Here is a 71,437-nt window from a genome sequence, read left to right as displayed (position 1 = left end):
TTAAAGAGCCGTACCGGCAGCATTTTTTCAAGCACGGTGGCACGGCAGAACTCAAATGCTCCCAAAAGTCCAACCTGGCGCGGGTGGTGTGGAAGTTCCAGAATGGTGTGCTCACTTTCGAAAGCCCCAAGTACAGCCTGGTGGGAAGGAAGAACTTGCTCATCTTCAACCTGTCGGAGGGGGACAGTGGGGTGTACCAATGCCTGTCAGAGGAGAAGGTCAGGAACAAGACGGTCTTGCAGCTGGTGGCCAAGCACGTTCTGGAGGTCAAGGTGGTCTCGAGGACCCCAACGCTGTCCACCTCGCCGGCCATCCAGACCGAAAGCAGTAGGCTCATCCCCAGAGAGTCAGCGGGGCCCACCCAGGGCTCCCATCCCCAGACCCCTGCTGTGCGGGACCCTTCACCCGGTGCCGCCGCCCTACCCTCCAGCCCCACACCCACCAGCACGTCCTGTGAGCCCCAGATTGTCATCAACACGGTCCCCCAGTTGCACTCGGAGAAGACGCTGTATCTCAAGTCCAGTGACAACCGCCTCCTCATGCTGCTCTTTCTTTTCTTCTTCCTCCTCTGCCTGTGCCTCTTCTCCTACAACTGCTACAAGGGCTACCTTCCGGCACAGTGCTTAAAATTCCGCTCTGCTGTGCTGCTGGGCAAGAAGAAGCCCACGTCCGACTTCTCGGACTGCGAGCAGAGCGTGAAGGAGACCCTGGTGGAGCAGGGCAGCTTCTCACAGCAGAATGGAGGGCAGCCCAAGCCGGCCCTGGACACTGGCTACGAGACAGAACAGGACACCATGGCCAGCAGAGTGCCCACCGACAGGGAGGACTCGCAGAGACTTGACGACCTGCCGGTCAAGGACAGGCCATTCGATGTCAAGTGTGAGCTGAAGTTTGCCGACTCCGACGCGGACGGGGACTGAGTGCCCCGCCCACAGATAGGTCTTTGTGTTCGCAGTCCCGTGACCTCGTCCAGTGCTGTGTAGGGTAGCCTGTGTCAGCAAACCTCAGTCTTCTGTGTCTCTTCTCTTGGGTCGAGCTTGTGACTTGGTATCTCTGTCTTTTTGGAAAAATGGCGAGAACACCCCCGGCCCCCTGGCTGTTTGGAGCGCTGTCCGAGGTCCTGCAGGCAGTAGTGCTGGCTGAGTGACCTGTGCGGTGGAGGGGCTGGCTGGACTGCTGTTGGCCTGGGAAGACTCATACTCCAACCCCCTTCCTCCCCATAGCAGCCACTGAAAGATAATTTAATTCCAGATTGGAAATGACGTTTTAGTTTATCAGATTGGTAACTTATCTCCCGTTGTCCAGATGGGCACAAACCTTTTTTTCTTTCACGTGATTGTTTTAGGATTTGGCTATAATTGTGTTGGTCTGTCTGTTAGGTCATTATTTTTTTGTTTTTTTGTTTTTTTTTTTAAATTACTGAAGCAGATGGTTTAATATTTAGAAGATGGACTTTATTCTAGGTTTTGTTTCTATTAGGATAAGATATGACTTACGTTGCTTCAGATTCTCAGGGATAAACTTATTTTTGCTAAATGCGTTCTTTCTGCTTATAGAAATGTAGACAACACCATCTCTTGACCATACTTAATTTTTTTTTTAGTTTCATTCCTTGAGGGAAACTTCATTTTCAGAGAGACTTTCTTTCTGTACTTCTTCTATGTTGGTTTTGACTCTTTAGAAGAGGAGAAGGCAGTGGGGGACTGTCCATGGCCACCAGGTGGGGCAGAGCAAGGGAGAAAGCCTGGCCAGCTTGCTGGAGCCAGGCTGAGCCAGTATCTGGGAACAAGCAGCTCACAAGTCTGACATCCCGGCCAGAAATCCTCCCATGCTGACAGCCAAGATGTCACCCAGAGGACCCTGGTCCTCCAACCTCACCTTGCTCTTATGGCTTCCACCGCACACCACTGCCTGCCCAGACTTCCCACTTGGGCTGCCTTTGCTGTCCATAGCTGGAAAACAACTAGCCAGAGCTGCAGCTCAAGCCTGTGCCCACAGCACCTGCAGAGGCCACACCGCTGACCTGCTCCCCAGCACCTGCTCCAGAGCTGCACACGGGGCTTTCCCAGGACCCACTTCGACCTCTCGCTTTCCTAATTCCCACAAGAGGAGCCTTTTTGTCTGTGGCAAGGAGCAATAAACTGGAATTTTGTGTGCCCGTCTGGACAGTCTCATCCTCCAGCATGATAGGATTCGACCGTTTAGGTGTAAACATTTGTGTTTTATAAGATTTACTTTGTTTTTATTTTTCTACTTGGAATTGTATACATTTGGAAAGTAACTGAATAAATGAGACACTTATATCCTTGACGTGGCATGTGATTTGCTGAGGCGTTGGACGTTGCTCCCACAGCCTATTCCTGGTGGGGCTGGAGTGTTACAGGCAGGACTGGGCCGCAGTGGAGGTGGAGCCGGGACAGCCGGGAGCACTTACTTTTCTTGCACTTGTTCCCCTTGGCATGTGTGTGTTCCTGTCAACCTCTCCTCAGTGCCTCTTTCTTTCTGTCCTCTGTCTCCAGCCTCTGCTCCTATGCCCTTCCCTCCTCTGGGGTCCTCCTCCCTGTCCTGTGTGGGCCCTGGCTCATCTTCTCCCCGAAGCCCTTGGCCAACCTCAGGCTTGGGGCCTGACAGCAGCCCACGGGTCGCCTTCCTGCCACCCTTGCTCAGCGACCAGGCACAACATGTGCGTGCCTTGGGGACCTTCCACCTCTTCTGCCAGGCTACAGGTGAGTGGGGCATCTGTCTGGGGGTGGAGCATCCTTCACGTGCATGCCCTCCTAACTGCGTCCCTCAGCCAAGCTGACCTGCAGTGAAACTAAGTTAGCTTGGAGCTGGTCCTGTGGCCGGCAGGGCTTACCCAACCTTTTCCAAAGGTCCAAATATTAACGATTTGAGGCTTTGTGGCCACAGGGTGGTCTTTGTCATACCTGCTCATCCTAGAAGCTCCCAACAAGTGGGCATGGCGGTGCGCATGCGGGCTGGGCAGGCCCAAAAGCCACTGCTACATAGGGTGACTCCTGCTCTGCTAACACGCTGGGTTTGATATGTGGCATTTGGAGATTTGGAAAATTAACTTCAGAGCCTCCAGAGAAGTGATGATTTGCTTAGTCATGCTTAAATGCAGAAGATACTGAGCCCAGCGAATGTGCCGTAGACGAGGCCCCACGTAGGACGAGGTTCCATGGGATGTCAGCCAAACCGCTTTGCAGCGTGCCCCTGGTACCAGTCTGTTCAGCTGAGGAACTGGTAGCTATGGAGCAACCCAGCATGGGTTAGAGACTAGGTGACTCCTTCCTCCCCCAATGGGAGGAATGAAGTTCCTGTGGAGGAAAAGTAAATCCAGTTTTTCTCCCTTTTTGAGTTTTAACAAACACTGAGGAGCTGCTAAGGGCTGCGCTGCTGCTGGCTCCATGTTGAATGTGCTCGCCAGCTTCTGAGCAGCCAGTTGACTGGAAACCAACTCGCGTGGCTGCTGGTGGCTCTGCACAGACTGTGGGTGCTGGGCAGAGGTGCCTGTGACTGGGGTACGTGGAGAAACACCCCAAGGGACAGGACTGTTCTGTGCTGGGGTCCCTGCTGCCTGGTGTCCCCGTAGGCACACTTGACCTCCTCTCAGCTAGCAAAGTGTGCCGGCTCCATGCTGCTTTACACCACCTGTTGAAGACCCAAGGGTGCCTGCTGTTAATACAGGTATTTCCATTCAGGAGTTCTGTGGGACTTGAGTTCTGTGGGACAGCAAGGGTGGAAGCCAACGGATGTGAGGTTCCCCCAATAATGACTGCAGGACCCCTACCACCCACAGATGGGAGCAGCAGGGCTGTCACTGAGAGTCTCCCACCAGCACGCTGCTCCAGGTGCCTGACCTGCAGCACCCAAGGCCACGAGTCTCCTGGGCTCTGGGAGGCTCAGACGGGAACTGAGACCCTCCTGGTGTGTGTGTCGCCAGAAGAGTTGCCCCCTGGGGACCTTCCCTCGTCCCATTGAGCCTAATTCCCCAGGCAAGACCTGCCTTGGTGTAGGGAGCCTGACACAGCCCATGCCCCTCAAAAGCGGGAGCCCACATCCACTGAGGGGCCAGACCAGGGGCCCAGCTCTGCGTGCGCCCCAGCCAGCTCAGGCTGCAAATGAAAACTTCACAGTCATACACATATACCACATACACAGTCATACACACACACACTTCCTGCACACATACCACCACCAACACATTGTGTGCACGTAACAAAACAGGCATAACATGTAAACACCACACACACACCACACAGCATTGACTACAAATATACATATGTATGACACATGAACACAACACACGTGGTACATATACCATGTGCGCATAGCACATGCATATCACCCCTCACATTTATACAGCACACACAGCACTCACACCCACATGACACACCACATAAACCACAGCATATATCACATGCAATTGCCACACGCATACCACTGCCACACGCAGTACACATGCACCACAATGGGATGTACAGTCTAGAGTACTGTCACACAGTGCAGAGACTGTTACACAGTGTGGGTGAGCATTTGAGAGCTGCCAGCAAGAGAGGAGATGCCTCCCCCAGGGGCTCTCCCCACCCCCATGCAATACCCTCTCCCACTCCAGGCTCCAGGAACACGCGTTCTCTGCCCCTCTCAGCAGCAAAAGCCCAAGGTGGCCCTGAGGGATCCCACTGAGGGCCTTTGGGACCCAGCCCTCAACAGAGCCCCAGTGTGCATGCAGGCACCAGCCCTTCCGTGGGCAGCCTGCCAGGTCAGCACACATCCCTTCCTCTGGCCCTCTGAAGCCCCTGCGCATGGCCCCATGCAGGCCTGTCCTGCCACAGCATGCTAGCCCCGGTGCCCTGGGGCATGTCCAAATCTACGTGGTGGTGCCTTTTCCCTAAACCACCAGCCCCTCACTGGCACGCTGAGCAGTGAGGGTGTAGTAACCATAGTGTGTTCAAAGTAGCACCTTCTCTGGCCCAAACTTCCCATAAGATGCTAAATAAACTACATGCCAGGTGTCTTTTTAAGCTGCAGCTTGGCAGAAGTATTGGTTCTGTCTTTCTCTCTTCCCAGGGTGGTCCTGTGGTTCCCTCAAGGTCTTGGCCTGTGGGTCTCATAGAGCTGGGTTTACAAAACCATGTCATGGTCGGTCAGGGCCCAAGGCCTGGTTGCTACTTAATGGTGGTCATGGCTTAAGAACCCCGAGACTGAGGGGCTTCTCAACTCACCATCTCCCCTTCATCTCTTCCCAGTGGGGTGTGTGCCTGTGCACATGTGCACACATATGCACAGGGTGTGTGCACAGGTGTTTGTGCATGTGTCTTTGTGTGTGCCTGTGTAGGGAGGAATAATCCAGATTCTGGAGCGGCTCTCCGCGCTCTCCTGCATTCAGTGGATTTTGTGCATCAAGGGAGTTAGGAAAATGAGGACGAGAGAGCAAAAGGGTCTGTGCTGTGCAGGGAATTAAGTCAGCATGTTTCTTTGTCTCACTGTTCCACACCCAAGCTCCTGGTGTAAAGTTAGAATAGCACAGAGGAAATGTGCTCACAAAGCTCTCGGTATCTGTAAATGCCAATGGGAAATGGTTGAGAGTGACGTGCACACACTTGCTAGGCAGGCGCGTAATTTCGCCTGGTGGGCCCTGCCGCTCCCTGCTTGACTCTTATGTAAAACAGGAGGGAGCCCCATATATTAGATAACTTTGGATAGTCAGGTTTTTAATGCCTTTGTACTAAGTTGACCCTTGGGGTTAGAGGGCAGCAGAAGGCAGTCGGGGCCTTGGGAGGGGCCTGTCCGCTGCAGTGGCCACAGAGAGCTGCTGCAAGGGCAGGCGGGCTGGGAGGCGATGGACTGCGCGTTGGTCATTCCCCCGCAGACCTGGTGGGTGTCACCTTGCTGGTCTCCGTAGCAGGTTTGATGAAGTAGTTCTGCTGGGAGCTGTGTCTATCATTTGTGCTGATCTACACACCCTCACCACAGAGCCCTAGGGTTTCTGGGAAATCTACTTAAGTGCAGGAGAGTCATCCACAGAAGAGCACGTCCCCCGCACGTCCCCCGCACCACCCTCCGTGGTCATGTGTGCTGGGCCTTCCTGCACTTCCCATAACCTGGCTGAAAGTGCCTTTTGCCACCTGAAGGTTGAGGATTAGGACCTGGATATTTTAGGCGGGGTCACTCTTTAGTCAGCCACAGAGCACTGGCAGCTTTGGGATGGGCTTGGGACACCCCAAGGAGGAAAGCTGAGGATATTGGGGTATTGGTGACCCACAAAGCCCTTTTCCCTCTTGTCCAAGTTCTCTTGATTTCTGTGTAGCTGTGAGCTCTAGGCCTCACAGGGGCGCCTGGACCTGGAGCCGGACAGCCTTGGTGCACATAGCCTGTGGTTCTGATGCCAGAAGCAGGCAGGAGGGCCTGAGCTGGAGCTCGCCAGACAGGTTAGCCCTGAGTCAGAAGCGACCACATGCATGGGGCTACCTAGGGGAAGGCCTGGTGCGTGGCTCTGCAGAGGGCAGAGGGGGTGTAGCCTGAGCTTTGGGCCTGGACCCATCACACCCCTCCCCTCCCACTGACTCCCCATCTCCAGAAAAGGGGCTTTGGCTTGTCCCAAGTCAAATTAGCTCTGCCCCAGGGGGTCCCATCTGAAGGCATGGCATGGGGTTAAGGACAGGACAGGACAGGCTGGGACTGTAAGGCGGGCCCCAAGGGCCAAGGGCCACCCGCAGGGAGAAGCAGACCCTGTGAGGTAGGGGGTTTGCCCTTGGGCCCCACTGCTGTCACCATTCAATGCCCCAGCTGACCGACCTGTTTTTTAATTCTCGCTTTCCCTCTTTAATTTCCTCCGCATTCAGAATGAGTTGGATAATTTTATAAAAGAATAATGGAACGTAAGTACTTTAACATTTTTAACGTTTTCAGTAAAGTACACAGATTATACTGGATGACACTGAGGAACGTCGTGACAATAGAGGGGTTGGGGGTGAGTTCCCATACTGGTGGTGTGGGTCCTGGGGACCTTTGCTCCTGGAAGGGCCTGGCTCATGGGACTTGGGGTGATGTGTCACCTCAGCGCAGACCACCCAGGTTCTTTGTCTGAGGGTTTAATCATGAGGACCTTCCAGAAGCTCCTGGTGCCTTTGGCTCTCTCCCGCGTAGCTCTCAGCACCACCATTGCCAGGCATTGCCAGGCGGTGCCAGGGAGTAAAGAGGGACACTGGCCATTTTAGAACTTCCTTCAGTGTCTGCTTAAAGAAAGGTCTCTTGCCCCTGACCAGAGTACCTCAGGAGAGTGCACTGTAAAGCCAGAGTCCACCCAGTGCCGGGAGGGGTGGCTAACAGTGCCAGAAGCAGTTAGTCCTTGCAGTGACAGGGCAGTGGTTGGATAGATGCAGGCGTGCAACACGCAGGTGCCTGGACAGGCCAGTAGTCCCCTAGGGCAGAGCATGTGGAGTGGAAGGAGCAGCTGCAGAGCGCCAGGACTGCCCAGAAAACCAGTTACAGACCGAGCTGCCCACAGCACCAGGGCCGCCAGGGCCTCTGTGCCGGCCACCCCTGGGCATCCTGCAGAGTGTCCTTCGGCCTGTGGCACATTTCTTTCCTCAGAGTTGTGTTTTATTTTGATTATAAAAACAATATTTGTTGTAGTGAAATGACAAAGTCCAGAAAAGGAACAACATTTAAAAGATCCCATACAAAACCATTTGCAGGTAGCTGCCAGCACCGTGGCCATTTTTGGGCCTTTTCTCTCCACGTATACCTGAATGTGTCCACATACACCTATATGCACACGTAGGTACATGTGTGCACTAATAATGCACACGCACACTCATGTGCCTTTCCATTTCACATGTTACTAGCATTTTCCGTGTTACTTAATCTTTGAGTGTAATTCTTGTTGAGTGATGACACGAGAGGCTGTTATGTTATTCACGAAACCCCTTGTGGAATATTCCCAGATACTTTGCTAGCAGGACTGGCTTCAGCAGCTTCTCCTCGTGTTGACCGTGCTCAGTTGGTCACGCTGGAAAGCCACTGGAAATAATGGAAACTAGAGTCTCTCCTAAATAAACCGGCACGTGACAGAGGACGCTGCCCACCTGCCCCTCCCAAGTGGCCCACCTTGGACCCCTGCGTCTGGCCACACCCAGGCACTGAGTGTGGTTAGTGCTGGGCTTAACCCTTTGTATCAGTTACTTCTCCTGCTCCATGAACTCCAGCCACAGGCAGAAATGCAGTTCTTCTAACCTGACGTCCTCTGCAAACCCACATTTATAACCCCATCTCCAGCCTGGTGGGCATCTAGGGGGAATCTGCCTTTGAAAACTGCGCCTCAGGCAGCATTAGATTAAGGTGGGGGCTGCTCCGGGCAAGGTGGACCCCACAGCCTGCTGGGAGGTGGAGTCCACAGGGAATAATCAGTGAGCCAGATCCCTGGATGATGCCAGAGGGCATCCCACTAACATGGATGGGATGCCCGCATGTCACAGTTGGAAGTGAGGGGAAGCAGCAGTGAGGACTGATGGGCCTGGCCTGAGCCCACTGTCACTGAAACAGCAGGGAGAGCGGCCAGCATGCGTGCTGGGGCTTGCAGATGTCCATCTCAGGCCTGGCCCACCTGCTGTTCCAGATAGGTGGGACCTGCCCAGAGCCTGGGCAGGAGCCCAGCAGTGCTGAGGGCACAGGGGGCTTCAATCTGACCTCAGTGCTCCTTCAGCTGACTTGAATGGAAGCCAAGTCACAATGCTCTCCTCTTGCCTCGTTTGCCGAGGGAGGGGCTCATGTTGGCATAGCCTCTGGGCCCGTGCCGGCGCAGGGGATTGCCGAGGCTGCTTTGGGCACTTGGCCAGAGCCCATGTCTGACCCCAGATCCTCCCTGCACTGGACTTCCTGGGCTGCTGCCCTGGTGCCCCCTGCATGGACCCAGCCATGCTTTGAGCAGGGCTTTCTGCCCAGGCCCATCCTGCCCCGGGTCCACTCTCCTCTGAGGCCTTATTTCTGTAGGGCAGGCCCTCAGTACGCTCTCCTGCCCCGGCCCCGGCCCCGCCGGGAGCGCCTGCGGCACTGTCTCCCCATGTGTCTGGGGACATGGCCATGCAGGTGGGCTTTTGGGTGGGCATGAGTGAAATTGAGGAGTGGGAAACCCCCAGGCAGTGAAGGCCTGAGGTATTTGCCAACCCCCTTTCTGACGGCGTCACAAGGACCACAGGAGCAAAGCACCCGAGCCCGTGCCAGGGAAGGGGCTGGGGAGAGGAAAGCTACCTGTCCCTGCAGGCCCTCCAGCACCTGCTCCCTGATCTGGGAAGCCCCCAACCTTGCCCCTGCACCAGATGGTTGTGGTAGGTCCTGATTTGGGGGTCACGGGCAGGGGTAGAAATGGTCTATGTGCCCCCAGGTCCTGCGGACATTCGTGTCATCTGGGAGAAGAATGGACATGAAGCAGAGATGTGTGTCCCGGTACAGACCCTCACGCTGCCCGACGGCAGGGCCCACGTGCTCAGCTGGCTGCGCGACGCCCTCCGAGAAAGCGCGGACTACCGCTGCTCCGTCCTCTCCTCCGCCGGGAGCAGGGCCTCCTCCGTGCGGGTCAGCGTCCTGAGACATGGTGAGCCCCAGGGCAGCGCTGGGGGCGACGGTCCTTGTGTGCCGTGGCCCCGCTGGGCAGGGCAGGGAACAGCAAGTTGGGCAGTGCCTCGGCTTCAGTGAGAGTTACTCTCAGTCTGTCTCTGCTGCACACCACACACGCTATATACCCCCTACGCAGATGGCACCGCACATGCCACACAACACCCACGCCACCATGCACACAGACACACCCCAGCACCAGATCACATACAACCGCACACACCACGCACACCTCACCAGTCACACAAAGCGCGCACACCACCCAGCCTCCGTGCTCCGTGCTCACGTCAGGTTATTAGGGTGCTGAGCCAGGCAGGTTGTGCTGCCCCCAGGGTGGCCGCTCTGCTGGTGCCTTGTGCGTGTCTTTGCCTGTGTCACCCACACCTGACACAGGTGTCTGAGCCTCCCAAAGCCTCCTGCACCAAGCTGGCGTGCTGCCCCGGGACGCACCTTCTCCCTCGTCGCTCAGGAGTGCGGCTTCCTTCCCGATTCTCCCTCAGGGCTGTCGTGTGCGTGTCCAGCAGAGTCAGGAGTTCCTGTTTTGAGATCCCGTCTTCATGCAAAAATTAGGCTCGGCTGGGTCTACAGTTCAGGCTCAAAGCCCTTCCTCTACAGCATTTGCAGGTGGGGTTCCCTGGCTCCAATTCCTGTCCACATCCTGCTCTGCTCCATATTATTTTTGTCCCAATTTTTTAAGCATTGTGTTTTCTCACCAAGCAGTCTTCACAGACTTGACTGGCCTGGTAACTGGAAGCTTTGCCCTTTCATTCTAGATGCTTTCGTGCTATTTACCCAACATCCTACCTCCCGTTTTCTTCTCTTTTGGGCACTGTTTTCCAAGATGTTGACCTACCTGGGCTGACGCTCTGATTGTCCACTTCCTTTGCGCATCTGCCGTCTAACTTTCCCTCTACCTCCGGGTAGCTTTTCTCAGCTCCGTCTTGCGCAGCCGTGAGCTTCACCTCGCTGTCCCCTTTATTCCACTCAGACCTTGTACTCTGTTCTTGTCTCATGTTGGGTTCCTGTTCCATGGATGCGCTACCTTCTCTTCACTCTGAGAATACTGGTATTTTTTTTTTTTTTTCAGTGTTTTCTTCTCCCTCCAAGTTGCCTTTTTCTGTTTTGTTTTTTCCTGTTCCCTTCAAAAGTCTCATGGCCCTTGGTAGTCCCTTTACATGCAAGAATAGGGCACAAGTACCCTTCACTGAGGTGCTGTCAACCCAATGCAGTGTGTGGACTGGCAGCAGTGTTGCCTGTGCCCTCACTGGAAGGGTCACATGTCAGGCCCTCCCTCAGATCAGCTGAAGCACAAGTTCTCCAGTGACTCCCACGTGCATGCACCTTAAGGCTGTGCTGCAGCTCGGGGAGAGGGGGGCTAAAATGCAGGTGCTGATGCAGCAGGGCCAGTCCCAGCCCACACCTGGCACAGCAGGGACCTCCATGGTCTAGTTGGAACTCACTAGGGACTTCAGTGGATTGAGAGGGCAAGGTCACGTCACTTGAGAGCAAATGTCCACTGATCCCAGAGTCCAGCCTGAGCTCCTCTGCTCTGCAGGACCATGTCTTCTGGTGGTGGAGTAGGGGGGCCAGGCTGCCGCCTTGGGAGCAATCATTTCTCGGCATCCACCGTAGCGCCCCAGCTTTGGGTGTTTCTGTGAGGTAGCTCTGGGTCTCCCCATCACGGTTCAGGTCCAGCTTTGTTGGGTCAACTGTTAGTTTCTGGGTGTTTGCGGTTTCCTGTTCATTTTTAAAAAGTTTATGAGGAGGGCATATATTCACCCTTACCCAAAACCTGTTTCTGTGAAGTCTTTGCTTTTTGCTGTCAGGATAAAATGAAGCATCAGCATGACTTAGAAATTATGATCCTTTTCCAGAAGTCAGGTAGGTGGTGCTTCTGCAAACTGCTTTGTACTGCCAACGAGAAGCAGCTTGGCAGTTTAAGGCTATGTAGAGTTTTACCACATCAAGTTCAACAGTCTTATGAGGTGGGCTTGTGGTTATTACCATTCACAGATGACTGATTTCAGCTCCAGGCCTCACTTGAGGGGAGGAGGCAGCAGGTGTGTGTGCAGAGTAATGGGAGGATGGGGCCAGCATGGCCTCAGGAGGCAGTGCCCCCATGCTGGTGGCTGGGGATGCTGAGTGTGGAGGCACCCATAGCCACACAGGTGAGACCTGAAGCCAGTGGCTGCCGTGGCTGGTTCAGCTCAGCCCAGTGACGGGGACTCAACCTGGCTCAGGGTGTCGCCCCAGTGAACAGCAGGTAGCTGAGGTGCCGCAAAGGACTGAGAACTGAGCCCCGGCACCCCGCTTCTATCTTGCAGAGATGACCCAGCAGGAGAAGTGGACCAGAGAGCTGGCCGCCTGGAGGGCCATGGTGGGGGAGCACGACCGCATGCTGCAGGACTGGAGGAAGGCGTGGGTATGTCACCAGCACCAGGCGGAGATGGGGCTAACGAGGTGGCCATCTTGAGGGATCTTTCAAGGCCCCAGTCTCTCAGTGGGCCCCACAAGCCTCTTCCTGGTTATAGGGCAGTTCTACTTCCTGAAATTCCCATTTCTTCCAGTGCAGTGCTGGGGAAATCCTAGAGAGCAAAGCCTTCCAGGACACCCAAGTCAGGCAGGACAGGAGGGACAGTGGCAGGTCGAGATGGTTCTGGTTAGATGTCCTGCAGGCTCAGGCCTGAAAACCTTGTCCAGCGGGGTGTGCAGCACTGGGTGCCTGCTGGGAGGTAGGTGCCCTAAACTATAAGGGTGGGCACTGTGCCCTGCCCCTAGCACTGAGGTGGCAGAACAGGCTCCCCCCTGAGGCAGGGTGTCCCCAGGCTTGAGTGACGGGTATAGGCACTGTAAGGAAAGGCCAGACTTAATGTGGAGGGGTTGTGACGGCTTGGCCTTAGTGTCCTGGGTTCAACGGCCACCCAAGGCCCCTCCCTGTTAACAAAGGCTAAACAGTTGGTTTTCTCAGGGAGAGAGCAGACCAGGATTTGAGGGAACAAGAGGCTGCTTGCTAGACCCCAAGGGGGAAAATTGTAGAGATTCAAGGTCCTGGACTGTGTGGGAGACCTGGGTTGGACAGGTGGGGTCTTCTGTTCTGCAGGGACATCAGAGACCACATTGTTCTTTCAGGAGAGCTGTAACAAGGACACCTTTTAGCCAGTGCTGGCCCCTGACCCCAAAATGATCCTGCCACATCTGTGCACCCCTCACCCGGCCTGTTTGGACATGGCCACTAGGCAGAACGTCTAGACAGCATGCAGACTGGATCTCTGGGACCACAACTGGAACTTTTCAATTGGTTGCTTCTATGTGACAGGTCTGTCTGGTAGAAACAGGCCATGTTACTAGGCCACAACAGAAACTCTGCTTGTTGGGACAGCAGTGTACATGAAGCTGCATTTTCTAGAATCCTTGCTGTTCTGCCCGTCGGGTCACTCCGTATGAGCTGCACCGTCCTGTGTGAGCACAGCCCAAGATCGTGGTTGTCATTAATGTAACTCAGCCTGTTGCTTCTCCCCACTTTCATATTCAGGCACTTGACCTGAAGGTCCACCAGCCGGTAGGGGAGTCTCCACCTGAAGAGAATCTGACTTTAACCTCGAGTGAGGACAAGGGTGAGGTCCGGTCCAAGTGGGAGCTGATGCGGCTCTGAAACACCCGTTGCTCCTCACTGACCAGGGGAAGCCGGCTGCGGTTTACAAAGCCTTCGTGCCGCCTGTCCACTTGCAGCTTCAGCAGTGGGCACCCAGCTCTTCGGAGGCAGAAGAGCCGGCAGGGTCACCGTACCCCTCTGCACAATGCTCACAGTCCTTCGCAGAGGAGAAGTCTGAGTGTCTTCCTGAGTCTGCTCTGAGTCTCTGGTGGCTAGAGCTGCCTCTAGAGACTGCGTGCCTGAGTGTGGGGACCAAGGCCCAGAGCTGCTCCCCTGTAATCTTAGACACGGTCTTATCATGGGATGACAATTTTTAATGCAATGCCAGCTTATCCTAAAACCAAAAGCTTTGTTAAGACAAAGCCAGCGTCTCTCGTGGTCAGTCTGTTTGCAGATGCCTAATTCTGCAGTGGCTTTCAGAGAGCAGCAGGCGGCTCTAGCCATTAACTCCAGGAGCTGTAGTGCAGGGCTCCCCAAGGAGGCCGACTGGGGGCTGGACACGGCCTGGCCATCTCACCAAAGAACACCCACCTGGTTCGGACCATGCTAGACTGGGAAGCAGACTTCCTGTAAAATATCCCTGGTCTTCCGTGGTTCTGTGGGGGTCTGGTTTAGCTGCTACAGAGACAGTGAACAGCTCTAAGATTCTAGCCCTGCCTTGGTGCTATCCTGTGTCAATTCCCCCACAAGTCTGCACACAAGAGAGCATTGTCCTCACAGAACAAGCAGATACCTCCAGTTCCCTAATGGGTGTTCTGTTGGGATTGCGGTTCTATGGTATGTGGATGAGGCTTTAGCTCACTGAACTGTTGAAAAAATTAGAGTTGTGCATGCGCTCTGTGAAGTGACCATACTGGGGAGGCCCTAGGCTGTTTGCTTCCTGTGGCACCTTGACAGCCCAGGTCACTGATGTCACCCGGAGCAGTGGCTTGGTCAGGAGTGAAGCCATGACTGGGGCACCTGGCACTGAGTTGCATGAGACTCAGATGAGCCCCTCCACCCCCAAGATTAGTCCCCAGGCCCAGAGGCCTTGGGCTGAGAGGATCTGGGTCCCCCATACAGATTTGTAAACGTTTTATAATTCTAGACTTCTTAGTATAGCTGATAGGACATCTGATTTTCTCCATATAAATTAATTTGGGAACTTCTGTGAATGATCTATTTTCAAACTTACTGTAGTCACCTTGCTACCTATTGACAAACAGAGGTTGGAAAGCCATTCTGGTGGCCCCAAGGAAGGAACTCGGGGTACACAGTGGGAGCGACGTGTCCCCCTGCCAGTGTTGTCCACACAACACAGCCTGCATTTCCGACTCATTATTCCACCTTTACTCGCTCATCACGTGACGGCGTAGAAGGGCTGAACTCAACAGAATAGTGTCTTCAAAGCCAAAACAGCACTGCTTGCCTGACAAACAGCAGCAAAATGACATCCGTCTCCTGAGACAGGAGTGCAGGCATGCGGGACAGAGGTGGACTTCAGCAACAATAGGTGTCACTAAGGAGGTCCTGCCAGGGTGCACCTCTTCCGACTGACCCCCTCAGGGTAAACAGAAGTGCCTGAGAGGGACACGGCAGGACGCACCAACAAGCAAGCCAGGAACCGTTCGCTCCGAAGCCTGAGAGGACGACCTCCAGTGAAATTAAATAATCGCTCTTTATTCAAAATAAATAAACACTCTTTCTGACAGGAAAATAGGAAACTTCTCCTGGCCATGACGACAGAAACAACATTCAGAATATGTTCATTTACAAAGGAAAAGAGTGGTAGATTATCAAAACCGAAATTTAAGAAGTTCAATATACATTGCTGCTTGGAAAAATAAAAGGGAATAATTCATGTCAAAAGGTCACAGGTTAGAGAATCAATATTCCTTGTGAGGCTCATTTTAGCAAACCCTCTAAGAATCCCCAACTCTTGTGGTTGAAAAGCCATGCTGTGAGAAAGGCCCTGCGCCCCCTGGGTGGCTTCTGCAGGGCTGAGCCGGCTCACTGGACAGAGAACAACTCCTGCCGGTCACTGCGACCACTGGTGCTGCCGCTCGCTCACCTGGCTCAGCTATTAGGCAATGGAGAGGAAGTCTCCCAGGAGCAGAGAACTCTGACACCATGTTTTCCAGTATTTTCCAGACTCAGTGCACTCAGAGAGCCAAAGCTGTCTTGAGACTTTTAGAAAAGGCTCCACCAGCTGCCCAAGTGCCCATTCAGGAGGCGCAGCCTGGATGCCCACAGATGCTGCCACACATGCCCTCCACTTAGACTAACTTCCCAACTAAGGAATCATACAAATACTTTAGGTCAATGAAGAACTGAGAAGAAAAAGGCCCTCAAGTCTTTCAAACTACCCCTCCTCACCCCAAGTACACAAACACACAAAAAGAAGAACTCTTCTCATAAACTCAAGTTCATCATCTGAGAGGTTGAAGCTTCCAGAGAGTCTTCCAGTTCCAAGGCACACTGATTGTACACTTCCAGTTGTTTCTTCCAGATTTCAACTGCAAACAAGAAAGCAGCCCAGCTGATGAACAGGCACAGTCGGCACAGATGGGAGCTGCCCAGCAGCTGACTCCCCACTCAGTGACCAGCACAGACTCAACCACCCCTCTCATGCGCCACCCCAGTGAGCAGCACTGGCCATACCTCGGGGCTCTGGGACCTTGACAGACTCCCCCTGGGCCCAGTTACCCCTAGGCCACCTACTGGGTGCCATCTAAGCTGTGTCTGAGACACACCGAGCAGTGCCCTGACTTCTGCTAATCCAAGAACACCTCTTGGACAGCGGCCAGGCCTTCTGCAGCCTGCCCCTTGAGAGTGACCAAGTTGCTCTCCTGGGGAGTTGGACTTTAACTGAAGCCAGTGAAGACCCTCCCGCACTCACTGTAATGTGGCTCTTCTTCTCCAGTGGGAGCTGGGAAGGCATGGTCTGCAGAGCAGCTGGGACTTGGCTCGTGTGAGCTCGTGAGCGCCTGGGGCCCAGGCTCTGCTACCAGCTCCTGGTGCATGTTCTCCAGCAGGGCCTTATATGCCTGTCGGGCGGCCATCGTCAGCTCTACCATCTTGTGGAACTGGTCCTGGGGTGAAGAGGACACAAGTGATGTCTCCTGACCACAAAGGGTCCTTTACATACTGCCCTGCAGGTCCGCACAGGAAAGTGGGAGATACCCACCTGGATGGCACCCAAAGCACTGCTGTGACAGCAGTGAACCCAGACTACCCACCTCCCCAACTCCTCCCACACACCCGCCCTTCTCACCTGTGCCCCATCGTAGCTGAAGATCCCCACCACGCTGACAGGAACAGCTTTGTTCAAACTGCGCCCCAGAGCCTTGCGGTTGAGAGCAAACACGAAGGGGATGTTCTGCTCACAGGCGCAGTCAATGATGGTGTGAAGAGTGTCGTCCAGCCCGCCTGGTAGAAGGACAAGGAGAGAGGGTGGGAGTGCGTCATGGGGGTGGGGAGGAGGTGCTCTCATGGGGTGGGGGGGGGGTGGCTGGCCGTGAGGCCTTTTCCCATAGAAAGCAGCACTCCAGCTGCTTTCCACACACACATCAGGGGTCTTGCCAGAGGGCACTGGAGAAAGTGAGTTTCCTCACTCCCAGTCATGTGCAAGAAAAGACAAGTCTTCAAAAAAGATTTTGCTGGTGTAATAAACTACGTCTACACTGTGTCATCAGCTGGCATTACAAATAGTGGAAAACTGGAGCTTGGTGACTATTTACTGAACACACAGGGTGCTGTGCCAGGCCTCACTGCACTGCTGTGCCTCGTGTGTATTACCTTCCTCTATGCCCCCAAAACCCTGAAGGGGGAGGCTACACCCCACTTACAGATGGAAACCCTGAGCATCTCCTATCCCACATCCCTGCCCCAAACATGACCTTGCCGGGGTCCCTGACTGCTGCCTGCCCCCAGTGAGGTGCCAGCTAGACCATGCTCAGGGAGTGCAAGGAGAGGCACTGTGAGCAAAAGGAAGAGGGCAAGGCTGTGAGGGGGAAACCAGCCCACCAACCCAAAAAGCCAGCAGAAGTGACCACTTCGCCCATCAAGGAGACACCGGGGAACACACACCACACAAATCCAGTGCCGCACACACTCCACAGCAGCCAGAGAGAACACGCCATGGAAGAAATGACGCCCTTACGAAAGCAACAAAACATCATGAGGAATAAATTTATCAAGAAACATGGCATTCACAGAGCCACCAGGAATCACATGAAAACACAACAGGAGCAGGAAACCAACAGAAGGCGCAGGTGCTGCTGAACAGTGATCCAAAACAACCTGTCAGCCAGCCTGAAACTGAAATAGTGTAACAATATGCACTGGATCTTTGCAAGAAACAAAGTATAAAAACCCACAAGAATAGCTTTTTCTAAAAGGAGAATAGTGTTAGGCTAGGATCACTGGGCGTTAAAACTAAAGCGACCAGCACAGAAGCAAGGGGAAGCAGACCACCCAACAGTGTGGAACTGAGGTGTGAGGCATGGCATGTGGGAGCAGTGGTGGTGGAGGAAAGGCAGCGGGGACCACTGGGTCAACTTCTGGAAAGATCCATCTTAGGTGGAAATATACCTAAACAAAGAAAACCCTGGACGAATCAGGAAATTTTTTTTTAAATTTCTAATAACCGAACATGCTTTCATTTTGCACTCTAAAAAGTTGCTTATTTATTATTAACGTAATTACAATTTTGAAAATAAGAACAAAAACCTGAATGGTTTCATATACATTATGGTCTGTATATTAAGTAATAATATATAAGTAAAGATTTTGTACATTAAATCTCATGCCATTCAAGCATTTACATGTTTGGTGCAGACACTACAATCTGTAAAAGTGTCCAAGCACCACCTGAAATCATTCTTTGTTCTATAAAATCTGACATCAGTAAAAAGGTCTTTGTAATTTAAGTCTAGTACTTCTTTATTGTGATATGGGGAAAGATAAGACACAAATCAAAGGGTTTTAAGGTGATGACACAGTCTCATTCATTTATTCATAGAACATTTATCCCATAATTATCTCCATGGAGAGAGGGTATGACTAGTTAAGAGATGAGTTTGGCTTTTCACATAAGTCTGTAATTTATATTAACTTTGAGAAATGTGTATTTGTGAACTTTTATGCAGTGGAATTTCATAGAATGAATAAACTTATTTCTACTTCATTGTGATGTATTTATTTTTTCATGGGGAAATGTCATGACTTTTGAATTAAACCTCTGACATTTTCTAAAACAACAGACCTTTAATGACCTTAGACTCACAAGGCTGAAGAACAACGTGAAATCTAGATGCACTAAAGCAAGCCCAGTGACAGAGCCACACACAAACACCTCAAGTCTCTGCATGGCCCAAAACAGGTTAAAAAATACAGGCAAACCACAAACTAAAAAAGCAATTGCAACTCTTACCCAAAGAAGTAAATTCTTACTTAAAAAAAGGTACAATGTCAATATAAAAAAGATCAACATCCCAAAAGACAAACTGCACAGAATGAGTCAGCAGTCACAGAAAATACCACAGTCTCAAACAAGTGAAAAGAGGTTCACTAGAAAAGCGCTCCCAACATTTCCCCAAGTGGTCGGGGTGGCCAGAAGGGAGCTGCGCACATGCTGGGGCTGTTCTGTCGTCAAGAGGTGGGTGGTGTGGGTACTGGGTGCAAACGCGCACACTGCGTCAGAAACGACATGTACATAGCGGCCACGTTTACAGCTGTTTTTGACACAACAGCGGTGTTGGTGAGGACAGAGCCACGGGGCCCCTAGTGAGCTCGCCGCGGGTCTCGGAAAGACCTGGAGACACACAGTTGACGCTAAAACAAGGCAGACAGATACACACACACACTTTCCCTCCCCCTATAATCTCCAGGACGGACAAAAATCTGGCAGCAGGATTGACTCTGTGTGGCTGGAGGAATCTGGGGGCTTACTCCTCAGAAGAAAGTAAAGAGTGATGGGCTGCTCCGGCAGGGGGTGGCACACACAACTCCTATCACCTGGGCCCCCAGTGACAAGGGCTCTTCGAACTTCCTTTCAAGGGAGGAAGTTCTCTGGGAAATGGGCATATTCAGCTTGATGGGGGCTAATGCTAAAGCCCCCACCCCTCACTTCTGCCCACCCTGCCTCAGAGCACTCTGAAGAGCAGGGAGGGTGGGGAAGCAGCAACCTCAGGGGATAGAAACTTTAAAGAAAAGACCAATTCCGGGTGGTCTGGGAAAAGGGAGAGGCAGAAAGCAGAGCTGGGGAACGGTTGTGTTCCACGGGTCTAGTGACAGCGACGTGATTTCAGCTCACCACAGAGACGGGCCAGGCCCCTACACACAGGCCATGCTGTCTCTTGCTCAAGGGCCTCTCCAACCTTGGAACCCGTCATGCCACATAGCAAGCAGAAAGAACTAGCCCAGCCAGCTGAGAAAGGCCAATAAAACCCACAGATCTTCTCTAATAAGGATAATATAAGACTATACTATAGTCTTAATCAAGACTATAATCAAGTTGCTTATACCTCAAAGCAAAAAAGTACAGGAATTGATACTTAAACGTCTCATGTACACTGAACACCCAACGAACAGATGCAGCACGACTTGGCTCCTCTGCAGGGAGACGGTGAGAGCGCGGCCGGGGAAAGCCAGGTGTGCCGCGAGCGCTGGCTCACACTGACCACCATGCCCCTTGCTGTGCAGCCCGAGGACAGAAATGAGTAAGTTGAGGGCTCACCCAGGACGTGTATCCCACCCCACTGAACACAACAGACCTCCCAGCATCAGTGAGATGGCTATGGCTGAGACAACCCGCAGCTTCAACTGCGCAGCTTCAACTGTGACAGATTGAACAAGCAAATGCAAACAAGACAAAGGCCCGAGGCAGGGGGTATCCAGCTGCGGATCACACAATCTCTATGGTGAGTGAGCAGTGACCCTCCCCAGTTCCAGAGTAAACTGGCACTGCGCCACCTGGCACACGACAAGGCTACATGGGCCACGGGAACCACGACACACAGTCACACAGTAAGGCACCCAGTGACCATGAACTCTGGAAAACAAATTACTGAAAAATAAAACAAAGCAGCACCAGGCACTGACTGGTGAGTGGTCAACACTAAAGGACCACGTGCCAGGAGACAACAGTGTTTACCTTTTGACTGTATCTTCTCACAGTTAGGAGAAATGATGATGCATTTCAGCTTTCTGAGCTTCAGATGTTTGAGAACTTCTCTTAGCCCCAGTACAAGTCGGCGTTTGGTCTTCGCCTTGACTGGATCTTTCTGGTACATACGGTCTTGGAAACGGACCAGTTCTTTCAGGAGATCCGTAACACAGGCGTCCACTTCTTTACTAAGCATCTGGCTGCAGTAACTGAAAAAAACACAAGACCATCGGCGTCCCATGGCTGTGACACCGCTGCGCCGCGCCTGTCCCTCCTCAGATGAGCAAAGTGGACAGTGTGGCCCTGCGCTAGCAGCACACTGGATGAGCAATGCTCAAAAGATGAGACTCCTGGGCGGCTTGATTTCACAGGGTAGGATCAGGGCATCCTCTCCCATTCCCAATTACAAGGAACAAAACCTGTGCCCCACTCGCCACCATGGCTCATCATGGCCGCTCCCCACGTGCCACCCCGTCATGAACACAAACGGCGGGAGAGGCCACCCTGGAGGAAGGGGCGAGACACAGCTCCCTCAGTAAGCATGCAGAGAAATGAAAGCGCACATGGAACCCAGGCAGTCACTTGCTTCCCGGGCTCCGGGGAGCTTCTGGCACAGTGTAGGACAGAAGCCCCAGAGAGGCGGACAGGCGCCTCTACCGCATGCCCCTCTTGACTGGGTACTGGTCACCTCCCACCAGCAAGAGGAAAACAAGCTGGCGCTCAGCACTGAGGCTTTGCCAGCTTCTCAGGGTGGCAGACACAGATGCTCCTCACCAGGGGGCCATCACCCGCCTAGTCCCCATGGGCGGCACCCACCACAGCTCACTCACTCCCTGAATCTCCGGCTGTGGATCTTGGGGTAGCAGGTGCTGTCAGGGGCAAGGGGGCAGACTTCCGTCTCCTTCGGAATCTTTGCCCCCAGACACTCCTCAGACTTGCTCTCCACAGCAGGAGCCTCAGACACTGACACGGTGTCCACCCCTCCTGTATTCACAGAGAAAGGAAGAATTACACAGCATCTGCAACAGAGGCCTGTGGGTGGGGGTACACGTTAGCTTCACAACACCCTGTCACGATAGCAGCCGGACTCCACATGTGTCCACCACCTAGCTGCGATGCTGCGGGGCCTGACAGTGGGCCTGAGGTGCAATGACCTGGGACAAACAAGTACTGGTGGAAACAGACATGGCACCTTTCTGCGTTGCCTGGAGGGCCCTAGCCTCTATTTTTCTGTGGCAAAATAGTCATATGACTCGCCATGATAGCCACTTCTAAGTGCAAGATTCAGTGGCCAAATTTATTTTAAATTTTGAGACTTAACCTCAAGTTTTTTTTTTTTTGTTTGTTTGTTTTTAAAGATTTATTTATTTATACAAGAACCAGGGTACAGGCCAGATATGTGGGAGGGTGAGAGGTTTCACCAGAGACAGAGCGGGGAACAGAAGAACAGGCAGTCCGACAAAAGAAATACACTGCGGTGAGGGGAGCAGAGGGTGAGACAGGAGAGGTCTGCTGAGCCATGTGGGTTGCTCTGCAGCCAGCGGGGACTGAACCGGCACTGCAGAGGCTGCAGACAGCTTCACAGCACTGCGCTCAACTGCCTGCGACACCAGGGAGGCCCTTCACATCAGTTTTAAAGGTAGGGTTTTAGCTCTGAATTTTTGCACTTCAATGCTGGAGATATTTCTTTATCAAATAATCCTTGTAAGAGTTGAGAACTCATGGGCCTAATCCATGAGAGCCTTAAAAGTTATGTTTAAACATACCTTACGTAATAGCTTAAGTCTCCCAAAAGTTACTGCAAGAGACTTTCAATTTTCTTTTCTTTTTTTTTTTTTTTAAGATTTATTTATTTATAAAAGAACTGGGGTACAGGCCAGAAGTGGAGGAGGGTGAGAGGGTTCACCAGAGACAGAGTGGGGAACAGAACAGGCAGATGACCAAAAACACTGCTGAGGGGGGGCAGCAGGCAAGACAGGAGAGGTCTGCCCCGCCATGTAGGTATCTCCCTGGCTGGCTGGGAAGTGAACCTGTGCTGCAGAGCCTACGAACAGCCTCACAACACTGCGCTCAATGTGCTGTACCACTGGGGAGGCCCGAGATTCTCAATTTTCAAGTGAGGGGAAGGGTTATCAGGTGAAGGAATTCAAAAGCCAGGATACTGTTCACGCGCTGCTGGCCTGCTCCCCACCCAGGGTAAACTGTAAGGCACCAGCACACCTGTTGGGCAGGAACTTCTAGGGCTAGAGGGCAGAGGACCCCTGGATTCCACAGTCCTGCCACAGGAAAACCATAGGAGGGAATGCTGGCACCCAACCCGCCACACCTCCAGCACAGGTCAGCAACCCTACTCCTATAGCTGCAAAGCAGAAATGCCACACACCCATCTACGACCTTACATGCTCACATACCTGGCACTACGCAGCAGGGACATACACTGCCAAAGCCCACTGCTAGAAGTTCCAAAGTCACTAGCTGTGCTGTGGTCAGGAGCAAGGCCTTGGTCTGGGGTCTGGGGAACACTAGGGCTGTTCTGCTTCCGAATGGGGCACTCCCGCTACTCTGTAATCTCCCAAGCTGCATGTTTAGGGTTTGTGTGTGTGGATGTTTTCTGAATGTATCACTGAAGGTGCTATAACAGCCTTCTTACAACATAACAAGCTTGCTTAAATCTTGATCTGCCCTTTTGTTTGACACCATCCATGTCTTACAGGTTGTAGGAAACCAGTTTGGCAGTTTGTGGTGTCATTATCGTGGGAACTTCAAGTTTTGAGGCTCATCTCCTCTATCCCTCAGAGACACTACCAGAACCAGAGCCCCCACAAGCTCCACCCATCCAGGGTGCCCTTACTGTCAAGATGGGAATCTGAAAACTGCATTTCCCAGGGTCAAGGCTGGTACTTTTACCACAAAGGGCAGGGGCCAGCAGAGCTTCGGATAGTTTGCTGTACACACACGGCTGCCCCAGTGAAAATTCCTGTAAGCAGCAAACAAAAAGAAATTGGTACCTGAGGGCTCAACCTGCTCCAGGGACTGGTTATCACCTCCACTCTCCCTGTGTTGCACATCATCACTGGCAAAAGCTGGGCTCACCACATTTTCCTGGAAACGCTGCTGCATTCTCTCTTGCCGTTCTTTCAAAATAATCTTTAAAATCAAACAAAAAATTAAAATACATAAATATTTCTACTTACAGGTAAGCACTCTGCGAAATAAGGTGATATGCCTCTTTGATCCTTACTCCCAGGCCCCGGGGCCTGGTTCAATCCTTCTTCCTGCAGCCCAGGAGCAGGGTGGCCCCCAGGTGCAAAGAGCAGGGCCCAGCACACATGTCACCCAGCCCTGGACCAGACCGCACTCCCTGACCCGAAGGCAGACACAGCCCACACGCTGTGGGCTGCACCGTACCGTCCCCCGATAGAACACCTGCCAGAGTGGTCAAGAGCCACACTCACAACAGCAGACAGACGAGCTGGACATGATGAGGGTGTAAAGCGTCACACCCTCTCCCACCCCACTCCCATCCCGTCTGACTTCCCTTCTCTCTCCAGCCACCAGGAACCCCACCCAGGCCACATCACTCAGAGGGGGGATCACTTTCAGAGAATCAAGAACACCTCTTGCTATGATGTGTTCAAATAAAGGTTCAAACTACAAACCTCAAGTCTGGGTGCCAGCGAGCACAGACTGAGGAGAGGTATGGGGTCCCGGCACCTGGCTACACAGGAAACCACACACCTTCTTCAGTGAGGTTGGTTTCTTGGCCTTGGGGACTTCCCTCTGCTTCCCCTTCTTCGTCAGAGGGGCGCTGGAGTCCAAGGGGTTGTGCGGGGTCTTCACCTGGCTGAAGCGGTGGCCCTTCTTCCCAGATGCAGCCTCTTTGGAGAGGACTGGCACTGCCCCGACTGCAACACAACGGGGACACATGTCACAGCCACGCTCAGGGACAGACGCCCCCTGCCCACTCTTTGGGGCCATACACCTCAGGCCCGCTGGGATGGGGGAGCGCGCGAGACCAGCCACACTGCTCAGGCTGTCCCCCCAGTCTTGCTCATCCTCACCACACTGTCCCCTGGAAATTCTTTTAAATGGCCAGGGTTTTCAATGAAATTTAGTATCTTTGGCAAGGATCCAAAACAACTGTCAAAAGATCATTGAGACAACCACAGAAATTTAAACAGACTGGATACCAGATGCTAAGAAGAAAAAATGGTTAATATTGTTAAGGTAGACAGGAGAATGGCAAGTGGTTTAGTTCAAAACATCAGAGATGCCAAATGTAAGTAAAATGATAGGATGTTCTATGAGTGGCTTCACAGTAAGTCAGGGGGTTAAAAAAAAGCAAGTTATAGATGTAATGAGATGGGCAAAATGTTAAGTATTGGAGACAGGGCCTCCCCTGATGGTGCAGTGGTTGAGCGATGGGCTGCGAAGCTGCCCGCAGCCTCTGCAGAGCCGGTTCAATCCCCGGCCGCCAGCGAGGGTCCCACATGGCGCAACAGACCTCTCCTGCCCCGCCAACTGCTCCCCTCAGCAGTGTATTTTGTCAGTCTGCCTGTTCTGTTCCCCGCCCTGGCTCTGGTGAATTCTCTCACCCTCCCTCGCTTCTGACTATACCCAGTGCTTATATAAATAAATAAATCTTTTAAAAGAATTAAAAAAAGTATTGGAGTCAGGTACCAGGGAAACAAAAGGTCACAAATTACATTATCCCATTTCTATAAAATGCCACATACAGTAAATTCAGAGAAAATGTACCTTAGTGGTTGCCAGGGGCTAGGTTATGAGGGCAATGGGAGATTATCAGAGGGCTTCTTTTGAGGTGATGAAAATGCCCTGGAACTAGACAGCATTGTGGATATACTAAATGTCACTGAACAGCATTCTTTGGATTGGTTAATTTTACACTGCATGGATTTCATTTCCGTGAAAAACAAATGACAGATACATATACACACGAGTAAATCTCAATGCTGCGCTGCCAGAACAAAGCCTATGCAAAGGACGATATGCCGAGAGCTTCCAGGAATCTACTTAGTTCTAGAATAGGAAAAATATAACCTACTATTCTATCATAGCTGTATATATATCACATTGTTTATTCATTCAAGGGTTGATAGACATTTGGGGCCTTTCCACCTTCTGGCAATTATGAATAATGCTGTTGTGGGAATACAGGCATACAAGGATCTGAGTCTTTCTAATTCTTTTGGGTAAACAGAGGAGAGGAACTGCTGGCTCACATTAGTTATTTAGCACTTTAAGGCACTCTCAGCAGGAGCTGCACTGTTTTTACATCACCAGCAGCAATGTACAGGAGCTAGTCTTGCCAATGCTTGGTATTTTCCACGGTTTTGATTACGGCCATCACAACAGGCCAGAAGCACCTTCTCTCCACGGGCCTGATCTGCACCTCCCCCTCATGACTGTGGCGCTAAGCAGGTTTCCTTTCCTGTGTCGTTGGCCATTTGTGTGTCTTCTCTAGAGAAATGACTTTTCGAGCCCTCTATCCACTTTTAATGGTGCTTGTCTTTGCTGTTGAGTTATACAAGTTCTTACATACTTGGATACCCTCATCAGAATCACAATTTACAATTTTTTTTTCTCCAAAATTACTCTAAAGCAGTCTCTGAGTAGTCTTTTCACTTCCTTGATACTGCTCCCTGCTACACAAAAGATTATATTTTGAGAAGATCTAATCCACTTTTGCCTTTGTTGCCTGTATTTTGGTGTCTTATCTAGAGATTCACTGTCTAATCCAAGGCAATGAAGATTTACCCAGGCTTTCTTCCAAGAGTTTTATGTTAGCTCTTACACTTAGGGAAATGATCCATTTTGAGCTAATTTTTATATATGGTGTGAGATGTGGGGTCCAACTTCATTTTTAGCATGTAGACATATATAGCTGACCCAGTACCACTTTGGAAGATACTGTTCTTTGTTCTTTGAATGAACTTATTAGTACCCTTTGTCAAAGATGCACCGATCACAGATACTGGGTATATTTCTAGACTCAATTCTATTTCACTGGTCTACAGCTACCCTTATTCCAGTACAATACTGTTATGATTATACAAAAATAATCTTTTTATGTTTACTAGATGATATAACTTGTCAGTATATATGTAAAAATATACGTGCATATAGTTTAGAAATGACTTTTGATTACATAAGAAAATAGTCACAAAATAGTATGGAAGACAACCAACCATTTGCTGGAGACAAAAAGCCTCTTTTACCTGAGAACACTACTGGTTTGGAGGACTGCTTTGCGTTCTGGGAGTGCTGCTTCTTCTCCAGTGCCGTCAGCATGCCCCCCAAATCCAACTGGACGGGAATTTGGCTTTTCTTTGCACTATTTTTAAAGTTCTAAAAAGTTAAAACAAAAACAAAAAAACCCCAGAAATTTAAAAACAAAACCAATTTATTTATTACCAACTGTGCTTTTCATTTGTACAAGTCATATAATTAAAAGTACTGCCCATGGTTGTTTATTTCCTCCTTTCATAATATTGGGCTCACATGAAACCACCTAAATTTCTGTCTCTAGATAGCATCCTTATGAATAACAAGGTTCAGCCAGGGACAAGACACCAAGGCCTGTATGAAGTCTTTGCACAAAAGTCTGTATGTGAGGCTAATGGGCTAATTTTATTGCTTCATTAGATCATTCACCCTCCAACTGCCTTACTTAGGTGAGCCAACCAACTGCCATGAGACCATGGGATATCACCAAAAATTGAAACAAGTCAAATCACATCTAGCAGTTAAGTACTAAACTTAGGCACAAAGTTTAATATACTCTAAACAAATGTTATTTCTGAAATAGCTGTGATCTGGGTTTTGAGATTATATAAAAAGGCTTATAGGCCCACGGTTCTCCTGTGCATTAATGTCTCCATGCCTGCTCTCTTGCGTGGCATCAAAACCCACTAGCTGAGGGCTGGCCTCATGGGGTGAAGCAAAGGTACCCCAGAAACCTCTAAAGGGATGGAAGATGACTAAATTATAATGGGAATTCAAAGTTAATTTGCACAGGAATTTGGAATTTTACTTTTCACAAATGTGAAAACAATTACCCCCCCGAAAGGTGAAGTGATAATGAATGTGCTAGAGCAGAAATGGCCCCAAAAGTGCAAATTTCCCCCGCAGATGATGCACCACAAGGTCATTCCCGACTCTCAGTGGGATGGGGAACAGGAGAAGCACCCCCTCGCCTTGCTTTGACTTCTTAGAATTAAATTTGGGTGACTCTCTTCCTTTTCTCCTCTCAGACATTACTGCCTCACAAAGGAGTGTCTGTTTCCAGAAGAAATTGAGTTTTTGTTTTTTTTTTTTCCTTTAACTCAAAGTTTCAAAGGTAGCTGTGCTCGTTTCTGAGAGGGTGGTGCCAGTTACCAGACTCCTAGTACAAAAGGGACCAACTGCTTTAGCTGAAAAGCCAATGGAAGAAATGAGTCAAAACAAAATCACCTGTCACCGTACACAAAGTCGTCTAGAAAACAGTTTTCCCTTAGAGTTTAGTTTTAGCAAGAAAAGTTCATTTAAGCATATGGCAACTGTGGTTTTGATCTAAAAATTACCTGTGGCTGCTGTTTAGATTGAAATTTCGGCGACTCTATTCTGTCTCTTCTTTCAGATGCGACTGCCAGGTTGGGGAACTCCTCGGCATCCTAAGTAAACCACACATCCTTTAGCTCTAGTGAATCATGAGGATCAAAGATGCCCAAATACAAATATTTCCTTGCTCATGTTTTCTTTCTACAAGTTCCCCTGAAAGTATTCAATGGTAAAATAAAGGAGCCCAAAAACCTGTAAGAAAAGGACTTCACCATTATTATACTCTCAAACCAAAATTAAAAAGCCCAGGTCTACAGTCCTGCCTCAGAGTGTGAGAACAGAGGCACCATGGAGGCAGGTACACCTGAACAGTCTATGGGACTGTCCTGGCTGAGTTCAAGCACCCAGCACCCCCATGGCATTTTCATTAGAGAACCATCAGTCCACACTCAGGAGACATGTTTTCTGTTTTGTGTGCTGACTCCAAGCTAGAAAAAAGAAAAGGTGGTAGGCCTTTAAGCAATGTTGAAATCATTTTAAAATGTCTCATGAGTTTTTGTAGGTGACTAGAGAGGGGATGCAAGAAATAAGGGGCAGAAATAGGAACTACTTGTTGGCCCAAGCCATACTTGCTCTGCCATGGTCACAAGTCTTCAACATGCAGCCCCGCTTTTCTCAAAGGAATATTCCAAGCGCCTTGGGAGCGCCCCAGATTTGTGGGAACAACTGGGTCTTAACCTGAAGCTAGATGCCTGGGTCAAACCCAAGACTTTTCTGCAGGCACTCGGAGCCAGGCTGCTGAGTCTAGTTCAGCAGACTGAAGAGAAACTTAGAATCAAAGATGGCTCCCTGTAAGACAGGGATATTATGGAGTATCATAATTTACAATGCTTTTGCAAGTCCAAGACATTCTCCTGACGAGGCCCACAATAGACCTATGGTACTCTAAATTTCTCTATAGCAAAATACTATTACAAGATTTCTGGACAGAACAAGAGGCCCTGCAAAAGTCAGCATGCTAAAGCAAACACAAACAGGTAAACAAAATACCACCAGAGGGTAGAGATTAGCCTGTGTAACACACATAATCAAATTTTAATATAAGTAATCTGGTCTCTAGGCTATTTGCCCTTCCAGACGCTTACTGAGTGCCTGCTCTGAGAGGGCGCTGTGCTGGGGTGCAAAATGAACGAAGGACAAAAACAGGAGACTAGTTCTGCTGACACTAGGAAAATAGTTACTAAAGAAATGCTGGAGGTTTTCACTGAGGAAACCTGTATGAACCCATATTTCTCTTAGGAAAGAACCGTTTATTACAGCACACAAAGTGAGTGATAAATATAAATATACTTCAATCCTTGGCGGCTCTTGAACTGTCAAGACTTCATAGTTTGGTTCTGACTTTTCTTTCTTTTTCTTATTCTTTCTTGAGACTTCACTTTGCTCACGATCACCACATTGTGCTGCTTTGGACTAGAACAAAAAACAAAACAAAAATCTTGGGTTTTTAGGATATTCAGCAAGCTGTTTAATTCAAGTTTAGTGTACGGTAGCAAGTTAGATAAACAGATGGCATTTTATTCAGAGTTCTGCAGCTCATTCCCTATTTTCCAAGGAGCCAGCATTCAGTGGACTAAAAAATAAACAAAATAGTCGTTACATCCAATTATTTTGAAACTGGCAGAGTTGGATCTACCCTGGTCTCCAGCGTGAGGATGTCGGAGTCTACTAACACCAACGTGAAGTTCTGCATAAATCCAGGTGTGCTGTTTCTATCACCAGGGCCCTATGTTTCGCAAAGCTGACTGGTTACCAGAACCCCTGTGGAACCTTTGAATCAGACAAACTTCTGGGCTCACCCCAGACCTGAGGAGTGGGACCTTATCACTGCCACTCACTCTCCGCCCCCTGGTCTTTCTTGATCAGGTCACAGGCTCTCCAGCCTCAGGGCCTCAGAACTTACACTCACAGGGATTCAGCCAGTCTGCTCCCTCCCTCAGCACAACATGACCCATCTTGCTAACCTCTCGCTCCCTGTGCTCTCTGTGGCACCGCTTTCCAGCTGACAGGCCTGCACCATCTGTATACAGAGGTGGACAGAGGCTGAAGCGCTCAGGGCCTTTTCATGCTTGGATCCTGCTTTACCACAGTGGGAATGAATCCCTTAGAGAAAAGCCTCAGTGGATAGAAATATTTATCTACTGGCCTAGAGGGGCTGTCCATGAAACTATGTAAGTGAGAAAGGGAACTTTCAAAGGTAATGTGTACTGAATAATTTCATTTCTGTTTAAAAACAAAACAAAACACAAGCTCTATTTGTAGTTTTCAGGAGTCTGAGTCGATGCAGGCCTCCCTGGGGAGTGGAACCAAACCCTTTTCTATGAGTAGATCCTTGTATTAAATTTGTCATTTCACAATACAGACAAAGCTTTAGAGCACGACGCAAAGCCATCTGGTTATAAGACGACAGGACAGCTTCACTTTCTTTATTTTGGAGCCTTTCTAAAATTAACTTTTCATATACCTATGACTAAAAAATAATTCAAAACACTCTGGGAAAACGAAATAAGATCTGCTAACCCTTAGTAAATTCACTGTGTATTAAGGAAACGGTGTCCAATAGCAAATTGGAGGCCACAGTGCAGACCCAGGTAGAGGGCCATCAGGCAGCGGCGCCCAGAGCCAGCCATGGCCTGTATGTGTATGCTCTGAGGGCAACTCTCCACAGGCCTGGCACCTCACGAACTGTTCCCTCCATACTTTCCTCAGTTACCTGAGTATGAACACACCACTCCCATCAGCAGATGTCAAAAAGTACTTACATACTGAGAAAGAGAGGAAACCACCACACTAAACAAATGTGACCATGTTTCAACCAAAAATAACATTGTTCACAATGAAGATCAAGAACAGTCTTGATCAAAAAAAGGCTCTTCTGGAAACAAATCTAGGCATCAATACAAGGACAGCTTAAGTTATCTGAATTGAAGGGGGAAAAAAATGGGATTCCGGAATGCTATCTTACAATAAGCAAACAAATTGCAATTAACCAAGAATCAGTAACATACACCAGATGACTGCAAAATGTGGAATTAAATTGTTAACAGTATCCTAGGAGGTAAAAAAAAAAATAAACTTGGGGAGGGGGGCTGAAGCAACTTTATACACCAGAGCTCAAACTCAAGGACCAAGCTGCTTGCAGACATTGTGAGCGGTCTAAAATGTACACCCTCACTCATGTATAAAAGCTACCACTTGCGTTCCTGACTGATGTCTGATTTTTTCAAGATCCAACAGCAACCAGCTCAGATAAGCGACAACGGTACAGAACGAAACACTTTCAGTTAGGACTGGAGAGAAAACAAAGACTCTCTAGTGGTACAGAGATCAACGAAATCAAAATGTGACGCATACCTTTTGAGAAGGGTGGGCAACGTGTTTCTCTTTGTAGGAAGGATCCGAAGATAAAACTTTAGAAGATGACATACTAACATTTTTAGGATCTGCTGATGAAGGAACCGTCTTTAGGTTTATCATGGAAGTAACATGTTTAGGGGCTGGTGACAGTTCTGTAGGTAATGTCTGCCGAACAACATAACCCATTGGTGTCCAAGATAACTCTGCTCAAAGATAACCAAAATTGTTGAACAATCTCAACGGTAAAACAGAAACTCCTTAGAAATTTCAGACATGCATTATATGCAGTAATTTCTCAGCGCACAATTTAAGCTAGGATATTACTCAAAACATTCTCTTGCAAACTATAGCACAGTAAACTTGTTTTTATTCCTTGAACAGGCATGCTGAATTTTAAGATTAACTGACTAATCCTAACTTGGGGGAGCAAGTGGAAAGACAAACAATATTTTGGGTTAAAAAACAATCCACAGTTATGTTCACAGGTAAACACACAGAATCAATGGGCTAAAGATCAAAATTTGGTCCTACTAACTTTGAAGTGTACCTGTAACATCAGAAGTCAAACATCACTAGCCTTCAGCTATAACAATAATTGGTAATTTATTTATTTTTAGGACACAGGCATAAGTATAGCAACAGTAGGCCTTTGGTGCCTGTGACACTCTCCATACAGATAGAACAAAGGGGCAGCCACCGGATTGGGGGCAGATCAGGTCCACAGCCTGCCACTGTTCTTATCAACACAGAGCCACGCGTCCTCAGAGCAGCCCTACAGGGAAAATCTTTCCTGAACGTATGTACCAGACATGAGAATGGAGAAGAAACACACCCGTGGCTCTCACTGGAATAATGCTGTATGTGCCCTCTAGAAGGAAGAGCTAGTTAGACTATTTTCAGGAGCAGACTCTTTTTTGACCTCTCCATGACTTGACTTAACACAACTTCTTGGCCAGAACAGACTAGCAGGAGTTCTCAAAGTGTGATCAGAGGCTCCCAGGACCCTCTCAAGGGCTCATGAAGTGCTCTGGTAGCAGGACAGCCTTCCCTGCTCTTGCTCTCCTGCACATGCAGTGGGACTCTGCAGAGGATGTGGGAGCGAGCCGCAGCAGGTCTACTGAACCAGGCAAAGGGCTGATGACTGTACAAGGCTGCTCTCCTCACAGCAGTTTTTGATTTCAGGGAAGTTATTTTAAATAACAGTGTTATGTAACAAGTGACTGCTGCTTTAAAGAGAATTAGAACTTTGAAGTTTCTCAGTATCAACTTCAAATATTGCAAATGATGGCAGTTAGCCTTATAAACAGAAACTCTTAGTGGCTTTAAAAAAATTATTTATTTATGCATACAAAAACTGGGGTACGGGCCAGAGGTGCAGGGGGTGAGAGGATTCACCAGAGACAGAGTGAGGGGCAGAACAGCAGACTAACTGAAATACACTGCTGGGGTGAGCAGCGGGCAAGACGGGAGAGGTCCTCTGTGCCATGTGGGTAGCTCCCTGGCCGGGGATCAAACTTGTGCTGCAATGGCTGCAGATAGCGTCCTAGTGCTGAGACTTAACCCCTTGGCCACCAGGGAGGCCCCCTTAGTTGCTTTTTTTAAGATTCTAAGGGGTCCTGAAACAAACTCTGAGAACCACTAACAACAGGCAATAAGAAAGCAGTCATTTCTGAGTTCATAAAATTTCCCACTTATCTAGACAAATACATCTTTGACCATGTTTGACACTCCTTGGGGGGAAGGGTGGAGAGGGTCTCATGTACTTATGCCAATCTTCTTGACCAACAACCAGGTGAGTTTATCAGCAGCTCATCATTTGCCTTCAAGAAGGCCTTCAAACAAAACATTCCACAACTGCACTGGGCTAAAAATGAACTCAGGAAAGATGACTGAATTCTTTTAAAATAATATTAGCCACTCTTACCTCTTGTACATGAAGAGGGATTGGCAGCAGCATTATCAGTTATAGATTCAGTTGGATTATTTTTTTTCACCACTATTTCACCCTAAAAAGCAAACCAGTTATTTTCTTACCATGTCACATCAAATGGAGTCATTTAATTTTTAAATAGTTTCCCTTGCTAGTCTTAAATTCCACAAAACATATGCTAATTAAAAATTCTAAATCCTTAAGTACATAATGTGAAAATTTAAATCATTTTCCTCCGCCAAACCTCATTCCCTAGAGGAAAAAGTACACACTGTACAGTTTAGCTAGGGCCCCGCCTAGGAAATAAACCTGTGTATGTCATCTTCACATGGACCCCAATAATGGGCTCACACCACACCTAACAGCATGCAACTCTGAAAAATCACATCACCAACAACTTCCCAGGTTAGTACAAAGGCGCCCGCACAGTTCCTAAAGCTGCAGTGTCCCAAATGCAAGTGAAAGCCACAGGTCACCAACCCTACCAAAGCTCCCAATCACCCCTCAAATCACCACAAAGACAACAAATACTAGCCTTGTAAAGCATGCACCCTTTACGATGGGAGGCGACCACATGCATGGAAAATAAGGCATTAAAGGACACCAAGAACAGGTTTGGGTGGGGTGGGGGTACCTTGAGACTCCTCAAAGTGACTGACAACAGTGAAGGTAAGGGAAACTGATGACACATCCAAACATGAGTGGACTGACATAAACACTAAAAGTTCCTATGATTGATAAATGTACTTATTTTGCCATTTCATTAGAGCTGAATCAAGAAATAAAAGAGAATTTAGACACAGCCTGTTCGTTTAGTAAAAATAACTTTTTGCTCACCAAGAACAATGAAAAATTATACATCAATATCAAAGATCAACACAATGGTTATATTTTCAAAGAATACAAGAAGACACAAAGTGCAACATTCATTTTTCAAAATTCAAACACAAGCCCATATGTACATACAATCCCCAATTCATAGCAACCCCCTCAGTGTACCACTGTACCATTTAAAAAAGATTTAAGTATTAGACATGGTTTGCTCTTGGCTGCCCAACTTCAGACAATTATATTTTTCTTGGTGTTTAAAGGTACCACTAATAAATTCCAGAGAAAAATTTTCTTTTAGAGGGAAAATGAAAAAACACCAAACATAATTCAAGAGCATGAAAGCATAAGGGAATGAGTATATAAATCTCCTGACATCGCGATGTGTCCAAGCACACAACACTCACATGTAAGAGGTGCCCGTGACAGTGTCATGCACATCCTGCCTGCTCCTGTGGAGCGCCTGCAGCCCCCACAGCACCCCACCTACCTACATGGAGCACCCGGGAGCTTGGAAATCGTCTCTGACCAACTGTGTCACAGACCCTCGCCCACTCAGCTTTCCCCCGCACACACCAGGCCCAGGAGGCAGTCACTTATCTGCCAAGGAAACAGGGGTTCTTCTACAGCCATCGAGCAGCCTGACAGCAACAGAAGCCACTACCACAGAGCCCACAGGCATCAGTATCCAGGCACCAAGAGAAGGACAGGACGGGAAAGAGAGACCCTTTCTCCAGTCAAGAGCCAAGTCAATGGTGAGCCCTGTGTTCTTCCTGATTTCTGTCTTTGCTTTTATACTCTAACCCACTTCCCTTGGTGGGAGACCTGGCAGAACTCATTTTGGAGACAACAATCTACTATATAAAATTTCTTTCCCCAAAGTCTCAACTGAATTGGTTTGAGAGGAAAATGCCTCAAATTGGTAGGCTAAAACATTGAGATGAAATGTTGACAAGAGTGCAAGTGAAAGCTATTGAAGGCACTTACTGCAACTCTGCTGAATCTGCTATACCATTAACAAGAGAGGGACAGACAAAAAGTTTGGAAAATACACTGTGCAGTTTTAAATATTACAATTAGATTTAAAAAAAAGTTTCTCTCTACATTGGAAAAAGGGCTGTGTCAGAACGCAATACCAGAAATGTGATGTTCACGTGGCCTATCTAAGCAACTGGACTCATGGTGGACCCTTCTCCTCCCGAGGCACTACATTACCTGTTAGCTACCAGATACAAAGAAGAGTATTGGGCAATGCTTTTAAAACAGCTACACTGAGTATCACTGGGTGTAAAGGGCTGAATGTCAGTGAAGGCCGTCGGGCATCCTCAGAGAGACACAGTGAGTACTGTCAGAAGTGAGGGACTTGAGAAGGCATGTTCTGAGGAGAAGAGAGGGAGAGGGAAACAAGAGTAGGTCTTCCACTCACCTCTGATAACACTGCAACAGGTTTCCCCACTTCTCTCAGGAGAGAAATGTTGGCTGAGGCAGAGCGTAAAGGTCCCCACTTGGGTGGTTTTTGAGTCTCTGATCTCTCGCTGTTCTCTGAACCCTGCAGTTCAGGAAAATCCAACCTGGTAAATTCAAACTCAGGTTTGGAGGCAGGTCCGCTTTTTTCAATGATTCTGGATTTCCTGTCTGTGCGTTTATGACACCCATCTGTATTCACAGAGACAGACACTTAGGTGTTGTTCAACGACCTACACAGCGCTTAAGTTACAGGGTATAAAATCTATTGTTGTTGAGGCAACAACATGCTACTGTCCAAACTCCCTCACTTCTGACAGTGCTGCTAACCGTCTGTGTAACAGTGTAAATAAATCATAAATGACTAGAAGACATTTGCTTCTGGCTGAGACACAGGGAAAGCGAAATACATTTCAAATTTTATGAGGAATTCTCAGTTGATGAAATAGTTATCATAACTTTATTGTACAGCCGGTCATTTAAAATATTCCTAATATGCTATAATTTTATTGTTTTGGAAATTTAACAGAAGTCCAAAAAATTTCCTTTAAGTAATACTGTCTCTCTTTCAGTTTGCTGGATTGAACTGGAGGAAAGCAAGCAGAATTAAACTGACTATTTCTTTCCCATCTATCTCCTTCAAATGCAAATAAATGAAATGCAGGTGGCAACACCATGAAGCCCTTGCTTTTAATTGTATGGCCAGTTATGACGGCTCACTCTTCAATTTTCCCTTCACATTTTCATGTGCCCAGTGGTGTATGAGTGAAATTAACCCAAGGAGAAAAATTTATATACCAAGTAATATAAATTATACACAAAAATCAACTGACCATTCCTAGTAAGTACCCTACAAGTTTTAAATCATTATATAAGTAGGCGGCGTATGTGACCAAACTGCACTAGTAAATAAATTTTCAGGAAAAAACAACAATCTGTAGAAAGACAGGAATGGTAAATTCCAAGCCCAGAATAGACATGACCTTTGTCATGAACGAAAAAGGTGTCCTGGATTACCTACACTGCCCCAAATGTGGCATTAAGGATGGGATTCAAACCACAAACTCTCCCACCCATTAGAAAGTTTCCTAACAGAACTACACAAAAGCAATTTCAAGAAGGAACAAGGTCAAATGCAATAGGAAGAATACAGTTGTGACTTGCTTGTATTTAAGCACACTCCTGAGGTGTGTGGTTGTCACTTGCTTGCTATGTAGCCTCAGAAAGGTTCTTGCAAAAAATAAGGTAATACACACTAAGGGGACATCACAAAAACCATACATAGCAGGTCCCTCCACAGAGGAGAGGTTTCCAGGATCCCACATGGAGTCTGAGGGTCTCAGCTCTTCCGACGATTAAGTTCACAGAGAGTTGCAAAGAGAATGGTACAGTTCTGGGGTGCAGGAGGCAGGAAGACACAACACTGCAGACTGCTATTTTTACCTGATTTCAAACTATTTTCAGCATGAGTGGATATAGGATGGGAACTTTTAACTGATTTCATATCAGATGATATAGCTCCATCAGCCTTCTTAGTTTCAAACTTTTGCTCATCATATGTTTTTTTCTGCAGAAAAGAAAAAAAAAGTCTCTTCAATTAAAAAAACTACCTCTACATAAAAAAGGGTTAAAATAGCAAATTTGTAAGTATTCACAATTCACCTTAGAACTTTCAAAAGGATTAGACCAAGTAAAATCTTAAATACCACAAAATAGACAACTTAAATAGCATGCAAGAATTAACCAGTTCTTTACATTTTAAATGGTGAAAGTGCCAACAAAACCACAGCATTCACTGACCTTAAAGAGAGCTTTCGAGTCCTGTGGGAGGGGGCACATGTGCTCATGGCGTGGCTTCACCATTTGAAAGCCTCGGTAACCATGGGGCTGGCTGTAATCATACTGGGAGCCGGGCACTGGGCAGCCATTCTGTGTAGACTCAAGGGTGTAGGGAGGGTAGGCATAGGGCTGAAGCGCCATCTCGGAAGGTATATACTGGGGTGGAAAAGATGACGCTCCAAAGGTCCTATCTTCAGTATAGAGTTTCTGTCTAAATAAAAGGGTGAAATTTAGGTGCAGATTTCATAGCCAGGAGCTTAATATATTGTAATAACCTAATTTAAACTTTTATTTTTGAGGCTGTGCATTCTAGCAGTGAAGTAGCTCTACAAGCCAAATATAGTCTCTAACATGCTTTGCCTGCAAGAAAAATGCTGACCTAATTCGGTTTTCACTCCCAAACCAGAACATCCATGACAAGACTGCATCACGGAGACAGGAGCCTGGAGGAAGCCCCAGCAGCTTTTCACACTCAGGCTGTCATATCTGGGAAAGTCCCTCTTAGCAACCCTGGCCAAAAGGGTCATCCAGAGCAGTCTCTTCCAGAGGGGGCTTTCACAGAGGCCCTGCTGCCCAAATCTCATCTCCACCTGGCTGGCCTTCTCCAGTCCACCATCCATCCTGGGCCTGCTGACTGGCAGGTCGGAACTGCAGGGGGGCACTGTGCACCAAATGGCCCAGGGACTGCACAGCCTACTGAGAAGACAGACCCTGTGAACACAGCCGCCACCTCAATTTGCTCAAGCTGCTAGACTAAACCAAAATATAATTTCATTCTGATTTTATTTATGGGTAAATACGGTATGCAGTTGAGGTTTCAACCATTTTTTCAGTGGAAACTAATATAAAATGAAATGCTGAGCAGCTGAGTTAAAATACAAACCATAGCCTTTATATTCCCACAAATAAGTACCAAGTAGTTGTTTTTATAAATTTCAGAGATGAAAAACTTTCTGTAGCAAATGAGTGAAATCCCAAAGTATACTGGTCCACTGAAAGGCAGGAAAGTTCAGAGCTAATCAAAAGACACACACTGTGATCTCCCAGTGTGTGAACAAAAGGATATGTGGGCACAGGTACTTCTGACTGGGGGCGTCTAATTCTACCTGGAAGCGAGTGTGAACCTGCCAAGGGGGGTGAAGGCAGTGATCATCTCCAGGTCTGAGAGGCACGCACACAGGCACACAGGAAAATTCACTGCTCTCGCTTCCATGCAGTATGTAATTACAGACTACCAGCTATGCACATTAATTCACGATGTTTTATAGTAAATCTGTATTTTGCAGTAACTTTTACTTATAGGCAACTCTAGTAATGAAATACACCTCATTGAGAATCAAATCAGGGCCTCTCCAGTGGCGCAGCAGGGTGAGCGCCATGCTGTGAAGCTGTCTGCGGCCTCTGCAGTGCGGGTTTGATTCCCGGCTGACCAGGGAGAAACCCACATGGCGCAGCAGACCTCTCCTGCCTCGCCCTTTGCTCTCCCCAGTAGGGTCTTCGATCTGTCTGCCTGTTTTGCTCCCCACTCTGTCGCTGGTGAATTCTCTCACCCTCCTGCACCTCTGGCCTGTACCCCAGTTCTTGTATAAATAAATAAATCTTTAAAAAAAAAAACTGATCTTTCTTTAAAAAAAAAAAAAAAAGTGGGGCCTCCCTGGTGGTGCAGCGGTTGAGCACTGGGTTGCGAGGCTGCCCGCAGCCTCTGCAGCGCGGGTTCACTCCCCGGCCTCCCCGGCCACCGGAGGAGGGCCCCACATGGCGCGCAGGCCTCCCCTGCCGCCCGCTGCTCCCCTCAGCAGTGTACCTCGGTCCTTCTACCTTCTCTGCTCCCCGCTCTGGCTCTGGTGAATTCTCTCACCCTCCCGTGCTTCTGACTGTACCCAATGCTTGTATAAATAAATAAATAAATAAATATTTAAAAAAAAAAAAAAAAAAAAAAAGTAATCAAATCAAATCCTTTCACTGGTTTTGCCCATGGCCTAGTGCTACTCTCCAAAGAGGAGTCAAAGCTGTCCAGGCAGCAACCCTAGAGGTGAAACCCCATTTTCTTATGTTTGATGCTCAAAAAGTCTAATAAGGAGCAGATGAAGGTAAAAAATCTGTTCTTCACAAAAGAATGGCCAATAGCAAAAAAAGAAAGGTTATCTCACAAATCCAAAAATGAATGAGGACACCAACGAAACTGATGTGAAGAAGAAAATGAGGGCAGGATCCAGAAGTGGTTTTGAAGATTGTCGTCACCTCTCTCATTCATACTGGTCTGGCGACTTGGCTCCCCCCTCTGATGTCAGCAGTCACCTCCTACAGCTAAGTTCCCCGGGCATGTGCACAACACCCACTGATCTCTAGCTCCACTTCTGCTTCCCCAGTCCTAAAATAGTCCCCAAGTGTCCTAGGACTTCCTTCCTGTCAGCTAAGTCACCCTTCTGCATGGCAGCTGCCAGGTCTGGTCCTACTGTCATGTCACTGGGAAGCTTCCCTGGCCTAGACTTGCAAATCTGGTCTCTCCTTGGTTTTGCTCTTCCATGGTCTGGCCGCCACTCCACTCCGCCTGTCAGTCATTCTGAGTTCAAATCTTCTACTGTTCTTAGAAATTCAGACACTTGCAATCTAGCACCTTCACCAAATCCTGGCCTCTATCTCCAACTCACACGTCATGTACTCTGCATTGTTCACTCTTCCCCCATCCCATACATATGAGTTCAACCGTAACACATGGTCCCCAAACCAGCCCCACTTCACATTTGTGGTGTCATAATGACATTCAATGCCGTCCATGATATCTACTGGAAACCCCAATGCATCTTTGCTACCGAATTCCAGATGGACAACCAAGATGTCCATTTTTCCTGCAGCAGGTCTCCTTGCATTTTCTTCTCTTTCCAGTGCCTGGCGGTCAAAGCCTTCAAGCCCTTTACCCTTCAAACCTAACTGGAATCAACGTGCAATTATCATGACCCCATTCAAAACACCACCAAAAGTTCCCTATTTCCCACCCAAGCAAACCTAAATGTTTCAGCTGCTCCATCTAGGCTTTCAATCTACTAGCTGCCATCCCAAACAGCTGGTACTTAGTCTTCAGCTGTCTACAACATCATCTTGCACTGGTCCCTGAAGTCAGGTCAGCACCTCTCAGTGATCCAGTCACTCCTCCACCCACTGAACTACCCCAAAGCCTGCAGCGGGAGGCCCTCCTCTGCTGAAGAATGCTAGTCCTCACAGCTGGGAGGCTGCAACTGAAAGCACCTACCAGTGCACTGTGAAATTTCTACAGTAAATTCCAAGATGCTGAAAATGCTCAACAAACTTGCCAACAGCAACAGCAGATTTGGGGAATATAACTGAACTCAGTACAGAACTAAATGCTAATTCTAGTTCCAGTGCTGCTGAGCTGAGTAACTTGGGACAAACATTCCTAGGCTGTTGCTTCAGTGAGAAAAATAACCTTCATCTCTTTACCAATATCATGGACTGTAGCCTGCATGAAAGACATGAATACATGTAGCAATACCCAAACCAAACTCACAAACCTCAAATGTGTGCTGCACAGGGTTTGTCACAAAGCAAGAAGTATATTTGCATAGCCCTTTGCTCATTACACTAATAAATAATCAGTGCTTCCCAAACACCGCAAAGTCTATATATCAGAATCCTTCCACCGACATTTTTCTTCTCTAACATCACTATGGAGAAGATTGGGACATTTTCTTTTCTCTCCGTAAGTACAAATCCGTGTGAGAGAAAAAGGGAAGTAAACTCATGGGACAGTCTTCCCCCCCTTAGCATCTAATACTTTCCTTTCAATAATTAACTCCAAATGAACAAATGAGTCCCTTTCAGGGCACTGTTAGTGTACCGTGTGTGCAAGGATTCTGTAAAAGTGTCTATTCTCTTTTAGTGAAGGTATGGGACGAGGACATACAGAATTAGATTGCTAGAGCAGAACAAATAACAAAGAAGAAATATGTTTGTTAAGGAAAATTCTACCCCACTTTTTCATAGCAGCAAGAGATTTCCATTTCCGTGACTCTGACTGTAAAGATGAAAGTCCTACCTAAGAACAGACTAATCAACTTTCAACTACGTAGAATCTCGCCATTTCATTTTCATTTTCAAGGCTCTCGTCCCTTCTAACTTTTGGTTTCATGCTTCCTTTATCCTGGGTTTCTTTCCAGGCAGGATTATCATAAACCAATCTTTTTCATGGTTATACACAACATATAACAGTCAAAGCTAAAAAAGAATAAGGGCTTAAGAAATGAAAATTTGAAACTAAGCACAGTGCACCCATAAGCGTCAGAGTGCTCTCGGTTCAGGTCACTGCCAGGAGACTGCTTAAGCTACTGGAATGTCTTCTACCTTTATTTTAGATAACTGGAATCCCACCTGGCAGACGTCTTATAGTCCTTGCCACTGAGTGATATACATATTGTTTTTGTGAGTCACCTCATGCAAGGAACTCAAATGGGACCCATGCCAACCATTTACAGAGAGTAGAATTGTGGTGGAAAACTTGGGTATGTCTACCAAAAACCTTCAATACACACAGGCAGTACTTTAATTTTTGTCAAAAAATAAAAATAATATTCAGTTTCTCCTACATATGCCAGACAACTCTTTGATTTTCTTATGCTATAAGGTTTTCTTTCTTTTTTTTTTTAAGGATTTATTTATTTATTTATACAAGCACTGGGTACAGTCAGAAGCGCGGGAGGGTGAGAGAATTCACCAGAGCCAGAGCGGGGAGCAGAACAGGCAGAAGGACCGAAGTACACTGCTGAGGGGAGCAGCGGGCGGCAGGAGAGGTCTGCGCACCATGCAGGACCCTCATCTTGTAGCTGGGGATTGAATCGGCGCCGCGGAGGCTTCAGGCAGCTTCGCAACCCAGCGCGCAACCGCTGCACCACTGGGGAGGCCCTAAGATTTTCATTCTTGTGAATACAATTCAAGAATGTATATGAAGTATAAACTATTTCTCACCACAACATACAGGTATGAAGGAAAAAACCAACACCATGTTTGATCTATATCAAAGGAATATAAATACAAGGATTTTTAACTAAGCATGAAAGTTATACATATCTCAAAAACTAATCTGCAAGTAACCTACACAATTATATACTTAACAATGTTTTTCTAAATTCAGCTAATAATGAAAACCATTTTGCCAATGCCTAAACAAATCTGTAAAAGAATAAAGCAAATTTAAAGGCCATCATAAGCCTCTTTCAATTCACATTTTAAAGCATTTATAACCAGAATCTGTGGACTACATCTCCTTAAGTAATAAAGTAAAACAGCCAAGAGCAAAATCCAGCAACTTCCAAAGAATTAACCACCAAGAGGCAGCTATGTTTGCCAGCCACCACCAATCCTGAGAAAGATTTTTAAATGTTAAACCAAAAACAAAAGCAGGATATTTCTTTGGCCTTTTGTCTGCCCCACTTCCTTGCCAGACCATTGTGTCATTTCATCTCTCCCATCAGATATTTAATAAAGTTTTAAACGGCATGAACAAATGAACCCTGAAAGTGCATTTCCCATTAATTAGTGCAATGCAGTCTCTACATATTCTTTGCCTAAAATAATCAGGTGAGTAAGGAAAAAGGAGAGTTGAAGCTCCAGTTTTCAGGACATGGCTAAGTTGTGCTGCTGGCTCAGAACCTTCCTGCCTGAGGAGTACATTGTCTAGTTGCTCTGAGCACTCTCAGGTATTACAGTCCCCCGGTAATCAAGACCTTTTGGATACATACTCAGGCACCGGTAGTTCCTGAACACAGGGATAGTATGGGGCTGCACAGCTAGGCAACACACGAGCTTCTGAAGACTCTGTCCATGCCACACTGAGCCCAGCAAATTTGGGGACAAACGGTTTCACATCTGCTGACAACTTGATACCCTGAGGGGAAAAAAAGGGGTTCTGGCTACATACATTTTGAGATCAACCAAATATAAGCAAACCACCTCCCACTCCCAAGAGAGTCGCTGAGTTCCAGCAATCCCAAAATGCTGTGGTTGTTCAAATACTTCTGCCTAATAAAGACAAAAATTATTTCGCTCAATTTCTCCCTAAATGCTTTTTACTAGAAAAAGTAGTTATGAAATATTAAAAGTGAAAAATGCGGGCAAGCAATTAACGTGGAAGAAAAATTCAAACCCAGATTATATAGCAATAGTTAGGACCACAACTGACAATGGTACCTTAATTTTATTTCACCTGTGTCTACGTTAGTTAGGGATAACCGAGGAACTGTGGGCAAATATACCCGGGAAATGCTTAACTGTAACCCTTGTTCTTGACTTTTAGTTTTCAGACCCTATCAGGAAATTTACCTTTGTAATTTCATACCCAGGTGTTTCTAATTCGCCTGAACACCATTTGCGCGGTCACCAGGGCTCCATCTGGCGGTCACGCAAAGCGCTTCGCGCGCAGAGATTTAACAGGCTCTGCTCCCGGGTATGGCCACAAGCGCCCGCAGCCTCGAGACCAGCCAGGGTCCCCCGACAAGAGCTTTCCTCACCGCGTTTCCCCGTGGCAGTGAAGGCGCGCCCCGGGGTTCAGTTAGCGGACGCCCGCCCGCCGCCCCGCGCCGTGCCCACTCAGTCTCCGGCCCACGCCGACGTCCTCACCTCGCCTGGGGGCTCCCGCGGCCTCTCCGAGGCCATGGCGGACGGCTCGGAGGAGCCCCAGCCGGGGAGCCCAGTAGCGGCCCGGGAGGCTGGCGGGACAGAGCCGCGGCGCTTTTCGTCCCCACGGTTCCGCCTTCGGAGCCGACGCCAGGATGTGCGTCACAGAAACGCGACCCGATCCACCCCACTTCCGGCGGAAGCGAGGGAGGCGGAGGCGGAAGCAGCTCTGGGCCTGCGCAGTAACTCCGTTAAGAGCAGCGCCCGGTGGGGTTATTGAGTGGTCGCTACGAAGGCAGCGGACGTTGTCCAATTGCGGGCCGGCAAGGAGAGGGTCTGTGGAGACGCTACAGACCTGGGGATTGGGACTCGGCTCCTAACCTAGCAGAAAATTTCGTAACTGCTAGGTCCCTTCTAGCACCCCGCTACCCCGCCCATTAGAACACTGGGAAAGGTGGCGGTGCAAAAGTGCACAAGGCGTGATGCAGGACATGATGTGGGGAGGGACAGAGGATACAGGGGCCAGATGGATTGAAGGTTGACCAGTGTGGGCGAAAACTGTAGGCTGGAGAATAAATGTAAGTTTCCTCTTCTTGCCCATGGCCATCGGTTGAGTGACTACCAGGTGATGAGTCAGGAAATGCAGACCCCTCCAGCTCTATTCCATGGATCCCTGGGCGGGCCCGTAGGTTGACTAACCATGCTTGGACACACCCAAACCTCAAGAGTGCTAGGAGTTTGGGCAGTAATCAGTGCTAGAGGGTCCCCCCTCTGGTTTCTTTAGGGTCGACTCCAAAAGCAATTAAGTTTATGTAAAACAGTCCTGCCATCTTTGGATTGCTGATCCTAGAAGCAGCTCTAGCTGATGGGTCTCTGGGGATCAGGGGCTGAGGCTAGTGTTCATCACTACTCTCAGTATTGTGCTCCTAATGTGAAGGCACCCCTTTCTCTACAGAACCACCAGACTAGGGCTTTATGTTCTATTAAATTTATCTCTGGTCTCTTCCTAATTAAATGGTATTCTCATCACACTGAGCTATTTTAAGCCCATTTAATATTTCTTTAAAGTAAATTTATTACCTCAGGACTAGAGCAACCTCAAGTCACAAATCAACCTTAAGAAAATAAACCTCAGTAACTTCAGTGATAAATGCAACATACAAACTTTATTTAACAAAAGTAACAGGTAAAATCAAACAGGCACTTATATTAAGAGAACTGACTACAAGAAATTTGTCTTAAACATCTTACAGTAACCTACTTGCAGTTGCATTTAACTGAGCTCTGTTGCTGTGAAGAATACAGCTCATGCACAGGTATGGATGAACAATTTGTACATTTTTCAAGTATTCACTGAATACTACCTTATATACACATATACATTAAATTTGAAAGATTGAATTTGACGATCCCAGATATACTTCATTTTTGTTGATCTTTTGGAAGAGGTCGTCTAAAGAGAAGAATATGTGGTTCTGTGGAAAGAAAATTAAAAAAAAATCATTTTAGTATATAATATGGTCAATTTTCAACTCATTCAAAAATTGAAAGAATTTTCAACCAATCCAAAAATAAAGTAAAATTTATGGTCAGTTAAAATACTTATTTGAGGTAGCTTCAATGTCAATGCCAACAGTATGCAGAAGAAAACAATCTGACAATCAGAATATTTTGCCAGGTTTTACCCACCTTTGAAAAAGAATAGTTAAGTAGAGAAGCTACTTCAGGGAATGATTTCTACATTTAGAATCTTAATCCCAGTGAAAAGTAGAGAGGTAGTTATAAGTTATATTTTCCTCGGGAAGATATCTAACACCTCATTGAAAAGCCAACAGCTGGGAAAATGAAGGTCCCATGGGCCTCTCCCTGTAGACTACGTCAGTAGGTAGGGACCAGGAATCTAGTTACGTTCCTCAGTTGCTTTGTATCATCTCGAGAAAGACCTTTTTAAACTCCAATACAAACACACACCCCCAATTCCAAGAAAGTTATGTTTCTTTAAGTTTTTGATGCTGCCGCTTTTCTTTAACAAGAGTAGAAAGCAAGATAGCTTTAGCTCCACCTAACTCAGTCAGCTTCTACTGTACGACTTCTAATTTTTGTTCAAAGCATTCTAAATCCCTTAAGATTTATTGATAACCCAAAAGAATAAATTCCAGAAATTTTTGGTGTATTTTACTATCTAGCATCTAAAAATCCTTCAGGCTAATAACACCACTTTATGCATGAGTACTCCTAATGCATGAAAAAGACAGCACATGTGAGTTCACAAGCTGTTATTAAATTTTAAATGGTACATACCATTGTCCTTTAATAGTAAAGACTAAAGGAAGACAATTGCATTAATTTCTAAGCACAGAACTTAAAAACACTTCTTTAAACAAGTTCTTAGTTTTCAAAGAGGGGACACACCAGCATTCTAAATATATACTTCTATTTTGGGTCAGCTAATGCTGCATGCTAAATAGCAACTTACCTGGTTCATGAATCATGTAATGAACCCAGCCTAGACTCTGTTGGACACCGAGTCTCCTCCATTCCTCTTCAGACATCAGATGGGTTTTGGGTACTTGTTTGGAAAGTTCTCTGGGTAACATGACATGCCTGTCAAAAAGACATCAAGCATTTGTGCTCTGCATAAATATGTGTTTTGTACATTTATGATTATGAAGGCATCTTTGGGCTATTTAAAATTTGAGCTTTTTGTCCTCAAAACAATTCTTTAAAGCAATTCTATTTGTCATATTATAGCTGGTGTCACTCTTGAAGATTACCACCCTTAATTCTGATTCTCGATGGCTTCAAATTAGAAAATTAATGCTATGCAATTCAAATGCAGAAGGCTATCTTATTAGTATTAACTTTTTCTGTTTCCCCAACAAAGACTGCTTATTAGTGGTCTCAATCATCTTTAGGAATAGAACCCCCAAAACTAAATTGGGCACACAGTTACCCAAAACTTCCTGAAGCTACTTTGGGTCATGTGACTAAATTGAAGCTAACAGGATACAAGCAGAAAACATGCAACTTGTGGAAAAGGTCTTCAGAAGAAACATGACTGACTCTTCTTTTTCTCCTTCCTACTGGCTCTGATCAGGAAGCTAGAAAAGACATCCAGGACCAAAGAATGGAACGCAAACTGAAGATAGCCCCTGACTATGATCCTAACCCTTTAGAGCCTTTTGCACAAGACAGAAAAATCCAAATTTGGATTTCTTTATTCAACATTAGACTTATAGTAGATACAAATTCTTGTATACGCCAGAATTTGCTTTATGCTTTGTATTTTGTTCAAAATTTTTACTAAAAAACAGTAATTGCAGGGCCTCCCTGGAGCACAAGGGGTTAAGAAGAGCACTATGAAGCTGTCCGCAGTCTCTGCAGTCATACATCCCCCCACTACCCCCTCAGCCAGGGAGCTGCCCACATGGCACAACAGACCTCTCCTGCCTGGTCTGCTGCTCCCCTCAGCGGTGTATTTCAGTTTGCCTGTTCTCCTCCCCACTCTGTCTCTGGTGAATCCTCTCACCCCCTGCACCTCTGGCCTGTACCCCAGTTCTTGTATGCATAAATAAATATTTTTAAAAACCCCAGTGATTACGAATACATATGTATCTTCAACCATTAAGTTACTGACCTATGTCCAAAACTTAAGTTTCTTAGAAGACATGTAATATTCTTCTATGCCAAATCAAGAATATGTACAATTTTAGATTTCTGTAATTATTGAAAACATATTGGTAACCCCTTAATCCCCAGACCCATTTTTTACCATTTCTAGTGGCAGTTTAACAGTTTTATACAGAAACATCCATAACCACCACCCAGACCTTTTTCCAGTATGAATTATCTGTGAGGCTACAGAATGAGAAAAAAAGTACAACCTGGCCGCAATTTCTGGCATAGAGGGTAACAAAACCTGTAACCTATTATTAGCATAAGCTGTCATCAACCTACGGGTTTGAGTCTGAGGTTAGTTAATTAAGTACCAATTTAGTATTATTGCAGGACAACATGGAGCCTTAGAAAAATTGTTTATGTTGCTAGATTGCCAGGAGGTCATCAAGTCAAATTATGTCATAGTTGCTGCATAAACTCTTAAGGCTCTACTAATACACTGTTATCTTATTTCTACCTTCTACCACAACTGATTAGTCTCAAAAAGATTAATGCTAACTAGCTTTGTAATGTATATCCACATAAATTATTTCCCAAATTCACTATTTCAGTACCATAGGGCATGGGGGGTGGTGGTGGGGGGTGGAGAGTGTTAAGAAGGCCAAAAATAAGTAAAGGAGCTACTAAGGGAATACTGGAAGTCCCAAATTCGAAAGGTAGTTGTGGAAAGGTTTTTTAAAAATACAAAATCACAGCTTTTATGAACTTAAATCCATACAATCCAGCATACTCCTTACATGTAACCCCATTTAGTTCTGAAGCTCATTTAGAAAAACAACAAGTAATTTCATAGTGGCAAAAGTAAATACTAACCATTGAAGTATATATATCGCATGCCATACCACCACACACAAACCATCCTGGAATCACACTTCGGTGATTTATCATCAGTATAGCCTTGCCTTTAAATGTATCTCAGGAGATTATTATTCTGTCTCATAACACGACTTGGTGAAGACCAGCTTTAATACTGGGTTAGAATATATCACTTGGCTAGGACAACACTTTCTTCTATACTACAAACAATCCACTTCATCAGGCTAAAATGTTAACACAGCCTTCCTTACTCGGTGCTTATAAAGATTGTGCTAGCATATTAAAAGTAAAAATGTTACTCCTAAGAGACATCTTGAAAATAATCTACTTGGGGCGAGAAGTGTTTCAGAGTAGTGTTCCAGATTTTAGAACGGTATTTAGAGTTTACGTTACTGGTTATCCCCAGCTGGGCTCTTAGGTTACATCACACAGTTGAATATTATGCCCACATATGACATGACTGGAACTATCTAGTACAAAAGATGACTGACTTCAAATTTACCTACAGTTAGAAGAAAACTTTTGCAGCTAGGAATATGAAACACAACGAGGGTGTCACTAATTTTAAAGTTACCCTAAAAGGTCCTATTTTTCTCCAACGAAGACAGGCCTCCTTGACACCAGGGGATAAACAGAGGCAGGCCACCCTCTTTTTGTCCTTTCTCCCTCAAGTAATTTTCTCGTAAATCCAAGCTAAGGGGAGAGAATTCAGAAAACAAGATCATTTACTCGGCCCCGCCTACTTCTCGGCGCCGACCCAGAAAGCAGCGTCGCGGGCACCCCAACGGGGAGGGGGAGGGGCGGCCGGAAGCCACGCCCCAGTGGAGTCCCCGCGTACAATGAGGCTCCGGATCGTTAGGGGCCGCTTCCTCCCCGTCACCCGCCGCGGACCCAGTTTTCCACATTGGTTTGAAGCCCCAGATGCCACAGCGCCAGTCAGCTGGCAGGCGGGGAAGCCACGCAGCCACCCGCACTCTCACCTGAGGCGCCGGCGGGTGTCCTCTCCTCCGGGATCACCCAGGCCCGCGGTTAACTACCGAGCTCCGAGCGCAGGGGGCACTAACAGTGAACACTTCCGAATCCCGATCCAAAAATTTCCCGGGGTTCCCACTCAGGGTAGGTGCTGGCACCGCCGCCCTCAAGAGCAAGACAAGAGGCTCTCCACGCTAGAGACAGACCAAGTCAACGGGCCACCAGCGGGCTGCCGAACACCCTCCGCGGCAGGGCCTGGGGCACCGGGGCGTCTGCGGGGGCGCCCCCATCCCGGAGCGCGCCCCGGCGGTGGTCGGGAACCCGGCGGCGGCAGCCTCTCGCCCGTTCTGTTGGCGCCGGCCTCGTCCTCACCCACCTAACAAAGGGCAGGGGCCCGACGGGCAGGAAGCCCGGCCCCCACTTCCGATCCGACCGAACCCCGACACGGCCCGACGTGATTAAAGCCCGAGGGCTTCGACCAGGACTCGCCCCCAGCCCCGACCTGAGGAACTTCGAGCCCGACATGGCCGCGGCCCCTACTCAAGCCCTCACACCCGCCCCACAGTCGACCCCCGACCCCGGTCCGGCCCGAAGCCTGGGACCGAGCACAGCGACCTCGGCCCAAATCCGACCTCCAACAACCCCTCCCCACCGCCCGGAGCCCGCATCCGGTGCTGCGGCTGAGGAGCCATCCTGCAGCTTACCGGTACTCGTAGTGTTCGTCGAAGTATTTGTCCGAGTAATAGATCTGCTTGTGGGCCATCCTGCGGCGGCGGGGACGAAGCGACAGGTGCGTGAGGAGCGGACACAGCGCGCCGCACGACCACTTCGGGCCAAGGCAACGACTCGACTGAGACCAACCGACCACAGGCCCAACGAACCCGGTTTGAATCCGACAGCCCGCCGCTGATTGGACGGCGGTGCTGGCCAATCGTCTTCCGCGCATACAGCGGGAAGGCGGGGCTGACTTCCAGCCTATCGTTGCCGCCTCTCCGAGGCGTTCATTCCTAAGACTAGCGAATGAGAGGCCTGTTGCGAGGTTGCCAGCGGGAAGACGTGAATGATTGGCATGACGTGGAGGCGGAGAGCATCCTGAGATAAAGGGGCGTGGTCAAGAACGGGCGGAGCCGGGGCGTTGAAAGCTGCAAAGCGCGTGCGCAGGACTTTAGAACGTTCCAGGTCCGCTAAGCCGTTGGTGCGGCTGATCTGGGGGAGGAATGAGATCTCGCGGAGTTTGGGGAACCCTAGGCGGGGCCGCTCGCTGAGCGGTCGCCGTTGCGCAAACTCAGTTTGGGGCACGCCCGGTCGCGCAGGTGTGTGAGCCCTGAGGCGAGTGAGGAGTCGGGCTGGGGCGGGCGTGGAGGGAGTCCTGAGTGGGAGTGTGACGGGGTGGGGCTCCGCAGCCGCCCGAAGCCGGGTTTGTGGGTGAGGCACGCGGCTGCGTGGAGGCTACCGAAAGCCGCGGCAGAGCGGCGCTTAGTGGCTGGCGGAGGGGGCGGGCGGCGGGCGGTGCGTGCGCGCGGCCTTGGCCCGCTGGGGCGACCCTCTCTGGCGCTGAGGCGACGGGCGGAGGCTCCCCGGGAACAGTGTTGCTCCCGGGCGCTGGGGTCCCGGGGGCTTGGGAAGTTCCCTCGGCGCCTAGGATGAGCCCTAGTTTAAACACAGGTACCTGCAAAATAAAGCGGCCTGGAAACACGCCAGGGTGGAGACGGCGGTGGCTTTCCGAGGACAAGGAGAGGGAGCTTTTCGGTTTTGGTCACACCGTCCCCCTCGCGCCTGTAGCCGAGGTTTGCACAGTGTTGGTTCCCGCACAATGCCGGTGGGATACACCTCGGGTGGGGGGTGAAGAGGGTAAAGGGGGGTCAAAAGATAGGAGAGGGGGCAAATAAAAGGCTCTTAAATAAACAAGCCACTGCAGCCAAGAGAGCCCCCCAAAACACACGCACGTGCACCCCACACCCGGCGTCTCGTCCTCGGCTCCCCGACGAGCCCCTTCACCTGTCCCCGCCTTCGAGAACAGCGCTCGGTCCGCGGCATCCTGCGGGCTTCTCGCCCGCCCCCGCAGCCGCTGCAGTGGCGTGTTTGCCGGGGTGGGGTGTGTCCCCCACGCGCCCCAGGACACCTTTGGGAGGTGGAGAAGGACAACCTGGGGAAAGGCTTCCATGGCAGAACCTGGAAAAGAAAAGCTGCTTAAATGTGTTTTTACGGACATACTGTGCAGGATTTCACACACAGGTGTTAGCAACGCCCATGTACCACTCAGCTTCAGCAACAATTTGCCTGTTTTGTTTCCTCTGTTGATTTCCCCCCCACCCCCAGCCAAGAATAACTTTGAAGCACCCTAAATATAATGTCTTTTCACTCTGAAATAATACTTTTGTGCACATCTCTGGATTCAGTGTACAACTCACTGTCATTACTTAAAATTCCTCATTATTCTCCACTAGCTGGTTCAGATTCCCCAGTGGCCTCACATACGAACTTTTTCGGTTGGTTGATTGGTTTGAATCTGCATCCAGTCTGCTCCACTGCCAACAGCAGTCACATTTTTAAATACGAATTTATCAGAGAAGCCAGGTATTTGTGCCTTTGGAACATCCTACAGTTAATTCAATGTATGTAGGTAATTACTTTCTTGTGGTTTTATTTAATTTTCTTTCCCTGTAATTCAATATTTAGATTCTAGGTTTAAAAAAATTGTCCAAATCCATATAGCAAGTAAGTGCACATGCAAATTTGAATCCAACCTGTCTTGACTCCAGAGTTAAGCCTCTTAGCCACTATGGTATATTTTTGCTTTTCTAATAGAGGGATGGATGCTTGTGAAGGCTGAGGAAATACAGAATGCTGAGTGGGTTTGGTTTAGAGTGTTGAGGTCATGGAGAAGAAAGTTGTGGGAAGTGAATGTGGGAGGGGGGATGTGGCAGATGAAAAAATGGCCACACAGATGTCCATGTCCTAGTCCCTAGTCCCTGTGCATGAGATGGTACCTTCTATGGGGAACAGGGACTTTACAGATGTATTAAGGATTTTTATTCAGGGTAATTATCCTGGATTGTGAAGGTTGGCCCAGCACTATCACAAGGGTCCTTATAAGAAAGACAGCCTCAAAAGCAACATGATTCATAATTTTTAGAAAATGGGTTCATAAAGCATTGACTAAAGGAAAGAAACTGATAACACTTTATATTGGAAATAAAGTGACTTAGTATATTTATTGTCTAAAAAATCAAGAATTGAGAAAAAAATGTTACTGTAGATTCAGAAACCAACTAGAATAGACTGGCCCAGAGAGGAGTGAGTGCTTGCTAAGACACTTAGTTATGTTGGTAAGTTTAAGAAGCTGAAAGAGATTAGGAATCTATCATTAGCACCACTGGCTACTGTTCTTGCTACATCTGCAATAGCGAAATTAGATGCTTCAAGTACCACATCTCTCTTTGGGGTAAATTTTAAGTTGTCACAAATACTCCAGCCCTGTTACACTTGTCATTTTCAAGGTGACCTCTCTCCATCCAGTAGCAGGTGGTCCACCCTTGGTTTGGGCCTGTAACTCGCTTTTACAAGAATGTGACTGAAAGTGGAACTAAAGGGAATTGTGCTTAGTGAAGTATGCCACACAGAGAAAGACAAACACCATATGCCTTCACTCATTTGGCATAGAGAAAACAAACATTAAATACAAAGAAAAATATGCTTTTGCACTATAAAACAAATTAGTGGTTACCAGAAGGGAAGGGGGAAAGCAAGGGTGAGTAAATGAAGAAGGGAACAATGGCCCCTACATGTCAATACATGCAGAAAAAATATCTGGTAACATCTTGATTTCTAATAAAAATGATCAAAATGGAGGAAACTTTCTTAGTTGATGCAGGTAACATACCTGAGCCCTACAGCAAACACACACATATTAATGGAAAAAGTTTAGACACATCTCTTTTAAGATTGGGAGTAGTGGGCCTCCCTGGTGGTGCAAGGGGTTAAGACACAACCCTTGAAGCAATCCACAGCTACTGTAACATGAGTTCGATCTCTGGCCAGGGAGCTACCCCCATGGTGCAGTAGACCACTCCTGTCTCACCAGCTGCTCCCCTCAGCAGTGTATTTCAGTCAAATCGCCTATTCTGTTCTTCACTCTGTCTCCAGTGAATCCTCTCACCCCCCACACCTCTGTCCTGTACCTCAGTTCTTGTATGCATAAATAAATAAATTTAGAAAAAAAAAAAGATTGGGAGTAGTACAAAGATGCCTGCTATCACTATGTGCAAATAGGCTGTTGTCCTATCTGTACCATGATGTGAAAGAGTTTGCAAGTCCTGCTGTAAACCAATGAATTCTGCTTATCTGTTTGACTTCTTCATTGCAAGGCCAGTCTTGTTTTCTGTTCATATTCTCCGTCAACTATTGTAGACCAATAAAAAACAGCTCCACCCTCCCTTGGGTAGGGCAGGGAACCTGGACACCCCCCCCCCCTTTTCCTGAGAGTTCCTGAATTACTAGTTTCAGATGCTCAGAGTTGCATTTTTAATTCACTGAAAAGGGACTGCATGCTTATTTTTGGAAATGTTTGAAAACAGAAGGCCAACTAGCCCTTCCCATCTTAAAGGCCTGTGATGCTTAGTTGTTGTCCATGCATAATTACTCCTCTCAGCAGTTTTGAGGAGGAGGAAGAGAAATGCTAAAGAATACTTTTGAAAATAAAACTTGTAGACTCAATTTTTTGACTTTTATCAGGAAAATGTAGAAGAAACATATGAGTAAACTTATTTTAGGAATTGAAGTGACTTTAAGTGGGAAATTTCTAACCCTAGCAGCAATGAGTCATTTCTGCAGTGTTTGTAACACATTATTTCTGCAATGACATTTAAATTTGAAAACATACCTGGGAAATGCAATGTGATCCATTTTTTTCAACCATGTGTCGCATATGTATTTTGTTTGGGGATGCCAGGGGCCTGCCATGGGGGGCTGTAGTGGGTAAGACAGACAAAGGATTTATTCATGCTGAGCTTCCAGTTCCTGTCTGACTGGACTGTCTGGCGGTAAACACAGAAACTATCAGGGTGACTCCAGGTAGGGTTGTGTGGTCAGAGGAAATCAAATCTGCTGGTGTGAATGATAAACAGATAGGTGGGCAGGTGTTGGTTTTCAGCAGGCCCCAGAAAAGGCCTCACAGATAATGTATGACCTTAAAAGGAAATTATGCAGTCCTATATGAGCACAAAGAGAAGCCCACTTCCCAAAGAAGGTATTCACTCCTCCTGAGGACATTGAAGTGGTGCCCAGAGTGGTTTGAGTGGAGTGGTTTGCAGGGGTCAGCTCAGTGACAGTGACATAGAGCAAAACAGTCACCTTTGTCTTTCTAAAGACTTATAAACTGTATTTGGGATGAAATCCTTATCTTGATACCTTCTTCTCTCTCCTCTGCAATTCCAGCAGCAGCCACGAGAGGGCTTGCTGCTCCTTCGCTTCCAGGCGGTGGCTTTGGAGAGAGTGTGGGTACTGGTGTTTCCCTAAATGCTAACAAGTGCTCTGGAGGGTAGAGGAAGCCTGGCAATGTTGCTCTTTTCCTTGTTGTAAATAATCCCCCGATGCCACATCTCAAGGGTCAACTGTTTAGCAAGGTTCAGAGGATTCTCAGTAACAGCACAGCCCAGTTCAAATGGCTACTAGCAGAGTATGAGGAACACCCCAGCAGGGGGGGAGGCAAAAACCAGCCACTGACAGGGACAGAGCCCTGACAAGCAGGGACCTGGAAAAGTAGGAAACTTCCTGATGCTGAAATATGGACCTTGCTCGTTAAAACACTAGACTAACTAGCAAATCAAAATAGCTAACAGAGGTAGAAAACATTCCAGATAGTTGGGGGGCAGAAGGGGTAGAAGAAGAAGGCTCCCAGGCAGCCGGAAAAGTAGAAAACAAGAGAATACCTTTCTGGAAACCAATATTAAAGATCCTTACCAGGAAATGATGCTTGCTTCCTAGAAGTAAGCACTCTGAAAATCTGAATCACTGAGCTTAGTATTAAGTGTTAACTACTTTCACTTGTCATATTTAGGCTTATTTCAGACTTGGTGTTATTTGCTCAATACATACTTGAATCCAAAAAAGAACTTCAGAGAATGTCTAACTTGGGTATACTACAGGTACTTGTTTTCACAGTATACATACAGCGTCTTTGATATGCTGGTAGAGAGGAAAATCTTTTAAATCTTTGATTTTCCAATGATTTGACCCTGTAAACTGGGTACATGTGAAACTTAAAACAGAAAAGAAAATGAGGGGACGAATTTTGGAGCAAGAGAAAAAAAGAACTTATTAATTTCATCGTTCACAAACCACCCTGCTATCTTTGAAAGTAGACATCAGCCCACTGTGGCACCTGGAGAAGCCCCACAATAAATGGGTGGGACAAATAAAGACAGGGCTGCTGACTGACTTCAGAATGGGGGGTTCAAGCAGGAACCTGGTATAGGCCTGGTATAGGTTCCAGCCCTGGTATAGGCCAGAGCCTCAGTAACAGCACCTGGAAACTGGCTGGACATGCAGCATCTCGGGCCCACCTGCGACCCACTATATCAGAAACTCTGATGGGGCTGGGGGACAGCAATGTGTGTTTAATCAAACCCCTGCTAGTGAGTCTGAGAATCATGGCGTCTCATGGGACTTTTTCTCCTCTGAACTGAGCCTTTTATTCTCCCTAGCTTTTTATTAGCTTGAGGCACAGGCCATATGTTTTTAAATGGGAAGGGGCCTCTTTTTCTCCCTATTTTTTTCCTACCTAAAATTTTAGGATGAAATAGTCATTCCTCGTAATGACATTCAAGTCAATGATAGTGGTACCCATAGCCTAGGCCACGGAGCATGGGTGCGTGGTGGGCTCTGCCATCTAGGTTGATGTGATGACACTCTGATGCTCCCACAGCGACAGTCACCGTACAACATATTTCCCAGAATGTATTATCATCATTAAACAATGCAGGACTGAGATTTGTAGGGGCAAAAGACAATGTTTAACATATGTGTAAAACTAAAGAATAATCAAATCAACACTGCATTTAGGAGTTAGAATGTCACTATTCCCTGACGCATCTCAAAAAGAATTGTGTTTTCAGATATAGGCCTTTGGAGGTAAGGACTATTTTTTTAAATGGCTCTTTTATTATTATTACTATTACTTCAGAGTTCATAGTATTAGACTTCAACCATTTCAAGGATCAGACATATTTTAATGCATAGCTTCCAGTTTCTGTTCCCATTATAGTATCTTCAGCCTCACAGATGTTCTATATGAGTCAGTTCCTTAGAATTTTTTTAATTTTGTGAACTTCAGAGTCCACATTATTGGTTAGTTGCAAGGTTAAAACATTCATTTTATTCTCTATAGCTTCCAATTTTGTTGTTCTTCATAATATCCTCATTAAAATTCTATGATTCAGTCTTTCTTTCCTTTTTTTATTTTTTATAAAAATGTCTGGTGTTCAGGCAAAGACTGATTAAACTAGCTGTATAGGCATTAAACGTTAATGCCTTTTTGTTTCATTTTTACCCACATATCAGTAGTTACCATGGTTACTGAGAAGGACCCAGGCAGTGCCAACTTGCAGACGTGTTAATATGTTTTCCCTGGCTCAATCTCTCAGTTACTACAATATTACAGTAACTATTTTTCAGGGGAAGCATTTTTTTCTATCCTAGGTTAATTTAGGGAACTTATTATCTCTTATTCTATACACCTGACTCAACCAACTCACTGTGCAAAAAAGTGCTGTTACAGCTATATCTGGCAGACCCAGGCGACCCACACAGAGAACTTAAAGAATGACAATTCTACTCCCCTGTCTGTTTATACATTTATTTACCATCTATAATCATCTCACTTCAATGATGAGATAGGCCCACATTCTCCATGTCCTTATGATCTCAGTTGAGTTCTTAGAATTACTTTGGTTGCAAGTAACAGAAGCCAACTGGAGAAGTGGGTATTTCATGCCCCAGGGTGGGGGGAATGCAACTGGAACCAAGGACTTGAGTGCTTCAATATTTTGTCTTTTTTTTTTTTTAAGATTTATTTATTTATTTATACAAGCACTGGGCACAGTCAGAAGCGCGGGAGGGTGAGAGGAGTCACCAGAGCCGGATTGGGGCGCAAAACAGACAGACTGACGAAATACACTACTGAGGGGAGCAGCGGGAGAGACAGTAGAGGTCTGCGCGCCATGCGGGGGTCCAACCGGCGCTGCAAAGGCTGTAGGCAGCTTCACAGCAACCGCTGCGCCACCAGGGGAGACCCAATATATTGTCTTCTTTTTGCTGTTTCCTGTTATTTCTTTCCTTGTGATGGTGGTGGTAAAATGCACACAACATAAAGTTTTACCATTTTAACTACACAGTTCTGTAATTTTAAATACATTTATGTGGTCATTCAACCATTAATCATCACTCATGTCCAGATCTCTCTCATTATGTTAACCTGAAACTCTGTCCCAATTTTACCATGATTCCTCACCCCCTCTCCCTGCTCCTGGTAACCACTATTTTACTTTCAGTCTTTAGGAATTTGACTAAGTACCTCATATAAATGGGATTGTAAAGAATTTGTGACCGGCTTATTTCATTTAGCATTGTGTCCTCAGGTTTCATCAGAAATCCCTTCCTTTTTCAGGCCAAATGAAATTCCACTGGATGGATATACCACAATTGGTTTATCTAATTCCTTCGATTCTTTCACTATAGGACATTGGGGTTGTTTCCACTTTTTCCTTTTTTTTTTTTTTGACTATCATGAATAATGCTGCTATGAACATGGGTGTGCAAATATCTGTTTAAATCCCAGATCTCATTTCTTTTGGGTATACACCCAGGAGTGGAAGTGCTGGATGATAGGGTAATACTATGTTTTATATTTTGAGAAATCAACATACTGTTTTCCACAGCAGCTGCGCCATTTTACATTTCCCCCCAACAGTGCAAAAGACCTCTAATTTCTTCACGTTCTTGCCAATACTTTATTTTCTAGGGTTTGTTTTCTGCTTTTATATTTTAATAACAGCCATTCTAATGGGCGACAAGTGGTATCTCATTGTGGTTTTGATTTGTGTTCCCCTAATGATTAGTGGTAATGAGCACCTTTTGGCGTGCTTTTAGCCATTTGTATATCTTCTTTAGGGGTGTCTACGAAAATGCTTTGCCCATTTTTCTGGTTGGTTGTTTGCTGTTGTTGAGTTGTAGGCGTTCTCTATATATTCTAGATATTAATCCCACAACAGATTTGCAGGTACTTTCACCTGTTCCATAGTTTTACTCTGTTGAGTGTGACATTTGATGCACAAAAGTTTTCAATTTAGATGAAGTCCAATTTATTTACTTATTTTTTTCTTTTCCTGCACTTCCAGTGTCATATTTAAGAAACAGTGCCAAATCCAGTGTCACTAGGCTTTTACTCTGTTTCCTTTTTTTATTTCCTTTATTTATTTATTTATCCTATTTTTGGATAAATATTAGGATAAATATCCTATTTATAATAGGATAAATATCCTATTTTTATTTCCTTTTTAAATTTATTTATACAAGCATTGGGTACAGTCAGAAGCACGGGAGGGTGAGAGAATTCACCAGAGCGGAGAACAGAACAGACAGACTGATGAAATACACTGCTGAGGGGAGCAGCGGGTGCGGCAGGAGAGGTTTGTCTTGCCATGTGTGACCCTCGCCGGCAGCCGGGGATCAAACCAGCATTGCAGAGGCTGCAGTCAGCTTCGCAGCCCAGCACTCAACCTCTGCACCATCACGGGAGGCCCTCCTTTTTTTTTTTTTTTTTTCCTCTCATAATCTATATTGGTTGTTTAGAGGATCATTACACAGATATCAATTTATAAGCAATTCTTAACATACACACGCAAAATCTAAAATATCACTGTGATTCTTTTCTAAGCAATTATTCCAGTGACTTTGCACCTTAAAATTTGAAGACAAATTTTCTTTAACTGACTATCAAGCACCAATATCTTCAAATGTTGATGAGTTGTTATAAGTTCCACTAACTCACAATTTAGTATCATAGGCAATACATACTCAAAATTTTTTTCAAACAGCCAGGCACATAAAAGTTTTTATTAATCCTCTGATAAAAAATCTGCACAACCACCACAGACATAGACAAAGTCACTGCAGAATCTTTACTCCTTTTTGCCAGCACCATCATTGGCCTTTGCAGTCCCCCTGATCGTCTTGATTCTCTTCCTGCATGCCTTTTGCTGTTTTCTTGAGGTCTTTTTCTCCTCTTACGGGCCATGCCTTGTAAGTCTGTTTAGGTTCATTTTTCTTTGCATTGTCCAAGGAGTCGTAAATCATGCCACAGTCAGTTGTTTCGCCACCACCAAAGTGGGTTCTGAATCCAAATACAAAGATGACATTGGGGGTGGTCTTGTACATTTTAGCTCATTTTTCCCGAATTTCTGTCCCAGGTGCCGTTGCCTTCCAGAGTGAAGGATGATCATTTGTTTCGGCCGAAGCAGTGGATTGGTCATGAACTTCCTGGTCCGAATAGTTACTGTGTTGTGCATGATGGCTCTGGGGTTTCAGGCAGCCAGGGAGGAAAAACCAAATTCAAATTTTAATATTTGACTGCACATTAGCAAATTTACTAGGAAAACTGGACAAGCATGACTGAAGATGTTACGGAGTGGGTGAAATTCTGGCAAGAGAGGGAAAATCAAGGAGTGGTTCTCATTAGGAAACAATCTTACCAACAACATGGGAGGGCCTTCCTGGTGGTGCAAGGGGTTGAGCACTACACTGTGAAGCAATCCACGGACTCTGCAGTACAGTTCAATCCCCCGCTGGCCAGGGAGCAACCCACATGGAGCAGCAGACCTCTCCTGCTTCACCTGCTGCTCTCCTCAGTAGTGTATGTCAGTCAATCTGCCTGTTCTGTTCCCCACTCTGTCTCTGGTGAATCCTCTCTTTCTCTCTCTCTCTTTCTCTCTCCTGCAAATGCGCGCACACACACACACACACACACACACACACACACCTGCATCTCTGGTATGCATAAATAAATAAATCTTTAAAAAAGAAACCATCTTGGGAATAGAAAAAATTATGTTCAAGACATATTAAACGCATGACTCGGTCTCCAAACTGGCATGTAGTGTGCTTTGTACAATAAGATATAAAAACTACCCCCCTCTATGGAATGTTAATCTGATATCCAAGACAATTAAAGCCTCCCATATGCAATATCCCCCTATTCTCTGGTTGTACCAAAAAACAAACAAACAACAACAACAAAAACAGCAAATGATTTCACCTCTTAAAAACAAAGACATTTACACTAAAAAATTAGACGAGGTGAATCCCCTCCTTAAAAATGTTTCTAGAGCTACTCAAAACTTGTTACAAAATAATTGATAAAAAAATGCAAGAAGGGAGACAGCCCTAATAAGACACGTTACATGATATTATCAGATTTGGTTTCGTTCTTTCCTGTGGCATCAGAGGCTACATTTTCAGGGCCTGGGACAAAGGAGAGAGGGATCATATGGTGAAAGATCCATATGCCCAGGTCAGTAGCCCATGCACCCAGGTGTCAAACTTAAAATCGCATGTAAGATTTTAGGTATGCTATTTAAAAAAAAAAATCGATTTAAAAAGAATAACCCAGACATGATATGAACATTTAAAATAAAGACATCAGTGTTTATGATGGGAAATTTCCTAAAGCAACACCATCTTATTGCTGGAGTTTTATTTTCAAACTCCATCCTGCTGGTCTCCTCCCTGCTCTTGAGAGGGTCATTGGCCAACTGGGATGGAGAGAGAACTTGGGGTTTGAACGAAGATAAGAAAGCAACCTAGGACCAAAGAAGGAAATCCGAGGAGCAGGTCTTTTTTCTTTTGATTTTTTCATTAATCATTTAATCCTTGGGCCTCCCCGGTGGCGTGGCTCAGGGGTTGAGCTCTGGGTTGCGAAGCTACCTGCAGCCTCTGCAGCTCGGGTTAGATCCCCAGGCTGCTCCCGGCCACCAGAGGAGGAGGGTCCCACATGGCGCGCAGACCTCTCCTGCCGCCCGCTGTTCCCCTCAGCAGTGTACTTCGGTCCTTCTGCCTGCTCTGCTCCCCGCTCTGGCTCTGGTGAATTCTCTCACCCTCCCGCGCTTCTGACTGTACCCAGTGCTTGTATAAATAAATAAATAAACAAACAAACAAACAAACAAACAAACAAATAAATAAAATCTTATGTTATCTTTAAAAAAAAAGTTTTAAAAAAATTAAAAAAAAATCATTTAATTCTTGCCCTTCCCAATATGATGAAGTAATCCCTGGCCTTTTGTCCACGGCACTCTGTGCTGACCCAGGAAAAAAGTCTGGACTGGTGAATTTTGTGGCCCAGAGGCCACTCTGGAAATTAGAATCAGGGACCCTGAGTGATCCATCTCACTTCCCAGCATTCATACGGCTCCCCAGGACTGTGAACTGGAAACTTCCACCATTAGGAGAACATGGCTAGGGCTCCAACTGTGGCATCCTCTGTAGCATTGCCTGGCCAAGTGACCCTCAGCAAGCTATGCAACTGCCTCTGGGCCTCAGTTTCCACATCTGTAAAATGGAAGAATGGTAGCAACATGCATCCCAATAAGGGAGTTAAATCAAAGTGCAGAGACTGGACCCAGATGTGGATGGAGCTCCAGTAAGGCTAGCTGCCTGTTGTTCCACATAGCTGTTGTGTGTGGAAGAATTGGTCATTCAAGTCTGCGTGTTCACTTGCCTCTGTCTCCACCCAACATGCTTTCAGTCCTATCCCTTCCTTATTGGTTCAGGGGATGAGAATCTTTTTAGTGCCTGTTCATGAAAAAAGCAATCAGGAAGATCAATACTATTGAGGGCAGGATGGTTAAAGCCCCCAAGTAGAGTCTGTTCCAGGGCAGTAGGTGTGTTTCCTGGGGCTGCTGTATCACATACAGACTTTAACTATCTCACAGTCACGAAGGTCAGAATTCCACAATGGTCCCACTTGCTAAAATCAGGCATGGGCAGGATGTCCCATCCTGGCAGCTCTGGGGTGTTCTATTACCTTACTCCTAGCTTCTAGAGGCTGCCTAAATTCTTGGGCTCTGAGTGCTTTCCTCAATTTCCAATCTCCCAAAGGCAGATCGTCCATACCAGTCCCAATGACACCTCTATCCTCATGTCCCTTTAGCTGGAAACCTCTCTTCCTTTAAGTCCCAGGTGACTGGATTGTCCCCACCTGGATACTGCAGGATAATCCCTGTTTCAAGGTCTGTCCTCTGTGCCTCTTAGCACACCGGTTCTGGGGATCATGGCATGAATATCCCTGGGATGTGGGGAAGCACATGCAGAGTCTGGGAGGTCCAGACTCTATCTCAGTCTACCAGAAGGTGGGAAGTCAGATCAAGGCATTGAACTTCCTCTTCCCCCTGCTTAGTGGCACAATAATGACAGTGGCTGGGTCCTGAATCTGAGAAGAAGGCACCTGGCCAGTGCCTGCCCCCGGTCACATTCCAGAAACACTTTTAGATTACATTTGGGTGTGCTAAGAAGCCTGTGCACTACACAGATCTAAGCGCTCTTGGAGAGCTTGGATGAGTCTTATAGAGACAACTCTTGAACTTGGATTTTTAAAAGGATGTTTGTTTTAAAAACAATTTGATGTATCTGAAGTGCAGTGTGTTCAAAAAGACCAAGTGAATAACCTCACTTTAGAAAACTCATTAAAACTGTGTTTAAAGTAATGAATTTCAGTTCTGCATCTGATCTGTCACCCCTCTGGGTGGCCAGCATGCCTGCAGGTAGGAGCCACGAGGAGGCTTGGAGCTGTGCCAGGCCCCTAATTGGACACCTTGATGAGTGATAATTGAAAAAACGTCTCCACTCCCTGCTGGGCGACTCTTGGAGGCTCCTCAGTGGGAGAAGCTATGGTGTGAAAGCAAAGTGATACCTGGGGCTTCAGATCACTCATGTGGCATGTGGCCAGGCCACCCCTCTCCTTTCTTCACTCTGCAGTCCTGCTCTCAGCTCTGGCTGATCAATGACTGAAAAGGACTGTAAAGAGGGGTGTTTCACCTGCTGCCCTGGTCTCCCTCCTGTCCTCTTTCTTTACCAGGCAGCCGCTAATGAAAATTTTTTTCCCACTTTTAATTAATTAATTCATATTTTCAATATATTTTGTAGTCCCCATAGTTCTGCTACCATTTGACCCATGAACCACCACCATATTCTCTTGTGGTCAACCCTCCTCTGTTTTGACCCCCCTTTTTCCCCCTCCCTTGTTATATGCCTCTGATCTTTGGTCAACTTGCTAGGTTTAACTTTTTCTTGACTTTGTGTTTGGTTTCTCTATATTCCACAGATAAGAGAGGCCATCTGATATTTACCTTTTTTTTCCTTCTGGCTAATTTTGGCTAGCATAATGCCCTCCAGCTCCATCCATGTTGCAGCAAAAGACATAAGTTTGTCTTTTTGATCGCTGAGTGATATTCCATTGTGTAAATATACCACATCGTTTTGATCCATTCTTCTGATGATAGTTTGGTATCTCTAAACATGTCCAGAAAGTGTACATTTTTTCACTGAAATTTAAACATGGATGCACATACACACATGTGCATGCATGCACACATGCATGTGGACACACACTATACCAGCCCACAGGCCCAGACATTCTGATTTTATTGGCCTAGAGTAGAGCCTTGGTAATTTTTTTTTTACATTAAACACCCACAAAACACAAAAAAACCTTCAAACCTATAAACAGAAATTCATGGCAGGCAGCCCATCAAATCCTATGACAAGCAACACTTTACATTGTTACCAAGCATCTTTCTGAAGGATTGACAGGGAGGCCCCGCCACCGTGGCACGGTAAGGGTTAGATGGTGACCTAGAGCTTATAAAGATTTGTTTCAGTGGTGGGGCCTCCCGAGAGCCTACTTGTAGGCTTTTTGGTTTTTTGAAGTCTTAGTGATAGAATCTGCTATAACTTAGGATCTGCTATGTCACTACCTTACATGGGCTCCTCCAGTTGGGGTCCCCATTCTCTGTGGGTGGGGTATCATGACCTCTGTCGTCTGGTGGGTTCTCCAGCTGGGAGCTGGGAAGTTTGGGAGGCAGGTGAGGGACTCAGCCTGCCCCCTTGGTGCCTCTACTGGTGGCCTTTCCAAAGGTTCTTGTCCCTTTAATGACTAGCAAGACGCTGCACCAGCCCTGTGGTCCCCAGGCTGTATGTTCACATAATTTCTTCATTAAACTCCTCTCCAGTTCCCCTAGTGAATAAGATTGCATCTGCTTCCTGCTGGGACTCTGAGGGATACCACTGAAGGGTAGGATGTTGTTGCCTTTGTTTCTGGGACCACACCCCCCGCTCCGCCATACAGGATATGTGTTCTGGGGCATCCCCATGCAAGATAATAAAGGAACTATGCCACGCCACTCACAGCCAGAGGTGCTGTGTGTCAGGGAGGTGGGGCATCTAATAAGCTGATCTTGGGGAACATGGACAATTCAAAATGAGTGGGTACACGCTCAGTATCCTACAGTTAGCACTAAAATCCATGGTGTTGAAGTGGGAAAACCAGAGGGAGGAAGCACGGAACCATTTATGTGACCTAAAGACAAGAGCACACACAAAACACTACAGTTGCAACCACATAGGAGGGGGTGCCTATAGGGGGCAGGGAGGCAGAAGTGGTGAGGTGAGGGGTCTGAAGGGAGAGCCAAATAGTACAAGAGAAACTTCTTGCTCAGATGGATGCTAATTATAGTCTACAAATTAGAGTACAATCAACCATGTGACTCAAGGTTTAAAAAATGCCCTTTTATGAAGCTATCCTGGCTTCTGTGGTGGCCTAGTAGTCACAAATTATCTGAATAGCGTTCTTAAGAAATAGCTCTCCTGATAATTTTTTTGCCTTTGTGTTTCACAGAAGGCTTGATTTTGCCCAAAGAACCTGGAATTAATTCCTCCACTCTGTGTTATGGCAAAACATGTGTTACCATGGTTTCTTAAAACAAAATTTCAATTAGCAGATGGAGCTACTGAGAGGAAAGTGTCTGATTGGTGTAGAAATTTGGAGCAGAATTAAAACTAAAATAAACACATTTCAAAGAGTCCTACCATTTAGGATTATAATGAATTACTGCCAACAGTATAATGATGTATTAATTACTGTGCAAAAGATTCTTAACTGATAAATATTTCATGAAAATTATCAAGTTCTGTACCAAAGTTTAATTTATAATATTCTTTATTTTAGTCAATAATATTTTTAAACTTGGGGAATGTTGGATAGAGGTAGATTAAATAAAGAAACTTACTTAGAATTCACTGTGGATGATTATAAACTATTGAAACATTTTTGAAAATGTTGAATGAATCAGCAGACGAAATCGTATGGGAATTTAAATTATCTTTGTAGAGTATTTTAAACATTAGGAAATTACAGGTGTGATATAAAGTCTGAGGCTGTTAGGACTCACAACCTCTTCTCCCCATGGAAATATTATTTTAGGTGAGCTTGGAATGAAGACTGCATCTCCCAGGAGCCCTTGCAGCTACATGTGGTCATGTGACTGTGTCAATACAGTTAGCACTATTTCACCATCTTGGAGCCTTCCATAAGATCCAGCAACCTGCCCCTGTGCTGACTTTATTCCTTTCTCCTCATTTTCTGGAATCTGGCTGCTGCTAAGGCATCTGGGCTTAATTTATTTGTGTGTGAAGGGAATCAGTGTCTGCACAGGGTGTACAAAACTATCTGGAGTTACTTCAAAGAAGGCTAGTTCAATCTATTGCAAATTCTTTTATAAATTTAGGAGGCGTGAGACTTCAGAGGCATGGACCAGAGTGGGGATATGGAGTTGAAGGGCATTATAGATAATCACCGGACATTACAAATTAACCCAATCACACCCCGGAAGTGATTAATTTAATAATAAATAAAAAATTTCACACAGGAATGAACTCCCTCCCCCAGAAGCTACACAACAATCAGAACAACTCCTGCCCTGGCAAAATGCAGTTCTTGTTCCAAAACTGTCCACCTGTGGCCCTGTAAGCACCTCTTTTAACAATCCTTTTCCTTTCAAAAGCAGTGGTAACAGCAGCAGCAACAGCTCTCTGCCCACCTTTGTCTATGCAGGTAGTTCTTTTTTTCCTTTTTCCTTTCCCTAGTAAACCTGTCCTTTTAAAATGCAGTCTTTGTCTATTTGAGGCTGTGCAAACATCTTTGTCTCCTTGGTAAAATCACTGTTTCACTGAAACGGGAACTCTGCTGAAACTTTTTTCAGTGGTAATCCAAGAACCCCATTTATCTGAACCCCAGTATCTCATCAGAACTACATCACTGACCCTCTGGCTTCAGATCTTATTTCTCCCCCTCATAAGACTCTGGGCACAATTGCAGTGCGTGTGTATGTGTGTGGGGAGGTGGTCTCCACACTGCCAAGCAATTTGGAGACATCACATGGGTTTCCTACAATTCAACTCAGTCCTCACTACCCCATGATATTGCATATCTCACAGGTTGATCATTTTTACAAGATTCCTCACTACCACCCCCACATTACAGCCAGTTTGCAAGTTGAGCTTGTTACCTGTTTCTGACAGTTGTAAATCAGAGGTGCCCATGAGTCCTGCTTTGGGTTCAATTAATTTGCTGGAGTGTCTCACAGAACTCAAGAAACCAGTCTGCTTGCTATATGACCAGTTTACAAAGGATAGTAAAGATTATAAATCAGTATCCAGGTGGGAGAGATGCTTTGGCCAGGCGAGGACACGGTGTGATGCTTGCATGCTCTCAGATTATCCCCCAAATCTTTCCATGCTCACAGATCTGGGAGCTCTCCAAACCCATGTTTTTGGGATTTTATGACAGTTTCATTACATAGCCATGATTAATTAAATCCTTGCCCAGGAGTGATGATTCAACCTCCAGCCCCTTTCCCCTCCTCAGAGTTTGGGGGTGGGACTGAAAGTTCCAATCCTCTAATCACGACTTGGTTCCCCAGGCAACTAGCTCCCAACCTTAGGTTACCTAGGGACTTTCTAAAGTCAACTCATTAACTAACAAAAGACACTTTTCACAACCCCCAACTTAGGAAATTCCAAGGGCTTTAGGAATGCTGTGCCCACTTCAGGGATGAAGACCAAATATATATTTCTTATTATAAATCGCAAGATCATGCCTCCCTTTCTCTGTCAGACCACTCTGTGTCCAAATAACACACACACACACACACACACCCCCATGCTAAATGCTACCCTGGGGACTCTGTATCTGCCATTCCCTCTCCCCAGGCTCCCTGTCCAGTATCTATGGCCGTTTCTCTCAGCTCCTCCAGTGCTGACAGGCTGTGCGCACGTCCCTTGCTCTGGGGCCTCCCTCTATACCAGCCTGAAGTCGCCTGCCCTACTGCTACTTGGTCTTCCAGTGACTCTCTTTGGTTCTGTTTCTCATTAGCACTCATTGTTGGGGTAGCATTTCATAGAGTTAAAACTTAGTTTCTGCACTTTGCTTAGCTGAACAATGCTGGAAGACACAGAATAAATGAAGAAGGGAACCCGACAGAGTTGCCACGGGAACCTGGCCCAGGGTCCACATGACCAATAGGGGGCTATGGAGAATTCCAGGAAATGCAGAAATGGCAAACAGAACCAGGCAGGACCCCTCCTGTGCAGAAGGCCCACCCAAACCTGGCGTCCCAGCAGATGGTGACTGTGGAACCAAGTTTAGCCAAGGTTTCGCCATTTTGTATATCCTCCACCTTGATATGTTAGTCCTTGTCCAGCCGCATTCCGGAGATAGTTTCAGCAGTCACAACCCTCACTCCACTTGGTGGCGAAAAAGCAGACCACCCCAGCCGCCAATGAGGGCAGTCCTGTCCATAAATGGGACAGCATCTCTAACCGTCCAGTCAGTTTGAAACTGTAACCGCGCGCGCCAAAATGCCTTTGTAGTAGCCAATGAGTAATTGCCAGCTTCTTTCAGAGTTCGCGCCACTCGCGACCCTATAAGATACCCCTGCTTCCTCTATTCGGGGCTCTCGACCTCTGCCGTTGCATCGGTGCGTGTCGAGGGCCCGGTCTCGAGCCCGTAATAAACTCCCTTTTGCATTTGCATCAGCTGTCTTTGGATTCTTGGAGGCTATGCTCGCCGAGTCTGCTGATCTTGGGCACAACAGTGACCATCAGACACCTAGTGCCTCAGCCATGAAAAAAACAGTGAAAATGGGTTATAAATGCAGTCCCAAACCCTTCTTCCTGTGCAAACAATATCTTCTGTCTCACCCCTGCTCTCTTGCAGGGCATTTTCTGTTCTCCACTGTGTCTCTGGTGAATTCTTTTACCCTGAGCCTCTGTCTGCACCCCTGATATTAGACCGTCACACCCATCACGAACTGTCACCCTAGATATCTTACCTCCTTATCTGGTAGATTTTCTTTCTCCTCCACTACAATGTAGAGGGGCAGAAAAATAACTTCTCCTGCATGGGCAAAAAAAAAAAAATTCTACGTTTTGCTCTGTTGGAAAACATCTGCCTCAGCCCAATCAAGGTCATTTCAGAAGTTGGAGTCAGAACAATGGTTCATTTGTTGTGAAAATGAAGAGAAACAAAGGAAATGGCCCCAAAGTCCACAGACTGAGCCCCGGTAACACCTGCAAGTTTCAGGAACACGCACAAGTGACGGCTTGACTCTACCCTCGTGCTTGTGGGGGTGCTTTTAGGAGAAAAGAATCAGATACCTCGGGTCCTTACCTCTTCCCAAACACAGGTAGCTCTGCCTGAAATAGCTCTGTGAGATCAGGGCATGGCTTTGCAGTTCTAACAGTGTTTTGTCCTGTTTCCATGAACTAAGTTTGCTAGAAACCAAACTTCTTTGGCTAACTAAAAATGTTAGAGCTTAATTAATGCATTTGTTCCTTTGTCAAGAAAAAATAATTATGTATTTTTTTCTGTGTATGTGCCTATATAAACCCAGGTTGAAAATTCTGAGGGGACCACTCAGAGGAATTGAGTCTCCTAGGCCTGGATCCTTAGTCTGAATAACCTCTTTAATAAATTTCTCTAACTAAACTTTGAATTCACTTTGCAGCAGTGATTATTTCAGTCAACACCCTCTATGCTTCTAGGTTCTTGGCTGAGATTCCCCAGCAATAAAGGAGAGATTAATTGGAGAAAAGCAAACAGAAGTTTAATAGCATGTACACCCCCTGAAAATATTGGGAGAGATCCAGGAAAACTGAAGGTGGAAATGGCTGGGCCTATCTTCTTAGATATCACCTTCAATTAAAGATACTAGGGGCTGGGAAACCATTTGTGGGAGTCTCCAGGAAAGGCATAGTGAACAAAAGTCTGGTTGTTATGTAGATTTAAATTGTTGCCTTCTCCCTAGATCAGAGTTAAGGAGAGTTGGCCTTTTCCCCTTGATGTCATCTGGATACTCCAGGATGGGGCATATCTGTTACATTACCAAGTTTTCAGCTACCTAGATATTCCTGGATTTTGGGGTTCCTTAGTCCTTGACTTAGGTCATGAAAGAATTCAAAGCTACATCTTCAGTAGAAGGAAAAGCAAAGCTTATTTAGAGACAGGATGAAAGTACATCCAGGTAGAGGTCTTGGACAGGCAGAGTCCAGGTAAGAGCAACTGTGAGGACTGGTGGGGACATTCCTTGCTTTTATGGGCTCCCTAGTCTCATTTCAGGCTGTGTCCCTGTTCTCCCTCTTCATGGTGGGGCTGGGGAGAGTGCCCTGCAGGAGTTGCTGTGGGGACTGAATAGTCAATGGAATTCCTTCCTTTGGGGGAGGGAAGCATTTTGTGTTTTGGAGGGAATTGTCCAGTCCATTAGGGCAGTTTCCCAGTCTATTTAGGGTAATTGCCTTATCACCCCCACAATAGACTGACTTTGAGGAATTACCACCCCTTCCCCTCGCACCCCATCCATTCCCCCCCCCACCCCAACCCGGGTTCTTTTTGGTCTCCTCAGGCTTTGCTGACCTGCCTGTAGGTTGGGGTGGAGGTCGAATTTCTCACCTTGCCTTGGCCTCTAGACTGTGACATGTGTGGCTCTGAGAATGTGTGGCTCTAGGTGGCAACATTTGCCCCATGTAGGCATTTCTGGAAAAGCATGATGTGTAAAGTGATTAAGTGATTTAATGGGTCTGTTTCCTCAGCAGGGAGGAAGCCCCCAGGTTGGTCTCTGAATCTGAACTTGGCTTCGGTCACAGGGAACCCCTACTTCAGAGCTTCCTACTAGGGCATTTCAGGGTAGGGGTTCATGTGTTTGGAATCATCCCCTTGCCTCAGAAACTTTCTATTCCTGGAAAAAAGATTTCTGCTGATGAGTATGCTGTGAGATCAGACTTTGATCAAGAACTTCACTGCACTGTTTTGCAGGCACCTTTCTGATTTATTCTGAAAACAGGAAGCAAATTTAGAATAGGTTTAATCTAAGAGAAGAATAAGGAATGTAATTAAATGGTATGAATGGTATAAAGTAGCTTCCAAATGAGGAAAATTTAAAACATTTAAAACAAAGGTAACTAGTCAGAGAAAGTAAGAATGAAAGCAAGATTCTTTCCTTATGGAATCTGTCAGAATAAATTGTTTTTCTGAGCAATTGCTGTGCATCAATAAGGAAGTTATTTGATATATTTTAAACCACATTTGGAGAGCAGGTAGGGCGAGTTAAAATATGGAATCTGTGGTCTGCGTGAACTGTTGGGGTATGCACTGGAACATGGATGCCTTCTAAAGCTGGTGCAGCCCTCTCTTGGAGAGAAGGGCATATGACTGGGGATGCTTTTACATGGAAAGGGAAGTCACAGGCCATGGGGGAAAACATTGGTTTAAGAAATGGGCTGCTGGGCC

At 46.9% G+C, this 71,437-nt stretch overlaps 3 protein-coding genes and 1 pseudogene across 5 annotated transcripts in view; 1 reads left to right on the top strand and 3 right to left on the bottom strand.

Annotated features, from left to right (window-relative positions):
- Window positions 1–920, top strand: part of SEMA4D (semaphorin 4D) — a gene marked incomplete at both ends in the record, with an annotated part of 14,014 nt that extends 13,094 nt beyond the window's left edge. Inside the window, one exon of the mRNA XM_084237689.1 lies at window positions 1–920. This exon is cut by the window's left edge and continues 6 nt beyond it. Coding sequence (XP_084093815.1) covers window positions 1–920 — 920 coding nt within the window.
- Window positions 921–15,661: 14,741 nt separating this feature from the next.
- SECISBP2 (SECIS binding protein 2) lies at window positions 15,662–44,121 on the bottom strand (the record flags this gene model as incomplete). Of its 2 annotated transcripts, none has more annotated exons than XM_084236670.1 (17): window positions 15,662–15,765; window positions 16,149–16,341; window positions 16,524–16,678; window positions 20,406–20,626; window positions 21,248–21,380; window positions 23,426–23,564; window positions 24,156–24,322; window positions 26,657–26,786; window positions 28,001–28,090; window positions 29,328–29,450; window positions 31,392–31,597; window positions 33,319–33,400; window positions 35,579–35,808; window positions 37,060–37,183; window positions 37,417–37,666; window positions 43,209–43,354; window positions 44,086–44,121. In XM_084236670.1, the coding sequence occupies 17 exons, from the start codon at window positions 44,119–44,121 to the stop codon at window positions 15,662–15,664; spliced, it is 2,529 nt and encodes an 842-aa protein (XP_084092796.1). The 2 variants fall into 2 exon arrangements, with proteins under 2 accessions (XP_084092796.1, XP_084092795.1); XM_084236669.1 differs by having other exon boundaries at window positions 21,248–21,401; window positions 31,392–31,480.
- Window positions 44,122–45,478: 1,357 nt separating this feature from the next.
- CKS2 (CDC28 protein kinase regulatory subunit 2) lies at window positions 45,479–50,311 on the bottom strand (the record flags this gene model as incomplete). Its single annotated transcript, XM_084238818.1, has 3 exons — window positions 45,479–45,557; window positions 46,559–46,686; window positions 50,253–50,311. 3 exons carry the CDS (start codon window positions 50,309–50,311, stop codon window positions 45,505–45,507), a joined length of 240 nt encoding a protein of 79 aa, XP_084094944.1. The 3' UTR covers window positions 45,479–45,504.
- Window positions 50,312–59,641: 9,330 nt separating this feature from the next.
- Window positions 59,642–60,113, bottom strand: LOC311174092 (small ribosomal subunit protein eS24-like; annotated as a pseudogene). The gene has a single exon. The product of its transcript is annotated as a small ribosomal subunit protein eS24-like (transcript).
- Between the last annotated feature and the right edge of the window lie 11,324 nt (window positions 60,114–71,437).

The sequence above is a fragment of the Talpa europaea genome, assembly GCF_964194135.1.
Source record: "Talpa europaea genome assembly, chromosome: 7".
Taxonomy (NCBI): Eukaryota; Metazoa; Chordata; class Mammalia; order Eulipotyphla; family Talpidae; genus Talpa; species Talpa europaea.
Note: the sequence above shows the minus strand (reverse complement) of the source record. Positions and strands in the feature narration are given on the sequence as shown.